The 72,089-nt window shown below is 37.4% G+C and overlaps 1 protein-coding gene across 1 annotated transcript; it reads right to left on the reverse strand.

Moving 5' to 3' along the window:
* Positions 1–39,347: 39,347 nt before the first annotated feature.
* Positions 39,348–40,481, reverse strand: LOC149241280 (uncharacterized). The gene is made up of 2 exons (XM_089370493.1): positions 40,310–40,481; positions 39,348–40,074 (listed from the first exon to the last, which is right to left on the reverse strand). Exons 1-2 carry the CDS (start codon positions 40,345–40,347, stop codon positions 39,348–39,350), a joined length of 765 nt encoding a protein of 254 aa, XP_089226619.1. The 5' UTR covers positions 40,348–40,481.
* Positions 40,482–72,089: the final 31,608 nt, after the last annotated feature.

Raw genomic sequence — 72,089 nt, forward strand, 5'->3', positions numbered from 1 at the left:
TGGGAATATTCAGACATGAAAGGTGTAGATCTTGAGTTGTGTACCCATCATATCTACATCAAGAAGGATTCTTGCACCATTCGACAGCCCCAGAGAAGGTTGAATCCCCACCTCAAGGATATTGTGAAAGAGGAACTGGAAAAGTTGCTGGATGTGAATTTTATTTATCATATATCTCGGATAGCTATTGGGTCTCCTCGTTGTTAGTCGTTACCAAGAAAAATGGGAAGTGGTGAATTTGTGGGGACTACAGGGAACTGAATAAAGCCTCCCATAAGGATCGTTTCTCTCTTCCGTTCATTCGTCAAGTTCTTGACACCTTAGCAGCAAAACATATTTTTCCTTCCTCGATGGCTTCAACAGCTATAATAAGATCCAGATTGCCCCTAAAGACCAGGAAAAAAACAACGTTTACTTGTCCATGGGGTATGTTTGCATACAAAGTTTTACCCTTTCATTTATGCAATTCCCCAACCACATTTCGGAGGGTGATATTGAGCATTTTTCTGATCTGATCAACGAAGGGATTGAAATTTATATGGACCATTTTACCCACTATGCGAATGATTTTTACTAGGGCTTTTGAAATATGGGAAAGGTACTTGAATGATGCATTGCCACCAGGTTACGCTTGAGAAATGTAAAGTGTCATATGATCATGACCGAAGGTGTCATTTTCGGACACTACATCTCTGTGGTAGGAATACAGGTAGATCCAACGAAACAGAGGTAATTCTTGTAGTACCCACACCCATCACCAAGACCAAGGTACGTAGATTCACTGGATATGCGGGGCATTGCCACAGTTTTATTGGATTTTTTTTTAAATTGCTGCACCTTTGTACGTTTTAGCTAGTAACGTTGAATTTAATTGGTCTAACAAATGTGATGTTGCCTTTGGAGATCTACAGAAGATGATTTCAACTACACGAGCATTATGAGGACCAAATTGGGAGCTACCTTTCCATATTTCTACAGATGCATCAGACACAGCAATAGGCGTTGTTCTCGGAGGAGGACAAAAATCCCTATGTTATTTATTATATTAGCAAAAATCTCACTATTGTTGAACTCAATTACACAGTGAGAGAAAATGAAATTTTCATTTTTATGTATGCCATAAACAAGTTTAGACATTATATAACAAGCTATTCAGTCTTTCTATATACGGATCATTCCATTATCAGATATTTAGCCAATAAACCTATTACTAATGGCGAGTGACTCGTGGGCTATTACTTCTGTAGGAGTTTGATATTACTATTAAGGACCTACCATGGAAGGAAAATCAAGTTGTAGATTTTCTATCTCGGATGCCTAAAACGAACGATCTGTCAGTAGTGGATGATCAGTTTCCAAACGAACATTGGTTTGTTGTGGCAATAAAGGCACCTTGGTATGTAGACGTGGCAAACTATCTAGCGATAGGAAAACTACCAAGGCACCTGTCAGCTAAAGAAAGGAAGTTGATTGTCCAATGGAACGCCTGATTTTCTTGGATCAGTGGATATATTTTCCACACAGGGTCTGATATGCAAATACGATTATGTATTCGCGAAGATGAGATCTATGACATTGTGAAAGCTTGCCATGAAGAGTCTTGTGGTGGACATTTTTCAGATCGCAGGACTGGAGATACAATACTTCAGATGGGATATTATATGCCCACTATATTTAGAGATGTAAAAAAATATGTCCAGGCCTATTATAACTGTCAGAGGATGGTTCGTCCTGGCTAAGTCGATGAAATGCCATTGCAGCCGCAGTTGGTAATGGAGCCTTTTGAACTATGGGCATTGGATTTTCTTGTCCCATTCAATCCACCATCAAACAAAAAAGCCTACGTACTGGTTGCTACAAACGATGTAACAAAGTGGGTAGAAGCGGTAGCTTTGCCAATGGCTACAGAAGAAACTGTAATTAATTTTTTGTTTGAGTTATTTGTGCGGTATGGTTTACCCAGGGAATTGGTAACAGATGGAGGTCCAGAGTTTATAGGATATAAGCTTACGACCACTGTACGGAACCATCATATTACACATAGAGTCACTTCTTTCTATCACCCGCAGGTGAACGGCCAGGTTGAAAGCACCAACAAGGTCTTTGAAGTGATCTTGACTATACTAGTTTCAACACACTAGTGGGATAGGGATACTAGACTGCAAGAGGCGTTGTGGGCTTGTCACGCAACTTCGTGAAACACTATTGGTTATTCCCCATACCAACTTGTGTTTGGTAAGGAACCTATTTTTCCTATCGTGTTTGAAATAAAGACTCTCATAACAGCCCAGGAAGTGGGACTGGATCTATCGGAGGCCCAAACGAAACAACTTTAGTAATTAAATGAATTAGATGAAATAGGACTACTTTATCTACAACGTACAATGATTATTCAACAAGTAGGGCTAAGTGGCATGACAATCTTACTAAAAAGAAAACGTTTTAGAAAGGAGACTAGGAACTCCTCTATGATTCTAGGTTTTAGGACTTTCCGGGCAAACTGTAGACAAAGTGGCTTGGCCCGTATGAGATTCATCAAGTTCACAACAATCGCACTATAACTTTGATTACCATTGATGGGTATGGCTCTCCTTTTCTAGTGAACGGACACTGGTTGCGACTTTATCACAAGCCACTCACCAAAGAGTCTTTTTTCCAACAGGTACGCAGTGATCCCACTATGCAAATTTTAGCTGCAGGGAGTGATGACCCGACAACTTTACTTTCATGAAAATTGTTCCTTTTCAATTGTAAATAATATATATATTTTTTACGAACATAGATTATTAATTTTTTCATCTTCTTTTTTTTACTTTCATGATTGAATAGAGTAAACATTGTTGTGTGAATGAGTTGAATCTTTTTAAGAAGCAATGTTGTTAAAATATCTGTTGTTCCTTTCCATCGCAACAACAATTGTTTCTTCATATTTGTTATCGTTGTTTCGTTGTCCTTGTTCTCGTTAGAGTGAACAACTATTGTTCCATTTTTGGGACAGTTGATGCTCCCTTTTAAAAAGGAACAATTGTTGTTTCTCTTGTAGTTTGTGTGTTTTACAGTTGTTGTTCCTTTTGGGACGAACTGTTGATGTTACATTTTTCGAATAGTTGTTGTTCTCTTCCAAAAGAATGATTGTTGTTCCTTTTACCAACTCTCATACATACGACTATTGTTCTGTTAAAAGAATAGTTATCATTACACAAAGCGAGCTAGTGTTGTTCCATCAAACAGACAATCATTGTTCTCTCTAGTAGCTAGTTGTTGTTCCATCTATTGAACATTTTCTGTTTCATTCCCAATTGAACATTTGTTGTTCTTTTCCGATAAATGCTTGTCGTTCCGCCTATATAGTGATCCGTTTGGCTAGAAATTTGCATCGAAATCTCTTTTAAAAATCATTCGTATTGGTTACATTATGATTTATTTCAACTGTTTTCTAATTACCTTTATTTTAACCTGACATGGTTCATCTATTAAATGACTTGTTGTATGTCTTTCCCTTAGATATATTCTCAATTTGATTCACCACTAATATCAAACTCTTACGGGTTCTCTCTTTTACACTTTTAAATGGCAGTTCCATTTAACACAATGCAAGGAAAGCAATCATATCTTTTATAGGCATTCTTTTACATCTTACACCATCCCTGACCCTTAAGGAGTTAGTGAGCCTCCCTCTGATGATGGATCCCATTTGGGATTCGAAACGTTGGTGTAAAAATTCTATTACTGTGGATTCTCCGGTCAAAAATTCAAAAAGCACAAACCACAGATCTCTGAAATCCAATAGGATAAATCTTTCTCAAAGAGGATAGGAGGTCTCATTACGAGATGCCCTACCATGATCATAGGGACTTAACACAAGTGAAAATTCCATTATTGCTACCACACTAGGGTAATGGCCTTTGAGACATTATACATCTCTAAGGATAGGAGGTATCATCAAGAGTGGACCTGTTCACTTTGTTCTACCCTAGTGAATGACATTGTGGTTATCTGGTTACCATGCTAGCACAATTGTCTCCTTACAAAAATATGTAAATAATAATAATAATAATAATAAAGTCATAAGTTGAGGATACTAGCTCATTTATGGGTTTAAGTGGTAACCCTCTCGAGGCTATAGACACCTCTTGGCAGTAGTGGCTCTGCATATGGTATTGCAGTAGTATTCTATATTGCCAATTCTTTAGTATGCTAATACTTCCTATTCAATTAATCTGAAAGGAGAAACCACAATTGAATAGTGTTTATACTTATAAAAACTGGCATAATGGTTGAAAATACATTGAATGAATCACTTCATCATCGTCCAATTAGTTGACGCCATTAGTAATTATGTTTTAGTGCCTTGTCAGATTTCGCTTTATCAATAACAAAAGGTAAATCAATTCCCATAATGAATATCTACATGCTTTATTCTTTTTATGTGATCTCTAACCACTCGTATGATTGTTAATTATTTCTCTCCACTACACCTATCAGACTCCTCTGACAACTTCATGCCATATTAATGATGTCATGTGTACTTCTCATTTTCCTGTACTCCAAGGATGACGATGCCCTTTTCTTATTGGAGGGGGAAGGTTATTCACTATGATGATTTGACAAGATATAATACCCAACTACGCCATGACTTGTTGATTTGACTGATTAATTAGTATTACATTTATAAAAAACTTTTTTTGATTGACTAATCATTATTATTGCATTTATATAAAAACTTTTTCTGATCAAAACTCTTGCATGCGGCTTATTCATTGTTGTTCAACACTAAAACTGTAGAAGTAAGGTTATTACATGCAGACTAGTGAAATTGTTAGAGGAGCACAGCAAGCATGGGGGGCAATGCCATTCGCAATGAGCCCACACTATTGTAGCTAATAGAATAGGCTCGAGCAATTATCGAACGCACTGGGTGGATACAGTACCTAGTCAGGTTGTAGGGATTTCACAGTGATGTTGCACTGTAATTTTTGCAAAACTTATAGAATGGACACACAACCGTAAAAAGAAGAACTGTAGCAGCCTCCAAAGCGGTCATAGCCGAAGTCTTAGGACTTTCGATAGAAGGCATAAAATGGACTGAGAAGCATGTACAATTTCATGAAGTTGTTGAAGTATTCAAAGAGTTGGGTGAAGAATTAATACGCAAGGACAAAGCTGTTCAGCCTGCGTCTTTGATGGAAACATGGCAAGGATTGGCAATAGTTGTTCAGAAATATATCACTTACAATGGTCAATAGGACGTGGTACGATCTAGACAACTTAAGTTGTTAGCAATACTTATGTAGAAGATTGTAGTTAAATTCCCATTCTTTTTAAATTCATTACTGCATGATGTTGTTATTTGGGTCAGGAAAGCTAAGAACTTGCATGCTATAACTAGCCATCATGGTATAATTAAGCTCATCATTACTCAAGAACTAGCCCAACAAAAATTAACCTGAGATAATTTTGTAAACCCTATTGTACCCTCTTTAGAAGAAAACCCGGGAAATGGACAGGCATGGGAAGTTTTTGACCAAATTGTAGAAAATTTTGATGAACCAAATAATGAACAACAATCTTTAGAGGTAACAATCTCAGGGAGGGCATGAAAAAGGAAAACCTTTGCTTTAGCCTCTCACCTAGAAAAACAAAGACGTTCTAGGAGGATAAGTTCACAACATAATATTATAGAATTGATAGAGGAAGCAAGACCATCTCATACACCCCTTGCAAGTACATAGAATGTTTTTCCATGGGGTGATGAAGAAGAGCTGGCCCGAGTTTTGGAAAACTTGGGGATGACCTTTGAAGAGGAAATTCAATCTGGACACTCAGAAGATGAGGATTGCTCCCCTAGCCAGTCTGCCTCTACCAGTAGTTATGGTCATACAGAAATTTTACCATCCTCTAGAGATATGGAGGAGTCATAGGAACAAGGGGGGCAATTTTCCTCTATAAATGGAAGTCCTGAGCCAAAAATTTATGTAGAAAGAATCCTTGAACTGGAAGCTCAATCAGGAGATACTGGTTTATTGGAACAATATTGGGTTGCGTTATATTCTTTCCACGACTAGACCACGTAGTTAACCAAGGGTGGGGGAAGAGCCCCCTTTCGTTGCACTGATTGTGTAGCGAGGGGGACTCACAGGGGGTTTGAGGTGTACCCATAACCCCACTTTATGGGGTCCAGGGCAGCGCCCTGGAATTTTTTTTTTTTGAACCCTATGTTAGGTTGGGCGGACCCACCTATGGTTTTGTGCATGTTTTTCGCACATGTTTTTTGTACACGATGGTTTTCGGTCCATGGTATTGGATTCTTCGGCATGTATAAATATGTATTATAACATTGAAAGGAACAAAATGAAAAATCAAGCTGGTAGTCCCAGTTTTGGGATCGAGGGGAAAATATCTGTGTATATGTGTTCTGCTCTCGCATTATTTATTTTCTGTGTTTTAGAATTTGTATGTAGGTAATTTCTGTACGGGGTTAAAACCTACATTTGGTATCAGAGAAAATTTGGCTTCAAGGGGACACCTTTGTTGCTGAGGGGCTTCACTCGGGCCTGTGGTAGACCCTGTTCAGTGGGAGATCTGCGAGATCGATTCTGGTGGTGAATGAAGATGGCGAGCAGTGGAAAGATAGAGATCGAGAAATTTAATGGTCAGAGTTTTGAGTTGTTGAAACTCAAGATGGAGGATCTGTTGGTGGATAAAGATCAGTGCATCATGGTAGATCCAGGTACTAAACCAATGGGAGTGTCCGATGAAGAATGGAAGAAGTTGGATCGGAAGGCAAAGAGCACAATACGATTGTGTGTCTCAGATTCAATATTGTTGAATGTGTCAGGGGAAGCTACAATGAAGGCTTTGTGGGACAAGTTAGGGACTTTGTACCAATCTATGTCTTTGGTGAATAAACTGTTCCTGTCGAAACATTTGTATAACTTGAGGATGAAAGATGGAGACTTAGTGACAGAGCATTTGACTACATTTAATACTGTGGTAAGTCAGTTAGCATCTATTGATATTAAAATTTCAGATGAAGATAAGTGCATTAGTTTGCTGTGTTGTCTACCAGATTCGTCGAATAGTTTAGTTATTGCAATAGGTAGCAATGCAGTTACCTTGCAGTTTGATGAAATAGTCTCAGCCTTGCTGACAGAGGAGATGAGATGGAAAAATATGGAGAGCAAGAATGGTGATGCCTTTTCTATACGAGGACGGTCCCAGAACAAAAACAAAAATAAGTCATCGAGTGGGAGATCTAAATCTAGAGGGAGATCTAAATCTCCAGGAAAACCTGTAAAGGTGGTGTGCTGGAAATGTAGAAAGGATGGCCACTTCAAAATGAACTGTAAATATAATGCTCCTGACAAAGGAAAGGGATCTGATGAGGCTCGTTCGGCAGAGGCGAAAACCACCTCATATGAAGGTGGGGATGTGTACTTCAATTTTTTAAGTACACATGTAGATCATGAGGCACGGTTGATTGATTCAGGTGCATCCTTTCACTTCATTCCCCATAGAGAGTGGTTTTGCAAGTATGAGAAATATGATGGTGGTGATGTCTTCTTGGGGGATGACAGGAAGGCTAAAATAATTGTTCGTGGAAAGGTAAAGTTGAAGTTGTAAGGTGGAAGAGTTAGAACACTTCCGATTGTTCTACATATTCCTGCATTGGCCAGAAATCTAATTTCTGTAAGCAAGCCGGATGATGTAAGGTGTAAAAACAGTGTTCGAGAAGGATACCTGTAAGATGGTTTGGGGAGCATTGATATTGATGCTGGGATTTTGGATTGGAACTCTGTACAAGCTGCAGGGTAGCATGGTTGTTGATGGGTGCAACAGTTCTGTGGTTCTTGAAAGTGGAGTAGAAAATCTAGTGGTCTCTGGAGAGAAGACCATGTTGTGGCATCAAAGGCTTGGAAATATTGGAGAGAAAGGCCTTCAGATACTTCATGGTAAAGGTATGGTATAAAGTATGAGTAATAGCTCTCTGGATTTTGATTTCTGTGAAAATTGTGTATATGGGAAGCAGAATCGGGTGAGTTTCCCCTCTGGTGCTAAGAGGGTGAAACAAATATTAGGGCTTGTGCACAGTGATGTGTTTGGACCTGTGAAGGTTCCATCACTGGGTAAGTCTATGTATTATGTATCATTTATAGATGACTTCTCAAGCAATACATGGATATATTTCCTTAAGAAGAAATCTGAAGTCTTTGACAGGTTTAAAGAATTTAACGCTCTCGTGGAAAATCGGACAGAGAAAAAGATAAAGGTGCTGAGAACAGATAATGGTGGAGAGTTTTGTAGCAAGGAATTTGAAGAATTCTGTAAGAATTGTGGTATAACATGGTAGAAGACTACTCCATATACACCTCAACAAAATGGAGTTGCAGAAGGAATGAATAAGACATTGATGGAAAGGGTAAGAAGCATGCTCAGTGATGTCGAGTTAGGACATGAATTCTGGGCAGAGGTGGTGGATACTGCATGTTACCTGGTCAACAAGTCACCTTCATCAGCATTGGAGGATAAGACTCCACATGAGGTATGGACTGGTAAGAAACCCTCTCTTTCACATCTAAGGGTATTTGGATATGATGCATATGTACATTTTCCAAAGGAGAAATGAACCAAGTTGGATTGTAAATCTGAAAAGTGCATCTTTATTGGGTATAAGGATGGTTTAAAGGGTTATAAACTTTGGAACCCAGTAACAAGGAAGGTTGTGCACAGCCGAGATGTGGTGTTCAGAGAGGTTAAAGATGTTATTAAACATGAAGTCCAACCGAACGAACTTGAGAAGATAGAGTTTGAGCTAAAGGAGGAAGAATCAGAGTCTATAGCAGAGGAGGAATCAAAAGATGAAGAGCCACAAACTCTGGCTGTGAGAAGATTAGTTCGAGAAAGAAGGCAACCGGAAAGGTATATTCCATCTGCTTTCTGTTCATTTTTTTCTTTTTCTGTTATTGATGATGATCCCAGAACTGTGAAGGAAGCAGTGGATTCAAAGGATGGAAAACTCTGGAAAGAGGCCATGGTTGATGAAATGACATCTTTGCACAAAAATGGGGCTTGACATCTGGTGGAGTTGCCGGTTGGAAGGAAACCCATTGGTAGCAAATGGGTGTTCAAAAAGAAGACAAATGCAGAAGGAAAAGTGGAGAAATACAAAGCTCGGTTGGTAGCAAAAGGTTATTCCTAGGTGCTAGGAGTTGATTTTGGCGATATTTTTTCTCCTGTTGCCAAGGTAACTTCTATTAGATTACTTTTATCTGTTGCTATTGATTTTGATTTTGAGGTAGAATAAATGGATGTAAAGACAACATTTCTTCACGGGGATCTGGAAGAGGAAATTTACATGAAGCAACCTGAAGGATTTTCGGTGAAGGGTAAGAAAGAATTGGTATGCAAGTTAAAGAAGTATTTGTATGGGTTAAAACAATCACCAAGGATGTGGTATTAGAAATTTGATACATTTATATGGGGACTTGGCTTCACCAGAATCAAAGAATATCAGTGTGTGTATTTTAAATTAATTGGTGACTGTGTTATTTATATGGTCTTGTATGTGGATGATATGTTATTTATTGGAAATGACAAAGAAGTTATCCAGGATTTGAAGACCCAATTGTCCTCCAAATTCAACATGAAAGATCTTGGTGCTGCAAACTATATTTTGGGCATGGAAATTAGAAGAGATCGGGTAAAGAGGAAGCTCTGGTTAAACCAGAGGAAGTATGTCGAGACAATATTGCAGAGGTTTAATATGCAGGATAGTAAAACGGTGAAGGTTCCTATTCATGTAGGTGTGAGGTTATTTGCTAAACAGTGTCCCAGGACATAAGAAGAGGAAGAGGACATGTCCCATGTTCCATATGCAAGTGCAGTCAGTAGCCTAATGTATGCAATGGTCTGTACTAGACCAGACATTGCACATGTAGTGGGAGTATTGAGCAAGTTTATGTCAAAACCAAGGAAGCAGCACTGGACAACAGTGAAGCGAGTTCTCAGGTATTTGCGTGGCACTAGTGACTATGGTTTGTGCTACCAAGGAAGACCAGGATTGGATAGAGTGTTGGATATTCATGGCTTTGTTGATGCAGACTGGGCTGGAGATCTGGATCAGAGAAGATCTACAAGTGGGTATGTGTTTAACCTATTTGGAGATGCAGTCAGTTGTATGAGTAAGAAACAATCTGTAGAGGCACTTTCAACTAGAAAGGCAGAATACATGGCAGCCACTCATGCAAGCAAGGAAGCAGTTTGGTTGCAGGGATTGTGTTCATGTATGGGGTTAGTACAGGAAGCTATAAGGATAGACTGTGACAGCCAACGTGCAATTTTCTTGGCAAAGAACCCTACATATCATTCAAAGACAAAGCACATTGATGTTCAGTATCAGTTTGTGAGGGATATGATAGAAGACAAAAAGGTGTTGCTAGTAAAGGTGGACACTTTGAAGAATACTGCAGATGCATTGACAAAATCTGTGATCTCTGAGAAGTTCTCTTGGTGTAGAGATAAAATGGGCGTTTCAGGGCTGGAAAAATGACTAAGCTCTCCTGTGGCCCCATGTGGAAAGAAAACAACAAGTGGGAGAATGTTGGGTTGTGTTATATTCTTTCCATGACTAGCCCACATAGTTAACGGGGGGTTAGAGGGGGGGTGGAGCCCCCTTTCATTGAACCGATTGTGTAGCGAGGGGGGGTCACAGGGGGTTTGAGGTGTACCTATAACCCCACTTTATGGGGTCTGGGGTAGCGCCCCGGAAAATTTTGGTTTTGGACCCTATGTTAGGTTGGGTGGACCCACCTATGGTTTTGTGCATGATTTTCACACATGTTTTTTGGACACAATGTTTTTCGGTCCATGGTATTGGATGCTTTGGCATGTATAAATATGTATTATAACATTGAAAGGAACACAATGAAAAATCAAGCTAGTAGTCCCGGTTTTGGGATCCAGGGGAAAATATCTGTGTATATGTGTTTTATGTGTTCTGCTCTGGCATTATTTATTTTCTGTGTTTTAGAATTCGTATCCAGGTAATTTCTGTACGGGGTTAAAACCTACAAACACAATCCTAGTAACGATATAACGCCTATTTTTCCCAAAACAAATACAGTTGTTTCTTCTCCAATCAAATCCCTCACTAAGAAGGCAAAGAAGGAATATTGTGTGAGGATCAATCTATTGAGCAAAGAGAATAAGAAATTCAAGAAAAATATCAGACAACTGAGAAAATGGTTGAAATAAGAGAGCAAGGCTCACAGGAACAAAGTGGAATTGAAAACTATTGGTACTCAAAGTGCAAACCTCCTTCAAAGCCCTAGAATGCAAACAGAAGACACCCTTGTAAATTCAATTGGAATTCAAACTGAAATGCATCATATTGAAATTGTTGGAGCTCAAAATAAACACATTTTGTGTTGTTTGATGGAGACTCAAAGAAATTTTTCTCTTTTTGCAGATTTTATGGATGCTGCTATTCGAACAGATTTTCCAGAAAATTCTCAAATAAATGGTGAAATTTCACAGGGAACAGTCGATATAGTGGAAACAATTGTTCAGACCGACTCAGTGGTAACCTATGATAATGTTGCTCAGATTGAAGACACACCCTTGTATAGTTCTTTGGTAAAGGATGCTACTATCCAAAAGTTGTAGAAGGAACTATCAAAACCACACCATATTCTAGCACAGTATCAAAGAGAAGTGGCACCCCTGCAAACACATAAGGATTTATTGAAGAAGTTTGATGAGCTAACTGCAACAGATGCTGAGACTTATGCTAGTCTCAGAGCTGAGCATAAAAAAGAAAAAGAAGTACATAATTAGCTTCAAAAATCTATGGAACAAATTAAAACTGTCTGCTCCATTTATTAAGATGCTTTGTCTTGTAGGTCACCTGCTACAAATTATGCGTTGTTTTGGCTTGAGAGGTATTTGTTGGTAAAGGTTAAGGCTATCAGGGCTAGTAAACCAGTGAAATTTAAATTGATCACAGACTTTATTCAATGCTGCCAGGAGCAGGATGAAAAGGTGAGGCGTCTCCTCTGTGAATTATACTTACACAACTTTTTCCTGGAAGATGAAAGGGATACTCATAATATCCCTTTCATCGGACACGTTCAATTTCAAGCCTTCATTTCTTTTTCCTGTAATCTAATTAAGTGGGCTAAGGCATTTAACATTTTCCAAAAAAGGGAGAATGACATAGATCTTTGGGTTAGGGGAGAACCTACACAAACCTTACACCTTTTTATACATCATAAACAATTTATGGAGAAACTGAAGGTTGTGGCCTTATTAGGTCCTCTCCATAAAGAAAATATAAAAGCAGGAGTGAAATATTTCGAGGATGTTAAAGAAGAAGCCCTACTTACTATAAAATAGAGGTTGATAGCTTCCACCAACAACATTAAAAATAAAGAGTCGTTTGGTTATAGAAATTTCAAAGTTGTTTCTGTTTGTTAAGTACATCAATCTTATTTTATGCATGGGCACTAGATGGATAGGATGCCATTATAGAAGCCTCATTATTTTGTATCCACCTGATGGGCATCATTTTGACTATGAATTACCAGAATGCCAAGAGGGTCAAGCATTTGCAATGCTTAAAATGAAGAACAGTTTTCGGTTATATCAAGAATAGACTTATCCTGCATACTCCTTAACACAATTTCATGTTAATCATCTTCTTGCATGAGGACATGCAAAAGGGTAAGCAGGGGAGTATGTTTGGTCAGAGAAAAGGTATATTTTTACCCTTACATTACTTGATAAATCACTTACTTTTTTGCATTTGTATTTATTTGTGGAAAGGATTTAGAAGAAAAGATTTTGAAAGTTAGGTAAAACCAATCATTAACAGATTGCATGTTTTTAGCACGAGAAGACTAAATTTTCTTGTTTTTATGTGCAAGAAATCAAAATTGGACAATTGTTGTTCAATCGATAGAACGACAGTGCCAAACTAGGATAAAATCATTCCTTGGTTGTGCGGGCTAGCAAAAGATAGGAAATAAAGTACTAATTCAGCGAACAAAAATCCTGTCGTGTAGCCACAAAATCCTGAAGATATTTTGATCCTCAGGATTTGCTTTCATCCATTAGTTTTCCATTAGACTATATGATGCCGACGGCTGAAAAGGATCAATATATTGACACTTGCCTGTTATTGTATCTTGCCATTAAACAAAGCATATTTTGACATTACAGTGATTATGTATTTTTGTTATTTCAATTAATGGGAAAGACATATATTCTCTCCTAATCACATTCTGAGCTTTATCAACAGTAACTTCTAGAGCCTTTGGGCCTAGTCGCTAGAAGATTCGCTGCTCTTTTGTGTCAGAATTATTTCCTTAATTTCTGCAAATCTTTATCACTGTACTTTTATAGAATTGAGTTATTATTTATAGTTTACATTTGCATTTGAAATATATATTTAAACGCTATTACTTTAACATGTTGAATAGGTGAAACTGCGTCACATCTGAATGTTTTTCTTTTGATGAATTGCGTAGATTAAGACATGTGTTACAGTTGGTTGATGTTCTTTCCGATTTACACTAAAGGTTGAAGTAGTTACTTGCTTTTCTATTGCTATAGTATTTCTTTCCATATACTAGACCAAATAGTAGCCCATTAGATATGGTTTCTTTTAGTGCACATGCTTAAAATTCATTTCCTTTGCAAATCAGTTATGATTGGATATAGATTTATGGTTTGAGTATGTTTTGAGATTTATTCTTTGAATTGTCTTTGATTGAACTACGAGAACTAAGGATTTGTTAATACATTCTTGCAACAATTGGATGAAGTGTTAGATTCATTTAGTTACGTAACAACCTCTGATCTCTATTGCATAGATTGTGATGACATCCTTGAAATAAACAGACAAATCCTAGGATGACAATGCAATGTAGGAATTAAGATTGAATTAAATATTCATCTTAGTGCATCAACAGATGGGTGATGTGTCATGGAAGGAGCAGGAGTAGATGGGCGCGAGAGGTAGTAGACATGTCTCTTTCAGTAGGAGGGGGCGCCAAACATCGTCGCCTGTCATTGATCTGGGAAAGGATGATCACATCCTTCCAAAGGTGGAAACGATTTACTTAAAGTGACAATACATGACATCCATTCTAATTTCAAACTTTAAGAAAAGTTTATTAACAGATTAATTAATCATTAACATAATTAAACTTATGGCGACATTTAAACTTTCGCGCCTCTTTTTGGGGATTTTATTCTTATTTATTTTTATTTTTCTTTCTTCTTTTACTATTTTTCTATTTTTTCTTTTTTCTAGTTTTATTTTCAAAAGCGAAAACAACTTAAAATGAAAAAATAATTTACAACATCCAATTGGGATAAATAGCTAGATAATCATAACTTGATCACTATATTTATAGGACCCTAACAACCACCATGCATACATAACAAGAACATATACAACCTACATGCATATATGGAAACCACATTATGCCTATCCAGTCCAAGGGTTGAACCATCCTCTAATACCACTTTGTAACACCCTCGTCCCTCACTTACCCAAGCTAACTAGTCTGCTCGGGTAAATATGTGAAGAGTTACTATGATATGATTCAACCTCCTAGATGACCTTAAGGAAGTGGAATCGACAAAACCAAAACCTTAGTGATCTCCGTTAGGTTCTACAAGACCCCCAACGGCCAAACCACCCTTCCAGGTGCCCAAATCCTAAGTTAAACCTTTACTTGTGTGTCTCGGACCCTCAGATTCTCACACAACACTACTGGAATTCAAGTGTAGCCCTCAAGTCACATGCAGAAGTCCGCAAGGGAGTGATTGCAATTTTTTTCACTCAGCTCTATGGCTGTGAGCAAGAGATCTGAGGCACTTTTTTAGGGCTAGTCTTTATACCATTTCCTAGAACGTGACGAAACTTTGAGGAATGATATGTTACTAAAGGGCAAGGCTTTCCATACAAAACTTAGACAAGAACTTGACCTAACAGGGCCTAGCCATGATAGTGATTATGTTAAACACATCGTGAACATGTAATGTGCATGTCATAAATACACATCTAAACATAGGGAACTCATACTTATCTAAGAATTGTCAAGAAGGTCTAATGTTCTCTTATAATAGCTGCATTATCATCTATTAGGTCATGCATTCATTAAAATTTCATTTACTAACCAAAACATGATGATAACCCTAACTCAATTATGTCATAAACCATGCTTACAATGAGCATATAATGAGAGAAATATCAATTATAGAACAACCATTATAGCCACCTAATAACAAATACATTTCCTCATAAAATAAAAGAGGAAAAGAGCTCATATTAACATATGAAAAATACAACCAAGTCAAGGACTTCCATGTACCACTTGACCATAGATTGGAATGAACCAAAAGTTTCTTTCAGCCAATCAACCTCGCACCATATTCCAAGCATGAATGTGGGATCTCATTGAATAATCAAAACAAAACTAAACTAGTGCTTCCAAAGGCTAAATCATCTCAAATCTCAACCACTGATTCTACCTCATAGTATGACATCACTAACCATCACTAGATCAATCTCTACCCAAGATGTCTAGGGCTCCATAACAATTGATCCAACCTAACTCTAGGAATAGTAGCTCAACCCACAATTTTCACAGGGCTCTAGAGCATTCCTCCAACCAAGGCTCCAAGACTAGTAACTTAGCCTACCAGGGGCTTTAGAGTGTTTTTCCAACTAAGACTTCTAGGACTAGTAACTCAACCAAAATTTTTCCAGGGCTTCCAAAGTGTTTTGCCAACCAAGGTTCTAGGAACTAACAACTCAACCTACATCCATAAGGAAGATGAGCACCATTCAAAAAACCAATGGGAAAAATCACAACACCATGTCTATCCAGGAAATGGCAAGGCTAGGAAAAACAACTATCAATCCAAGCAATCATCCATGCCAATGGAACCTCATAACCAAGAACAACATGCGTTTCAAAACTAGCAATGAAACCATACATGCCACTGGATACCTGCAAAGCAATCTAGCTATAGTTGTTGGTCTCGTTGTCCCCTTTCTCTTTCTTGCTTTCCCTTTTTGTTCTTTCTCTGAATCCAAGGTATGCCACAATCCTCCAAGAGTGCTCCAAGAAAACCTTAAGTGTGAGATAATGAGGGAATAGAGAGAGAGCCCCATCATAGAATTGTCAAAAGACCATGAACCGATCCTTAGAATATTTTTTATGAATGGGGCCTCTATTTTCTTCCATTTACATTATTTTTCCTTCATTTTCCTCCTCTCATGCATCCCGTGACCTTTCATCTTCATTTTTTCCTAAATTCAATTATTTTTCATAAATAAATGCCAAATAATGTATCTTTTCCTTTTAAAATGGCTTTGCCAATGCATTCTCCAATTTCCTCTTAGCCATAATAAACCAAATGAACACCCACTATGATATTTTTCCCAACATTCAGCTTGAAATACTTGTCCCATGACCTTAGTCTTATTTTTCTTTTATTAACTTTACTATATAAACTTTCAAGTCAAAGTTGTTACACCCTCTCTTCATGTGTTTTGAGAAGTTCCACTCCAAAATAACATACTGCACTTTACCCTCTTTGGAAAGAGATTGAATTTGACATTTCAAAAAAGCTTATGATTGTGCGCGATTGGGAACACTATCAAATTTCCACTATTCGAACAAGTTTAATGTGTCTCCATGTTTCAACATTCAGGTTTTTAATTTCTTTTCTAACAAATTACTCATTTGCTGTTAGCATAGAGATTTCACATATTTAAATTCCTTCTATACCAGGTTGGGTGTTTCTTCCATTATATAAGTTTTTCCAGGCCGTGTGATAAAGTTTGGTATTTGTTTAATATTATTATGTAATATTTAAAATTTTTAATAGCTTTTTATTCTTGCATGGAAATTTTTGTCATTCAAAATAACAGAGAGGAAAATTAATAATTTGATTTGAACTTTAATAAAAAAATATGTCAAACTAGTGTAATTGTAATTATTAAATATAAAATTCCATAATGTAATTGTAATATGGATATTTTGAGTACTTTGAATTTAGTTTTTAGTTGTAAATGACATTTTTTTATTTCAAGATTACAAATTCTACATGTTTCCACCAAGCAAAAGCCACATGGTGGCAATGTGCAAGAGTAGTGACATTGCTTCCAAGTAGCTCTTGTTTAAATTACATTTTTGAATGAATAAATGGATACCATATCGTGAAAGTATCTTTAGACACCTAGATTATATAAACTATATAACTTGAATTTGTCGTTTCAATAAATCTTTACTTGATTTTAGAATAAATTGTCCTTTAAATAATACTTAGAAAACAACCAAAATATAAAATAATAAAATTACCTAAAATACTTTATAGTATATATTTTTTTCCTTTATGATGATGATGATGATGATGATGGTTAACTTTCACTGAGACCAAACTTTGGTCTATCAGACCTAAAGATACAAATTATTTAGTTTGATTTAAGATTTTATTCCTATAATCAAAAATCTTGGAGAGAAGCCTCCCAAGCTCACTATAATTTTGACATCGTAAAAGGCTAAGAAAATGAGTATTGCAACAAAGATTATGAAATTGATATCTAATGTGGTTGTACGTGGCAAACTCTAAGAGGAAGTGATTTTCACCTTCGATGTTCATATTCTCACAGAGATGGTAGATCCTTTCCATCCATGGTGTTTTAGGAACTACCCAACGAACCGTTTCACTGTGGAACTCATGAGAGTTCATTCTAATCTTGGGTATATTAATTTTCTTCTTTGAGCTAGTTAAAATAGAGAGATATTTTTGATGTTCTAGGGTGGGGTTGATGACCTCCTTATAATATCTTAATTTTCTTTTGGATGCTAAATCTTTCTCACACCACATTTTTTCTTTGAACTTAGAAGTAACAATATTTTTAATGTTATTAATGTTTTTCAATGCAACATTCTCATTGATCTCACAATGGTTTAACTAGGCTCTGGTGTCTTTATACCAACCTCGTTTGAGCCTTAGGTAGTTTTGGCTGGACTTTAAAGCTAGCTTCGGAAGTCTATGGTCTCCTATGTTACTGAGTTTGTGCTTGTACAACAGAAGCCTAGTCATAGCTAGGCTCTCGATATGGGAAAGGCCCACTTCTATAAGGAGAATAGGATAGGGTGTATTTATTTTAATTTTGAGGTTATACGTTATAAAATGCTTCTAGATTTTCTCAATATTTCTCCCGAATTCTCTAGAGATGTTGCAACCCCAAACCTCACATCCATATAAGATAACAGGAGTGACTAAAGTTCAAAGTGGAACTTCTTTCTATCCCACTTTACGAGGTTTGTCGTTTTACAAATATTTTCAAGACCGAAATAAGCTTTCCACTCCCCATTAATCCTTTTCTCAATGCTATAGTTCCAGTTGAGCTTGTGATGAATATCAATTCTTAGGTACTTTTAAGAAGATACTTCCTCCAAGTTACTATTTTCGTACATAAAATTAGCATAAGTGTCCTTCTTGGATTTGATAGTCATAACTTTTGTTTTGTTAGTGTTAACAGTCATACCCATGGTAGAGAAGAAATCCTTAAGAAATATAATTTTCTTATCAAGATTCGTTGGGCACCTTTCCAAAAGAACAATATTGTCAACATAGAGAAGAAGGATGATGACTATCCCAGCTAAGATTGTGCCAACACATCCTACTTCCTCTAAACAACCTTCTAACTTATCGATATAAATGCCAAATAGGGGGGCAACCTTTTTTAACTCCGATATTACACTTAATATCTTTTGAACACCCATCATTTCTCTTTAACTTGGCAATTACATTCTCGTATAACCTTATAGTAGAAGTTCTCAACTCGAAAGGAACTTTTAGCTCTTCGAATCTATTCCATAAGTTGTTTCTTGGAACCATATGAAAAGCCTTTCTAAAGTCCACAAAGCAACAAAAAATATTGGATTTATCATTGCAGCGTTCCTCCATAATGATCCTGAGCGTAACGAGGTCGTCCTTTGTTGAGTGATGCTTTCTAAAACCCTCTCGGCCTTTAGCCCGCATACCTTCACTTTCAAGCCATATGCTCAACTTCTCTTCCAAAATATTACCATATAACTTGGCTAAGAGAGCGCTGATCATGTTAGGGTCCCACCCTAACCCCCTTATTTATGTAATAGGATCGAGTCATAGTTATAGTTAAGTAAAGAGTCAATAAAGCCCATATTAATAATTGTAAGTGGTTAACCTGCATTTAATGACGGGACCACAGTTAGTTGCAAATGGGTCATGGTATTAGATAGATGGTATTAATAAGAAACATGGTATTGCCCCATGGTATTGCATGTATGAATCCTATATAAAGGATAGAGACTCCCTGTGAGGAGCATCGTGTCTTATTTTGTAATCGAGCTCAGTTCTACTGGAGGTTGCCCCCTTGAAGAGGCAAGTGAACTTTGCTTTCTGAATAATAAAATACTCGCTATTATTGCTCTTGTTCTATGTTCATGATATATTTTTTTCGCATATTTGGTATTCTGGTATAATCTTGCAGGATTAAGAGCATAAGAAGTGGTATAAGAGTGCTTTCCAGGGCCAGTGGGATCTCCATTTTTTAGCAAATTTTTTTTTGGTTAGAGAAGTGTTCCGACGTCTTTAAACTATGGGATTTGTCGTTGAGCGCATAAACCTGCGGATTTGGGGAGGGATGCACGTAGGAAATACAAGAGGTGGTCATGCTTGTTGGACTCCGTTGTGACCCTTGTGGGTACCCCTTCGAGTAGTAGCGCATTAGACAAGACCGCACATGGACTGTCTTCCAAGTACCTTCTGGGTATATCGGAAGCCCTGTAGCTCCCTTGAAACATCGCCATAGATAGACTATCAGCCGTCTTGTTGCTACAGTACACCGAGAACAACACTCGAAGAGATTACTCACCCCTATGATAGGGTAGTCGGGTTGTACGGTTAAGGGTATGGTTGATCCTCCTTGGTTAGTGCCCTGAAAAATTGGGCTGAGTACTACTATCAGACCCTTATGTATATTGCAATCTGTAGTACCTAACACTCCTAGAGACCATAGTTCACTGATCTCTCTCTGGATCATACATAATCTTTGCCAGATCAGATCTCACAACTGGTGTTTTTGCCACCACAGTAGCAATCAGTTTCACAGTTCAGATCTATCAGATCATCCATCCAAATCTCTCAGATCCATCAGATCCACAGTAGCAATCAGTTCCACCATTCAGATCCATCAGATCCACCATCCAGATCTGAGTAGTTGTGTGGGTTCCCATACCTGGGCATGATTTTCACAGAACTTTTGGCAGCATTGACATTTCAGGGATTTGGTGACTGTAGTATTCCTAAGCAAGGAGTAAAACTCCGTTAGGAGTTTAAAAAAAAAAAAAAAAGAGTTTGAGACCCCCCAGGGCACTTATTAGTGACTTAACCCATAATAATCATGACGACGAGCTAAGCAAGGTGGTACCATTCAATTGTTAGTGCCAAAAAAAATTTGGGCGGTCCCAAATTTCAAGTAAATTGGCTTGGTGCATAGTAGAAACTAGAAATCAAGCTATGGCAAATGAAAGGATGGAAAAACTTGAAGCATCCTTGAAAGACATCCAAGATCAGCTGACAAAATTAACTACAACACTCTCTATGGGTAAGGCAGAAGTCTGTGAGGAGCAATATATTCGAAACGAACATAGTGAGGGTGAGTCTAGCCACTCTCTTCACCTCTGGGGCACCCACCAACAATCCCGTCCGCGACCACCCAAGTTGGACATGCATAAATTTGATGGCTCTCACCCGGTAGCATGGATAGCACAAATGGAGCAATATTTCAATCTGAATCACATCGTGGATAATTCCACTTAGCTTAGTGTGGGGATCATGTACTTGGACAATGAAAGATGGCAACGGTGGCAATGGTATCAACGTTGCTGTGGAAGGCCCTTGACATGGGAAACATTAAAAAAAGATCTTATGGATCGCTTTGACCATGACTCTGCTTTTTTGGGTCGTCTCACTAAGCTCCGTCAAACTAGAACAATGGATGAATATATTACAACAATTGAAGCCTTAGCTTTCTACACTTTACGTCTACAAGATGTGTTCTTAAAGAGGCCATACAAGCCCACGTCCGACTGCACCACCCTCCCTCATGGCTGGAGGCTTGCAAGATAGCTTGTGAAGTAGAACGTGCATTAGCGGCCTAATCGAATTGCCCAAATTTCACTGCCAAGGGTCACCCCCCATAGGCTCACAGCACTACCCAAACACTCAAGGTTCAAAAGGTGTCACCTGCAGAAATGGTGGAAAGAAGAAAGCAAGGATTATGTTACTATTGTGATGAAAAATACTCCCTCGGGTATAAATGCAAGGAGCCCAAATTTTTTCAAATTGATGCTACTGATCACAACTCATCGAAGGAAGCCCCACCACTTGAGGAACTAGAGGAGGAAGAAGAGGACAACCAAAAGGACAATGTACCTGAAGAGTGATGAGCCCCAAAAATGGACAACTATTTGGGCTCATTCAACCTCCTAATTTGACTTAATCCACCATTCTCATTGGTTTATTGCATGTTTTTGATTATTTTTATGTTAATAGAGTGAATTTGGTTAGTCATTATGCCAACAAGTCTAATGGGTGCTTTGTGTAGCCTTTTTGGTCAACTTGGAGACAAAATTGAAGGTCTTAATGAGCACTTGGCAGCCAAATTCGTGGGAGAACAAGCTAGAGGATTTGTAGGAAGGTGTCCCCCTCATTTATGGGCCCTTACCTCGAATTCTCCACCATCAGCTCGGAGTTGAAAGGCCACCAAATCAATGAGCACAAGGGCAGCCAAGCAAGTCAAGTCGGACTGTTGTTAACTACAAGTCTTGGGCAGCCAAGTCCCTAAATTTTAGGAGGACTATTGGGTCCTCAAATTGTATAAATAAGAAGGCTTAGGGCCTCATTTTGGTTAGCTAGTGGTTAGTCATTTTTGTAGCCAGTTAGTCATTTTGTTTTAGCCATTAGTTAGCTAGTTTGTAGTTCGATTTTTATGCAATAGATTAGCTTTGCTTTCAGCTCATTCTCAAGCTCTCCTTGTGGACAGTTTTGATGTAACTCTTCATTCTTGATTAATAAAGATGAATCCAGCTTTGCACCAGCTCTAAATCTCTCTTGGGAGGCTGTAGCTCTTGGGGTTGGGCCCATCTCAAGCGCCCAATACCTCCTTTGATTATCTTTATGTGTTTTGCTACATTCTTAGAATAAACTCTGTTATTTAGATCTAAATCTCGTTTTGTTATTTAGTTTGTTTTTTTGATGAGTAAAATAGCTTTTCATGCTCAGATTTAGTTGATAGGTTGTTAACAGAAAAAGCTTCAAGAAAAGGGCCAACAAACATCTGTGGTTTCACCTCTCCCTCAGTGGGATCAGGAGCTGTGACTAGGATGACTTTGCTGCCCACAAAAACACTGATTTTGCTTTGCCATGCAATCACTAGTGTTTGACTTTCATGTGTAGAAGTTGCTTACAAGTTCAAACTTTCATTTGATTATTTTCATGAGTTAAAATACATGGTTTCATTGCAGGTCACACTTCTGTTCATTCCCTTTACTAACAGCTAGCAAATTAGGTCAACGTAACTAGGTCTTTGAATTTATAAGTTTTGTTGGTTCAGATTGGAAAAACGACTTGCAGAGCACCTGTACCACTCCTTCATCTGCTTATTCTCCATCAGCACCATCCACTCCACCCTCTACTTAGAACCCTTGCTTCACATTTGCCATTCGCTCCCAAAACCCTAATTTTTGTGCAACATTGTTTCACTCTCCCTTGAACAAATTGAACCATCCTCGCCATTCCTTAGCTCCATCCATTAGTTCCTAGGCCACTTCAGACCCCTATCCTACCTCCATATCCACTCATGCATCTTCCCTCACTCACCCATGCTCCAAAATCCCATTTCAGAACATCCTGTAGAAATCTCTGAACATCCTGTAGAACCCCTGCAGACTTCCTGTAGAAGCTCATAAACACGGTTTCGTGGCAGCCAAACTTTGTGAGACTCTTTGGAAGGGTGTTAGGGACCCCTTAGACCCTCTCTGAACCTTCCCAACCTTTCCCAAGCATTTCTCCTCCTTGATCCACCTCTGCACAGTCAAAAATACTTAGAAGCACATGCATGATCATTCTAATAACTTAGTCAAAAATACAAAAAGATGTTTTCTTCAGATAGTGATAACTTAGACACATGAATTTTACCTTGCTAGAATTAATGGCATCTCTTTTCGTAGTTTGCATTCTCTCCTTTGCATCAGTAGGACTAGCTGGTAGAATTAGGGTTTGCGTTTCTTTTTGGCTTTCAGTTTCTTTTCGCAATTAGATTAGCTTCCTTTGAGTTAGCTTTCGTCCATCAGTTAAAAAGCTTCTTCTAAGAGCTCATAGAAGTTGGCTTGAGCCCCTAGCGGACTTGTGCCAGCTGACCAAGTGACAGTTGCGGCAAGAGCTAGTACTTGTGCATACAGCACTGTCGCTTCCAAGTTTGTTACGAACTACCGGGTTGATAAAATTAAAGAAGGGAGTTCCAGGAGTTGTAGCATTATTGCTACAATACTGGGGCTCACCATCTTTTTGGTGCCGTTGCCGGGGAAGCGTCAGAGTATTAGTAATTGTTGCTTTTCTTCTATTTTCTTACTCTTGCCTTCTGCTCAGTAGTTTATTTCATTTCCATTCTGCAAAAGTAGCCTAGACATTTCCTGCTTTCATAGATTAGCATTTCCTGCTTTCATAGATTAGCATTTCTCGCTTTCATAGATTAGCCTTTTCCGCTTTCCTAGATTAGCATTTCAATTCCGCAATTTCATTTTTGCAAGCGTAGATTAGCCTTTCAATTCTGCAAGCATAGACTAGCATTTCCATTCCCGCAATTTCATTTGAGCAAAGTAGATTAGTCCTTTCCTGCTTTCATTTCAATTCCGCATTTTCCTTTTAGCAAGATAGTTAGTTGCAGTTCAATCTATTTCAGTTTTGCAAGTAGAAGTAGAAAAAAGAAAAAAATCAATTAAAAAGATTTCTTTTCATGCCTTGTAGGAGTAGAGATAAGTTAGAAAAATGATTGCACAACACTCCCACTGCTTCACAAGCCAACATTCTCTCTTCTTCGATGGCTGTCATTAAAGAACCCCTGGGTGGACATCAAGGCATATTTAAAGAACCTCTAGGGAAGAAGAAGAAGAAACCATTCCTCTGGAGCAAATGGCTACAAGCAGAAATGTTGGGAGCAGCACCTTGTCCAAAGATGAATTTGAAAATCAGATCGAAGGATTCAAGAGTGATATGAGGCAGTTTCTTGCCATGCAACTGGATACCTTGCGGATCCAAAAGAAGCAAGAAGAAGCCAAGAGGGCTTTGGTCATCTTTTGTCCTAGGTGCACTATAAAGCATCCTAGGAATGAATGTCCAACGCACTCCCTAGAAGTGTGTTTCATATGTGAAGAATACCATCCTACAGATCAGTGCCCTTCCTTACCCAGATTCAAAGCTGCATATCAGAGAGCCAAAGGAGCCACTGAATCACTCTATTACATGAACCAAAGTTGGCCGCATGGACCTAGATCTTACCAGCAGGAACTGCAAGGGACACTCGAGACCTATTATGACCCCTATCAAGCCACTTTCATGCCTTCTTGGGGTCCCCCTGCTCATCCTTCCTGGTTCACACCTCCTCCTTGTTCCTTCACAGATCCATATTATGCCCAACCAGTTGCTCATTCATTTCACTCTTATGCTCAGCCACAGCCTCAGTGGAATGCACCTTATCAGGAGTGGAGGCCCCAGTATAACTCTCATCCCGCTCATTTTCCTCCACCACCTGCTCATCCACAACCATCGCCTCCTCCTCCACCAAGGCAACCCCAAATGCCTACCCAACCACAATGCCATCCATCTCCATCTCAATTTCACACTTCCACTCAACTACCTGTACCACCATTTCCAAATCCATACAATGGAGTAGCTCAACCCAATTGCAAAGCTGAGGCACAACATGTGCAAATGACTCCTTTTGAGCTCAATGATGTTCACCAAAGCTCAGGAAGAGTGTTGCAAAAAAGAGAATCTATTGACAACATTGAAGGACCAAAGGAAAAAGAAGATTCCAAAGAGGAGATCAAAGAACCATGGGCTGCACTTGATGAAGAGAAGAGATCTAAATCAGAGATCGAGAGAGTTCCCTCATGGTTATCATCAAATCCTCCATGTACTCAAGAGAAAGATCAACAAAAAGAGGAAGATCAGAAGGTCATGATAGAAGGTGACATGAAGAATGATCCAAATCAGCAAGACGACCAAGGATATCAAAGCTATATTGAGATATGGTTTCAGAAGGTCACTAAGTTGCAGTGGTACTTTCTTCATCAGTTATGTTTGATCCCTTCAAAGTCAGATCATTTGGTCTCTGAGATCTGGATACCTGTCAAAGCATGCATTTTGAGCCTTCACATCATTTTTTCTCTAATCTCGATGTGCACATGGCTCCATTGGAAGTATTCTTATACTTGAAAGGAATTTTGTTTTTCAAGTAGGGTAGGGTAGGAAAAAGAAGAAAAAAGAAAAAAAGAGAAAAAAAAAAAAATGAAAAAAAAGGAAAATAGAAATCTAAGGTGAAAACCTCCTCGGAGGCGCCTTAGATTGGCTCATTGATTAAAAACCTCCATGAGGCGGTCAATGGGTTGAAAAAAAAGAGAAAAGAGAATAAGATCTTTGGGTGAAAACCTCCCTTGGAGGCGCCCAAGGCAGGCAATTAGGGTGAAAACCTCCATGAGGCGCCCTAGTTGTTTTTCAAAAAAAAAAGAGAAAAAGAAAAAGAAAAATAAAGCTAATCTCCATTGAATAATTTCATGTTGCAGCAGTGACATTGCAGGTTGCAAGAAGGATGTTTCATGACAGGAGGAGCACTCAAATCAAGGTCAAAGGAATTTTCTTGCCTTCTATAGGAAGCTCTGTATTTCTACAGGAAACATCCTGTAGAACCTTTGGACGAGCCAAATCGAATTTCAAAAGTGAATCTAATGGTGGGAATCTGTTGATTAGGCCTACAAGCACTTGTATGTCCATCCCTTGCCTTTCTCCATCATTTTTTCCACCTCCTTGTGCTTCTCATTGTGCTTCTACAGGAACTTCCTATAGAAATTGTGGGAAACTAGACATGGATCTCAAAAAGTGGTTTGGCGAACATGGTAGCTTCCTCAAGGGTTCAGAAGCCCTCATGCAACCTTCCAACTCCTCCTCCATCATCTCCATACCTGCATCACAGCCCGAGCTCAGTTTTCCCTTCCATGCAAACACATGCAAAGTGCCTTGAAGCAAAAATCCATAGAACAAAATTTGTTTTTGCCATAACTTGAAAACCATGCATCCATTTGACAAACCATTTTACGGGGAATTGTACAAGGGTGATGGCAACATGTTTGAGCAGTTTCAGCCAATTCTGGTGCACGGTTTCCAAGAAATCAGCCTCCATCACCATCAGCCATTTTTGCATTTTCTCCATAACCGTGCATCTGTTTTAAAAACTGTTTTATGGGGATATGCATATGAGTGATGGAAACCTACCCAAGAAGTTTCAACCGATTCCGATGCACGGTTTCCGAGAGATCGAGCTCTGAAATATTCAGCCATTTTCCATTTTTCTCGAAATCCGTGCATCCATTGATCACGATTTTACTATGGGAGATGCATAATGATAATAGAAACATGCTCAGCAAGTTTCAGATCAATCCGGTTTACCGTTTGAGAGCAATGGCGAAAACAAGTTCTGGTTTTGTGACATTGCAGCAGCAGCAGCTTGAAGGTGCAGATCTGAACGTGGAAACAATTGCATGCAGCTCAAATCCGGCCAGAGGACACCTGCACAAGGAAAAGCAATCAAAGATTAGCAGCCAAGCCACATGCAATCATAAAAACCAGTGCATGCAGCAATGACAGGCCACAACAGCTCACGACAACCATTCAACTTCGAGGTATGTGACTGATCTCATTCTTCTACTGCATAGATTTAATTTGAAAACAGCATGAATTGATGGAATGGTGGAATTAAGCCACTTAATTATCGAGGTTAAGTCAATTTCCTTCTCTAGCACTCAGCTAGAAGTCACGCAGTACACGTGGACAGTTGACTCACGTGGAAATTTAAAAAAACAGGAAGTGTTGGCCGTTTGAACTCCAGTGCAACTAATGGTGAGTGATTACAGGCAGAGAACTACAGTTCATAATTACACTACAGTGAGAAACAACACTTCTAGTTGCATGAGGCCACGTACACTTGGCCACTTCTCTCTCTCACGTGAATCACGCCTCAATTAAAGTTGCTCGGCTGAATATTTGCACACTTTGGGATAAGAATTGGTTTTAGTAACAATCTCTTCCACTGTAAACCACCATCTAAAAGGTAATTCAGCTTCTAAAGGTGTCTCTTGTTATCCCAAAAAGACCACCAATTCTCAACTGCTTCAATCCGTGCATGCTGCATTCTCTGTGTGCGTTGACATTTTTTTACAAGTACCTGTGCAACAAAGTGAAAAACGAACAAGTACTCATGGAACTCCAGAGACGCTGAAAGATTCAGTTGACTTTGTGCAGCACCTTCTTGATAAGTATGACAAAATTATTAGCATGGCATCTAGAAATGATAAAACTTTCCAAAATGCTTTGAATTCATCATTTGAATTCTTTATTAATTTGAATACAATGTCACCAGAATATATTTCTTTGTTTGTTGATGATAAACTTCGGAAGGGTCTAAAAGGAATCAGCGAAGAGGATGTAGAAGTAATACTTGACAAGGGAAAACTGTTTCAGATGATGCTGAGAGGAGTCTAATTGTGAAATTGAAGACAGAATGTGGTTATCAGTTCACTTCGAAGTTGGAAGGTATGTTTACAGATATGAAGACTTCCAGGGACACTATGCAAGGCTTCAATGCATTGTTGGCTGGCTCCAATGGAGTCAGCGAAGAGCCTACTTTGGCCGTGCAAGTTCTCACAACAGGTTCATGGCCAACACAGCCAGGTGCATGTTGCAACCTGCCCACAGAAATCTGGGTTGTGTGTGAAAGGTTTAGGGGATACTATCTCAACACACACACTGGTCGAAAATTGACATGGCAGACCATCACATGAAAAATCAGAGGAGAAGCCACAGAAAAAGCAAGAAAAAGGACCAGCTGTAGAGACCAAAGCTGCGGGTGAAATAAAGACACAAACACCCCGGAAGAAACAATTGCAAAGCAGGGCAGAGAGGACTGAAAAAGTCCAAACAAGTGAAGACAAAACCAAGGCAACCACAGCAAAATTGAAGAAGAAGACACCCCCAGCCATGCAAGCCAAAAGTGTAAAAACGGCTTCTACAGGAAGCCAGAAATCAGCTACAGGACTTTCTACAGGAAGTCCTGAAAACACTATTTTGGCTTGGTTTTGATTGATTGTCTTGTGTCTCCTTGTTTCACTGATGTTTGTGAAATTTATAAAAGAGGAAGGTGTTTTCAACTTGGGACTTGGGTGTGTTCATATATTGCTACTTATTCCATTTACTAATATGCTTAACCACAATAACCTACTTACCAAAGACTTTGAAAAGTGGGGTGATTTGGTGATGGCTTCATTCTGCTAACTGGTCCAACTTAGCATTTGAGGATTGTTGGCAAGATGTTCATCTTTGATGATTTCTGTGAAGATCTTACTTTGGAGCTGAGAGGTGATAGTTGATGGTATATTTGCTTTCACACAAAGTGCTGGGGAATTGTCTTTGACAGACAGTGAGGAAGAAGAGCAGAAGGGCGAGAAGATGAAGGCTACCACAGCCAAGCTGAAAGGAAAAGCACCCTCAGCCCAGCAGGCTAAGACAATGCCGACTGTTTCTACAGGAAGACAGAGAACTGTTAGCAGACTGTTTCTACAGGAAGACAGAGAACCGTTTCTACAGGAAGTCTGAAAAGAGGGAAGCCAAAGGAGAAATCAGTCGAGATGTTAGCCAAAGAAGCCACCAAGGCCATCAAAGATGAGGAGAGAGATTGGTTGCTCAGAGGATGAGCAACACTTTCAGTAGGGGGGTGATGATGAGCCCCAAAAATGGACAACTATTTGGGCTCATTCAACCTCCTAATTTGACTTAATCCACCATTCTCATTGGTTTATTGCATGTTTTTGATTATTTTTATGTTAATAGAGTGAATTTGGTTAGTCATTATGCCAACAAGTCTAATGGGTGCTTTGTGTAGCCTTTTTGGTCAACTTGGAGACAAAATTGAAGGTCTTAATGAGCACTTGGCAGCCAAATTCGTGGGAGAACAAGCTAGAGGATTTGTAGGAAGGTGTCCCCCTCATTTATGAGCCCTTACCTCGAATTCTCCACCATCAGCTCAGAGTTGAAAGGCCACCAAATCAATGAGCACAAGGGCAGCCAAGCAAGTCAAGTCGGACTACTGTTAACTACAAGTCTTGGGCAGCCAAGTCCCTAAATTTTAGGAGGACTGTTGGGTCCTCAAATTGTATAAATAAGAAGGCTTAGGGCCTCATTTTGGTTAGCTAGTGGTTAGTCATTTTTGTAGCCAGTTAGTCATTTTGTTTTAGCCATTAGTTAGCTAGTTTGTAGTTCGATTTTTATGCAATAGATTAGCTTTGCTTTCAGCTCATTCTCAAGCTCTCCTTGTGGACAGTTTTGATGTAACTCTTCATTCTTGATTAATAAATATGAATCCAGCTTTGCACCAGCTCTAAATCTCTCTTGGGAGGTTGTAGCTCTTGGGGTTGGGCCCATCTCAAGCGCCCAATACCTCCTTTGATTATCTTTATGTGTTTTGCTGCATTCTTAGAATAAACTCTGTGATTCAGATCTAAATCTCGTTTTGTTATTTAGTTTGTTTTTTTGATGAGTAACATAGCTTTTCATGTTCAGATTTAGTTGATAGGTTGTTAACAGAAAAAGCTTCAAGAAAAGGGCCAACAAACATCTGTGGTTTCACCTCTCCCTCAGTGGGATCAGGAGCTGTGACTAGGATGACTTTGCTGCCCACAAAAACACTGATTTTGCTTTGCCATGCAATCACTAGTGTTTGACTTTCATGTGTAGAAGTTGCTTACAAGTTCAAACTTTCATTTGATTATTTGCATGAGTTAAAATGCATGGTTTCATTGCAGGTCACACTTCTGTTCATTCCCTTTACTAACAGCTAGCAAATTAGGTCAACGTAACTAGGTCTTTGAATTTATAAGTTTTGTTGGTTCAGATTGGAAAAACGACTTGCAGAGCACCTGTACCACTCCTTCATCTGCTTATTCTCCATCAGCACCATCCACTCCACCCTCTACTTAGAACCCTTGCTTCACGTTTGCCATTCGCTCCCAAAACCCTAATTTTTGTGCAACATTGTTTCACTCTCCCTTGAACAAATTGAACCATCCTCGCCATTCCTTAGCTCCATCCATCAGTTCCTAGGCCACTTCAGACCCCTATCCTACCTCCATATCCACTCATGCATCTTCCCTCACTCACCCATGCTCCAAAATCCCATTTCAGAACATCCTGTAGAAATCTCTGAACATCCCGTAAAACCCCTGCAGACTTCCTGTAGAAGCTCATAAACACGGTTTCGTGGCAGCCAAACTTTGTGAGACTCTTTGTAAGGGTGTTAGGGACCCCTTAGACCCTCTCTGAACCTTCCCAACCTTTCCGAAGCATTCTCCTCCTTGATCCACCTCTGCACAGTCAAAAATAGTTAGAAGCACATGCATGATCATTCTAATAACTTAGTCAAAAATACAAAAAGATGTTTTCTTCAGATAGTGATAACTTAGACACATGCATTTTACCTTCCTAGAATTAATGGCATCTCTTTTCGTAGTTTGCATTCTCTCCTTTGCATCAGTAGGACTAGCTGGTAGAATTATGGTTTGCTAGGGTTTGCATTTCTTTTTGGCTTTCAGTTTCTTTTCGCAATTAGATTAGCTTCCTTTGAGTTAGCTTTCGTCCATCAGTTAAAAAGCTTCTTCTAAGAGCTCATAGAAGTTGGCTTGAGGCCCTAGCGGACTTGTGCCAGCTGACCAAGTGACAGCTGCGGCAAGAGCTAGTACTTGTGCATACAGCACCGTCGCTTCCAAGTTTGTTACGAACTACCGGGTTGATAAAATTAAAGAAGGGAGTTCTAGGAGTTGTAGCATTATTGCTACAATACTGGGGCTCACCAAAGAGCCAGTTATTTTGTTGCATGCTTTGGTAGGGATTTCTTCACCTCAAACTCTCAAAATCAGAGGTTTTATTAAGAATCACCCAGTAGTAGTCTTGATTGACTGTGGAAGTACACATAATTTTATGCATCAAAGAGTCGCGAAAGCAATGCATTGTTTTGTACGAGAAGTTTCTAACTTCCAAGTGCAAATTGCTGATGGGGGCATAATGAAATGTGAATGCCACTATGAAAATGTCAAAATTCAAATGGGGGATTATCAATTAGAGACCCACATGTTTGCCATACACATGGGAGGGTGCAACATTGTCCTAGGTGCTGAATGCCTTCACACACTTGGCCTAATCACAATGGATTTCCAAGAGTTATATATGAGCTTTAAGCAGAACAACCACACACATGCCCTCCGCGAACTCCAGGCGGGAGCTCCCTCTATCATCAGCTCACATCGGATGGAATTTTTTTTTAAAAAGGGCAATCATGGAGTTATAGCTCAATTTAATGCCATCCAAACCTTCGGACCCAATTCTCTTACCATTCCTCCTGAGATGCAATAGATCTTAAATACCCATCAGCTAGTCTTTCACAAGCCTCATGAGCTTCCACCCTTGAGAGGGGAACATGATCATAGCATCACTTTGGTCCTAGGGGTGTAACCACCAAATCTGCGCCCATATAGATATCCATTCGCGCAAAAGAATGAAATAGAAAAATAATCAAGGAACTTTTGGAAGCATGCATCATTCGTCGCAGTATTAGTCCTTATTCATCACCGGTGGTCATGGTGCTAATGAAAGATGGGGAATGGCGTATGTGTCTAGACTTCAGGGCCCTCAATAAGTTGACAGTCAAAGGTAAATTTCCCATCCCAATTGTTGATGATTTGCTGGATGAACTAAATGGGGCTCAATTCTTCACTAAGCTTGATCTTCGCTCAAGCTACCACCAAATTTGCATGAAAGAAGTCGACATTCCAAAGACTGCTTTCAGAACTCATGAAGGTCGTTATGAGTTCCTGGTCATGCCATTCGGTCTTTGCAATGCCCCATCCACTTTTCAGAGCCTTATGAACCACCTGCTCAAAGCAAATCTTAGAAAATTTGTCCTTGTTTTCTTCAATGACATCCTCATCTACAGTCGCACTTGGGCCACACATCTTCAGCATGTAGATCTCCTCTTGCAACTGCTCCGCGAGCATAAATTGTTTGTTAATATGTCCAAGTGTTCTTTTGGCATGAAAGAAGTTGAGTATTTGGGTCACATTGTGGGGCGTGAAGGTGTCAGGGTGGACCCCAAAAAGAACCAGGCAATGAAGGATTGGCCTCAACGTAAGACCTTGAAGAGCTTGAGAGGATTTTTGGGTCTCACGGGCTACTATCATAATATTTTCCGCAATTATGGTCACATTGCGAGGCCCCTCACTCAACTCCTCAAGAAAAATTCATTCCTCTGGAATGATGAAGCACAACAGGCCTTTACGGCTCTTAAAAATGCCATGTGTTCCACTCTAGTCTTAGCACTACCCGACTTGACCAAATCTTTTGTCATTGAATGTGATGCTTCGGGTACGGGTATTGGGGTGGTCTTAATGCAGGAAGGTCAACCCTTGGCCTTCACAAGCCAACAACTAAGTGGAAAGAACCTGGGACAATATACCTATGAGAAGGAGATGATGGCCATCTTACATGCAGTAGATACCTGGCGACCTTACTTATTGGGGTGACGCTTCCAAATACGCGCAAACCATCAAAGCCTTAAATATTTTTTGGAGCAACGCCTATCCTCACCACAACAAAATAAATGGCTTGCCAAAATGATGGGATATGATTATGAGATAATTTACAAGAAAGGGCGCGAAAATATTGTAGCAGATGCATTATCTCAACAATTTGAGGAGGAAAGTACCCTGCTTGCAATTTCCCTTCCCATTCCAGAATGGATTGAAGAGGCTCACAAGGAATGGTTTTCACATCCCTGGCTCTCCCAACTCATTACTCAATTGCAGGCAGATCCAAATTCCACCGAGGGCTACTCATGGCAGGATGAGATTCTTCGCTACAAGGACAGAGTCGTAATATCACCAACATCCACCCTCAAAAGCCGCATTTTTGTGGAGTTGCACTCATCTCCCACTGTAGGACATTCAAGCTTTCAGAAGACATATGCTCGCACTCGAAGATCATTTTTTTGGACAGGCATGAAAAAGGATATTCTTACTTTTGTAGTTGAATGTGACGTCTGTCAGTGCAACAAAGGAGAGACAGTCAAAGCACCAGGCACATTACAACCATTGCCCATCCTGGCATCAATATGGACAGAGGTTTCTATGGATTTCATTACAGGTCTTCCAAAGTTAGGAAACAAATCAATCATCATGGTGGTTGTGGACAGACTTTCTAAGTATGCTCATTTTTGTGCCCTACCCCACTCTTTTACACCGACTTTGGTCGCTCAATATTTCATGGATCAGATCTTCAAATTGCATGGCATGCCCACTTCCATTGTGTCTGATCGTGACCCAGTCTTCACCAGTAATTTTTGGCAGGAAATTTTCCGATTACAAGGTACCCAACAAAAGCTCAGTATTGCCTCATCCACAAACTAGTGGTTAAATTGAAGCAGTCAACAAATGTCTGGAAACCTACCTTACGTGTTTCACTTCAGAAAAGCAACATCTCTGGGTACACTGGTTACCTCTAGCTGAATGTTGGTATAACACCAACTATCATGCCACCACTAAAATGACTCCATATGAATCAGTTTATGGTCAACTCCCTCCTTCCCCTACTTCTTATATCAAGGGGTGCTCAAAGATACAAGCAGTGGATCAACTCCTATAGAACTGCACAACCATGCTCGCCCATCTTAGAGAGAATCTTCATCAAGCTCAGAACTGCATGAAGCAACAGGTAGATTAGCATTGCTTAGAATGCCAATTTCAAGAATGGGATTAGGTATTTTTGAGGTTGCAACCATATAAGCAAACATCACTCAAAGACAAGGGTTGTCAGAAACTATCTCCAAAATTCTACGGACCATATCAAGTAATTTAGCGCATTGGAGAAGTGGCCTACAAGCTAGCTTTGCCACCCACTGCAAAAATCCATCTAGTTTTCCATGTCTCATGCCTCAAGAAAGTGATTGGGAACAATTGCAGAATTCAAACCAGTCTACCTGAACTGGATGAAGAAGGGTCAATTTGGCTCCAACCTGAACAGGTCCTAGACACACAAGAACAGCACTTGCGTGGCCGCCTGATCAAGGAAGTCCTCGTCAAGTGGAAAGACACCTCTCTAGAAGATGCAACCTGGGAACCAACCACTATTCTTCAACGGTCTCCGAAGCTTCAACCTTGAGGACAAGTCTATTCTTATGGGGGAGGGCATGTTAGGGTCCCACCCTAACCCCCTTATTTATGTAATAGGATCGAGTCATAGTTATATTTAAGTAAAGAGTCAATAAATCCCATATTAATAATTGTAAGTGGTTAACCAGCATTTAATGACGGGACCACAGTTAGTTGCAAATGGGCCATGGTATTAGATAGATGGTATTAATAAGAACCATGGTATTGCCCCATGGTATTTCTTGTATGAATCCTATATAAAGGATAGAGACTCCCTGCGAGGAGCATCGTGTGTTATTTTGTAATCGAGCTCAGCTCTATTGGAGGTTTCCCCCTAGAACAGGCAAGTGAACTTTGCTTTCTGAATAATAAAATACTTGTTGTTATTGCTCTTGTTCTATGTTCTGGGTACATTTTTTCGCATATTTGGTATTCTGGTAACGTCTTGTAGGATTAAGAGCATAACATATCATAATTGTATGATAATTAGAGGGGCTATTTGTATCCCCACTTTTAAAAATAGTGACAATGAGGCTCTGAGTCCATGGTTTAGGGAACCCTTGCTTGACCGCTTGATTGAGAAGCTCGTGGATGTGGGGGATGAGGACAAGACCTCCAATTTTTAAGATTTCCACCTGGTAACCTTCAATGTCCTTAGCTTTCCCATTTTCCAGGCATTTAACCCCAAAATCAATGTCTTCTAATGAGAAAACGTCTTTAGTTGTGAGTAGAGTTTCAAAGTTATCCATGACATCTGGTGATTCATAAAGCTTTTTAAGATAGGAATTCTTGTCTTGTAAAGCAATTTTATTATTATCTTTAGTATTCCTAGTTAAAATCTGCCTCCAGAATTTTTTAGGAGCTACCTTAGAGAGGTGTAAGAGATTCTCTTGTCTTTTACGAATATACTGCCTTTTTTCCTGTTTGTTAGGGCTTTGTATATTTTTATCTTGCAATTTTAAGAGATTCATCAATAGCTTCCTTAATTGCTCTCCTCGCACTTTCACAATCTTTGTCATACCATGGGTTGGTTTTGCTATTTCTTTTATTACTTGAAACTTCAATTGAGAACTTGTTAATAGAATATGAGAGGGTTGTAGTAAAATTATGGTAGAGGTTGTCTATGTTGTCTATACCAGATAAAGGAAGCAAATTAGTTTTTAATTCATTTAGAAAGAGATTGTTTTTATTTCTATCAATGATTAAGTTCTTATGGCTATAAGGATTATATTCTATGGGATCTCTATGCATGAGAAAATTGAGAGTTATAAGTAAAGGCCTATGATTAGAGTCAGGTTCGTGGTCGTTCAAGATGTAAAAATTTATTATTTCGTTGTATAAAGGGAGATCGGAAATAACATAGTCTACCACGTTGCTACCAAGCCCATGGATGCAGGTCATGTGGCTAGAATTGGGCCACTTCTTTAGACCATTGCAAATTATGAGATCTGGAGCACTATAGAGCTTGACTAGCTCCAACCCAAACAAATTCTCCCCGAGGTCTTGAGAGATCCTTTTGTACAAGTTAGCGAGAGTAAGGTCTTCGTCTAACCAAAGAGGATTAGGGTTGCAATGAGTGCTTAGAATAATAGCTTGCTTGCTTGAAGTTCGAGGATTAAAGTCACCCATTAAAAGGATATTACCTTCATTCCTTAGGCTAGAAATATCATTCTCTAAACCATTGTAAGGACTATTTTTTCTAGATTCTTTTTCTTATAGAAGTTAGAATTGATGGGGGGAAATAACAAATTGCTATTTAGATCTTTTTATCATTAATGTGAGTAATCTCTTTCCAACTATATTGATTTTAAGAGTCGTTCTTATAAATCCTAGCATAAGAAGAGATATTCTTCTTAATGTAGCAAACCATACATTTATATGCATAATAACATTAAACATTTTACTTGATATGATCTTAAAATATTTTATTTATAAAACACTTTATCCATATTAAAATAATTTTTTTTATTAGTATAATTTTAAAAACATATAATTATTACTTACATAATAAAATATTTTATTTATTATTCACATTAAATATCTATATTATTATTAATATTTTTTAAATTTCACACATCAATTTCATATTAACAATACACTAAATTTCACATCATTTTATTAAAAAATAAAATATTTTATTTTTATTACTTCTCGGAATATTTTCATAGGGTCCCAACGTTAATATATTAGTATGTAAGTGACATATTCTGATGTATGCTCACCCGACTTGCAGAGCCTCGAAAGTGTCATCAACGGGTCCCACTGATCTCTTCCTCTCACTCATGCTACACCCTAGGACCCTTGGTTAGATACCATTCGCTCCTCAGACTCGAATATTTTCCAAGTGAATTAAAAGTGGTTTTATTCAAATCTATTGACCATCGGCGGCTCATCGGAGGAGTCCAATCTTCCTCCATGCTCAGCACAATTAAAATGATTACAGCCTAAAGTGCTTTGCTTCTCATCACCGTTCCTCGTTTACTCTAATGCATTCCTGTGGCAACTTTATTAACCATTCGCAACCCATCCAATCCACTATAGCTATAAACCTTGTTAGGTTAATAGGCATGTTTATTATGGAATTATTTATAATTATTAATTATTAATTGATTAGATAGATTGTAGAGATTAATTTTGATTAAATATTTTAAAATATTTTTATAAATATAATCAAATTAAAAGTTGATATTTATTTCCAAAATTGTTAAGTATTTTTTTTATTTTTTAGTTAATTTTCATGATAAAGTGTGGGTGAATTTTTATGACTAAAATATAAATATATTTAATTTATATATTAATTTTTGATCGTTAATAATAATAATTTTAAATAAAATTATAATTTAGTAAAATATAAATATGTTTAACTTTGTCAAATTTTTTAAAAATATAAATATGTTTAACTTATATATTAATTGTTTTATCATTAGTAGTAATAATTTTAAATAAAATTTAGTTATTATTTTTTAAATGTATAAAGAAGTAATTGTTTGTATATTGTCTATTGATATTTACAACTTATTTAATTTATATGGCTACACTTGTTAGATTAATCAATAATATCTATTAAAACCCTAAGTATGAGTGTTCATAAACTGAATAACTCATATTCCTTGTCATTCCTTGTCTTGAACTATTAAACACTTCCATGCACCTGACCCTTCTTTTGTGTAGTGGATCAAGGTCCCTAGCCTCCATGAATTCCACGGGTGGAAGGGATATTGATTATAAAGACAGGATGTGTCACAACTACATGATGCTTGACTAACTAGGTTTCTATATGTCCATTGAATATCTCTTTATTCTTATGTAAAGAGCAAAATGTAAAGATAATGAATCAATCATAAACTTATCGCCTAATAATTCTACCAAATAACTAAATTGCAACTAAAATAATTCCAAACTTCATATATAATAATTACATTTATCATATTTTTTTTTATTTCATTTTAAAACTTATATCATTAATAATACTTTTAACATTAATACTCAAAATATATATACATATATACACACTAAAAGCTAAAATAAAATAAAATAAAAAACTATATTCCTCATACAAATAACAACCTTCCATGTGTAAAAAAGGAAAATAAGCCTCTAAATCATATGATTTAATACTATATGAAATGTCATTTCAAGTTGATATTAAATAACACTAAATATTTTATAATATTAATGTTAGCAAATATTTATTTTTAGATTTATTATATTTCTTTTTATTTAATAATAGTAAGAATACTTTTAAGATTATAAATTTAAATATTATTTTATTATATAAAATTGAATATATATATATATATATATATATATATATTATAATTTCAAAAATATATATCTCATATTTTAGTTATCTTATTTTACATTTTCAAATATATATTTCACATTTTAGTTATTTTACTTTAATATTTGTTTAGATATTTTTATATAATTATATTTATTAAATTAAAAAATAAATTATTTTGATAAATATTTTTCATTTTAGATTTTAGATTTTTGTGATCTCTATTAATAATAAGATTGTTTTTCAAAATTAATCATATTTTAAATTTATACAAAACAATTTAATTAATAATTACATTGTTGCTCAATATTTTATAAATTGTATAATTTAATATTGAAATTCTCTCATATCTATAAATATATAAATTAATTATATAAATTAAAACATTGATGAAATTATCTACCCCAAAATTTAAAATTAACCCCAAAAAAGGAAAGATAATAAATTTAGCTGGAAGTTAAATTTTAAAATTAAGTTAATAATACAAATAATTCCGAATCCTAATAATAATTTATAATAACAGCCTTATGTAACTATACATATCAACATAGTAATAAAAAAATGCACTTGCAGACAAATTAGACATTTCAACATTCTGTTGCAAAGATGTTATTGCATTCATATTTCTTTTCTATTCTATAAGTTACAAAGGAGCGAAGTTTGAAAATATATAAAAACTCAATAGGTCTTCATCTTATCTTTCGCTCCGTAGGTGAAAAGATCATTTAAAAGATTTTAAAATATAAATTATTTAGGGCCAAAATTTTCGATCTAAAATGTTAATTATTAAGTCCGAGATTCCAATCGGAGAAAACCTCTAGCTGAGAAAACTGCTAGCTGATCTGCGAGGCAGAGTGCTAGTGTGACGCAGGATTATGCGCAAGTACATGACACTCGTCAGATTTGTGTGCAGAATATGTGCAGTTTCCAATACAATAAAGAATACCTTTTATCTCACAGTAAACAAAGAATTAAGAGATGGACAGATTTCTATGTGTTTGAGATTCACGCGGAGAGAAACACCAGGAAGCTGGAGGAGACATTGACCAAAGGGGCGAGGAACGACGCTCTAGTGGTATTAATCGATACTCATCCCATGATAATCCTTCATTGATATTTGAACTGTACTTGTAGTGTTTACCTGTTGATGATGTCACCCTTTTGCCTAAAAGCAAGAATCGAAACCAGTAACCAATCCGTTGGCCTATGCTACTCCTCTTAATATGCCCAGTTTTAATCAATCGCTTGTACAGGTAACGCTTCACGGCTTCTGCGCTGTGCTCTACTATTTCGGGCGGGGGCAAAATAAGAGGGTTCCCCTCTAATCCCAACACTTGCAATTTTTCTAAAGCACCGATCGAGTCCGGCAGAAAAGAGATCTGGTTGTAACTCACGTCTAACTCCATCAGGCACGCCAGACCACCTATCGATTCCGGTAAATCCACGAGATGGTGAAAGTTCTTGCTGGCGTTCAGGACTTCCAGATTTATAAGGTGATCTATGTCGTCGGGGAGACAACGGAGTTTGTTTAAGTGGACGTCCAGTACACGGAGAGATCTCATGTACGAAATCGACGGCGGGAGATAAGCTATGTTGTTTGAATGTACCGATAGGTTCCTCATATTCTTCAATTTGAATCCTAGCGTGTCTGGTAGTCCCTCCAGATGGTTGAAATTCGCACGCAGCTCTTCCAACGCACTGTCAGATTCATACCAGACTACTGTATTAACCTAAATATGGGTACCCAAAAACTATTCAGAAATTTTTATCAGGTTCGAATCACAAATTGGAAAATCAAGTTAAATCGACTCAATTCGTATTAAGAAAATTATACATAAAAATACAACAATGAAACAGTTAGATTCAATTTCCAGGTTTCTTGTACATGCATCAACTCCACCAAAACCCTACCGAATTAGGTAACAAAAATTACCTGCAGTTTTGTATGCTATCAGGAAAGGCAACGAGCATGTTGCTGGAAACATTTAAGAATTTAAGGTTCAAGAGCCTGCCGATGGAAGCAGGAAGAGATTTGAGGTGATTGCAACCAACATCAAGACTTTTCAGATTCACCAAGCCAGTCACGCATTCAGGGAAGCACTGCAATCAATTGGGCACCATCAAAACAAAAAAAATATTCCATTGTCATCCTTCGGAAAAGGACTACACATAGGGAATCGAACTGAAAAATTTACCCCCAAATTGTTATTTGAGAGATCCAGCTTCACAAGGGTCGTAGCCAACTGTAACGACACCGGCACATTAATCAATTGAAGGCTATTAAGGTCAAGCTTCGCAGCAGCCTCAGAGATAGCAGTAGTGATTTTCTTTTCAGCCTCCTCCATTAGACATTTGAGCTGTTCCAACTCTGGCTTGCTCTCCACAGCAATTGTCATATTCAGAGACTCAAATTTCTACAGATCCTGGACTTTCTTCTATTGTTTACCTACTGGCCACTAATATGGTCAATCGTCCCACTTTGTGGTATTAACATTGCTCTACTGTCTCAGACTCCGAAAAGGTCAAAATACTCTATTTAAAACTCTCAGGCGTGTTAGTATTGCGTTTTCTTAGAGTCTACTACAACTGTAACTAATTTTGAAAAATATTATAAATTTTTTTCACAACTGTATCCTGCATTCTACCTAAAACAATATAAACATATTTTTTATGTTGTGTTATGTCCTTTTTTTCTACCTAAATCAGTATCGACATAGGTAAACAAACAACATGCTGCTGACAGTGGGACTACCTTGCCTATTTTTTATAAGTGCAGAGGTCACAAATGGATGAAGGACGATGGCAATAGTTACGTGATTTGACTTACAGAACCTTTTAAATAATCGTATTTTGTCCATACATAATAAAGGCTTGTGATTTATATAATTAAATAATATAGCAAATTTGTGAATTACGCATTATGTTTTGTCAAACGAAATCGTTTGTCTAAAATAGCAATGAAACATTATGATAGTGTATCCTGTTTTCCAAATGACCAAACTCAATTCACCACAAAGCTGCACACTCGACGCAAGACCATGTGGTTCAATTTAGTGGGTTCACTTTTTGAAAAAAAATGTAGAATATGCATGGGGTTCAATTTAGTGTGTTCACTTTTTGAAAAAAGTGTAGAATATGCATGTGGTTCAATTTAGTGTGTTCACTTTTTGAAAAAAGTATAGAATATGCATGTGGTTCAATTTAGTGTGTTCACTTTTTGAAAAAAATATAGAATATGTTGAATGATGAAATAGTGTTATCATCGTGGTTCAAAAAACGGTGGTATTAGTTATTGAATGCAACTTTAATATCATGTGAGTATAGGTGTGATTAGGTATGCAATGTAATTTTTATAAGGACGTTTATTATTTCTACATTATCTTATAATATCATATAATAGGAAAAAGAGTAATATTAAAACATAATCTTACTAAAAAATTATAATTGTAATTTTATTTTTATTTTTTATAAATAAAATTATAAATAATTTGTTTTAATATTTATAATATATTATAGGAAAAGAAATCTAAATAATGATTTATAAATTAGGTTTAATTTTATATGTGTGTGTCTGAGAGAGAGTGTGTTATTCTGAAAGAAATAATGATTATATATGAGATATGATGGGTAGTTTTTGTGAATTCCATATATTATGTTGTATGGTACACATATTTAAATTATATCAATTTTGTGTTGGAACAAATGTAATTATTAAAATTTTATTTGTATAATTAGTATTTATTTTTAATTATTTTATAAATTTTGACTAATTATAATGAATTAAATGGTTTTTGATGAATTGAGGCTTTTGTGATCCATATTAACTTTATAAGAGATTTTTCGGCATAAATCACAAGATATTTCATTTGTCGACGCGTTTCGAACCAACTAGTGCGATTCATCATCAGGACAAGTTGAATGAGCTGATCAGGTTTTGCATGTTAAATAGATAGAGCAGAGACTCCAACGGCTGTATCACGGCTATAGTGACAATGGCTAGATCTGACTGGTTAGTTAGGACAGGAATAACCATTATTTAATTAAAAAGTAACCTATAATGGTTATTCTTTTCCTAACTAACCCCTCAAATCTAGCTGTTGTCAATATAGTTGTTATACAACCATTGGAGTATCTGTTCTATCTATTTAACATGCAAAACCTGATCTACTCATTCAACTTGTCCTAACGGTGAACCACACTAGTTGGTTCGAAACGTGTCGACAAATGAAATATCTTGTGATTTATGCCGAAAAATCTCTCATAAAGTAAATGGTTTTTTTAATAGGTAAATTATGAAATGCAAAACTTCAATTATCTCATAATATCTAAATATAAGAGAATTTTCAGAGTTTTCAAAAGAAGTATAGATCCTAACCATTGTTCAGAGTTTTCAAAAGAAGTATAGATCCTAACCATTGTTCAGAGTTTTGAAAAGAAGTATAGATCCTAACCATTAGGCCGCTAGGACCTTTCCCTACAATAAAACTATGTAATTAAAACGTAAAAGAACTAAATACAAAGAAACAGAAAGACATCCGTGTTGATTTATTTGAATCATCAATGGCTTCTATAGGGATGGGTTCTTTGTTTCTACCTAGGTAGTAGCCACGATTAGGAGGCATCATCATGTGCTTGTCCACTCTCTAGATCCAACACTCTAATGTTTCCACATGCCACTACATTTGATTAATAATGAAGATAATGTTCTCCTTGACTTCATTCCTTTGTACAAGAATCTGCAAAAAATGACTCTTTCACATCATTCCTATGTACAAGACTATGCCCAAATGAGCTTAAGATGCAAGTAGATGTCCTTGATGCTATACTATGTTTCCAGGTTCAACTGGTGCATTGATTGGTGAGACTTTGGGATCACGCTGGTTAGGATTGACCTTGACTCGAAATAGATACCCTACATCTAGTGGTTTCAGGAACTTGGTTTTGTTTCCCATGGTATTATGCCAATTGTATTTGGCTCAAAAGAATCCTATAAATAGGTTTATTAGTCTCGATTGCAAGGTTCCAAGGGTTGAGCAAGTTTGGGCTCCCTATCTAGTGTAATGGGTCGAGCGTTGAGCATGGCTCTCAAGCACATTTGGTGAGATTTTTTCCCATCCAATAATGGAATTCTATTAGGCTAGGTTTTTAATTGGAGTTGGAGTTTTCATAAGGTATTTCTTAGTGTTGTTTATGTGTGTGATTTATTTTATTGGTGTTCATAATTATTTTTATTTTCTTGAACATTTCTGTGAACTTTGATTGTGGGTAGATTTGCATGTGAAGAAGCCATATTGGCTATGTGAAATTGAATTGTGGAAAAATCTACATGTGAAGATGTTGGATCATCATAGATATGGTCGTATCTACTATGGATATATAGTTGAGAGAGAGGTTGGATGATAATATGAAGGCAAAATTATTGGTATCAGTACAACCATCATAAAGGTTGGATGAGAATTTGAAGGCAAAAGTATTGGTATCAATACAACCACCACAAAGGAGGATTAAAACCTTTCATTCTTTCAATGTGATAAAACCAGAGAGAAGTTACACCATTGTGTTTGAGAGCATGCAAATTTATACAATAATGAAGCTCGAAGTGTTGAAGAAGCAAGCTTTCGCCAAGAAGAACTGATTTCATTGATCATTATTCTTTTCAATTTGGTTTTAGTTTCTATTGGGATCAATAAGAAATAATTTGTCATCTATGACCACTACGGTGCCACATGTGCTTTCCATAGTGATTTCACAAAGGGTTTAAAAATAAACATTCAAACATTGGCCCTTGTTCAACCTCTTAGAAACATATTATGCTATGGATTTTGAAAGTTTATTATTTCTGTTTGCAAAGCTATTACCTTATCCATTGTTAAGCCCGAATTTGGAGACCCAAGAGCATGTGGTGGTGACCCTGTTGAATCTATCAATACACAAGGTGAATGAGAGTCTGATTGTAGAGGAAGGAGGAATTCTACCTATCATAGAGGTTCTGAGAAGCTAGAACATGGTCGCTAGAACATGGTTGTCAGACTATCTGTGGTGGATTTTGATTTTGGCAGGTGAAAGTTCAGGAATCGGTCAAAGATCGAGCGTGAAATAAATTACAGGGGCAGAGGAGAGGAGTATTTCCCTTATTAATTCAGTTGTGGATATCAAATCTTTAGTTGCGATGATCAAATCACAACTAGACAGGAGCTTAAAAAACACAAAAAGTGACTCATGGTAGAACAAAGTGAAACAAAGTGGTTACGGTAATACTATACGTGAAAGTTTAAAACCATATCGAAACAAATCATACTTTAGATTATGATAACAAAACATATGAAAATGCATTTGCATGATAAATGGAGGCTGCAGCTCCAAGTAAAATGAAATTCTTACTATAATTTACATTTCACGAAAGGTTGCATAGTAACTCTTTGTAAACCCTGTAACTAAGATATTTTACGCAACCACAACAAATTTATCCACAATATTCTCCTCTTCAACTCTCAGACTTACATCCTCTTGACTAAAATAAATACTTCTTCACATGTATATTTAAAACATACATTTCCACACAATGATTTATGATAAAGTCAAAGTATTAAGACATAGTATGGGCACTTGCACAAAAGGAATGATTTTTTGAACTTGCAGATGTTGTAGACTGCAAGTAAGATTTGTGGAATAAATGTTTAACCATACATTTCACCAACTCTATATTAAATACTAGTCCATTTCATAACCCTCAGCCTTCAGTACACCCCTAATTGCCAGCTCAACCAAATCTAAATCCTAATAACAATAGACTAGTCAAATATGTACAAATTCTTAAGAGACCGGATAATGATACAGGACCAGTAGAATGTAATGAGCTTCGGCTAAGGTCAACGCACATTATTTCCATAGAGGAAACTAAAGAAATCAAAAGCGAAAAACAACCTGAAATAAATCCTTCGACTGTGATTGCTATGGAAATAAAATAGGGAGAAGACATAGTCGAGCAGTAGAATTCACATAAAATTATAATTTATTCTCCCCCATTCCTTGAGAGACTAGTAATAACGAAACTTGTTGTATATCTTGATTTTGATATATTATGGGAATTTAAAAAAGTTGTATAAAGATTCCGCTCCTTCGAGCCATACAAGACATCCCAATCTATGAAAAAACAATTAAGGAGTTATGTGGGAAGATGCCTGGGAGGAAGTTGTAAAATCCACCAATAGTGCACGTGGTAGGAATGTTATCTGACCTACTTATGGGTAAACAAGAACCGATTAAATATGAAGATCCAGGGAATCCTGTAGTAACCATTCAAATACAAGGTTGCACCTTTCGAAACACATTAGTGGATCTTGGAGCAGCCATTAATATTCTGACTACTGAAACATGCCAGGCTTTGCGCATTACAACTTTGGAACCCACCTCAACCTTATTAGGACTTGGCGACAGATCAGTAGTTAGACCTGAGGGAACCTTATAGGATGTAATTGTTTTTGTTTATTCCTGAGAATATCCTATGGATTTCCTAGTCATTAACCTAAGGAGTAGGCTAGATAGATATACTTTGATATTGGGTCGAACTTGGTTAGTGACGGCAGATGCTTATGTAGGATGTCATGCAAGGAACATGACTATTACACAAGGAAATGCTGTGAAGAATCTTGTTTTGTATCATCCCGTTAAACCAAGTCTACCTATTGTAAATACTCAGTTACACACAACTAGATACCTAAAAGAAAACATCTGCTCTCCTCTCACACTAGAGGAAGCTCTTGAATTTAAGAATGAGATGGAGGATGATGTGACTAACAATTTCATTAATAGGTCAGTTTTCATGAATAATATGACATGCCAAGTATTAAAATCCATTCTTGATAATGAAGCACATGGATATCTCTCCAAGGATGCAAACCATCAACATATACCCACGACCGCTATTTATAACAGTAGGCCAATTGAGATTGAACCTGGAAAAATGCTTAACATTAATGATAACCTAGATAGCCACCAACAACAAACGTTTATTCAAGTACTTCGGAAATAAAAAAAAAATTGCTTGCGAATACTCAAACATGAAAGGTATAGATCCTAAGTTGTGTACCCATCATATCTACATCGAGAAGGATTCTCGCACTATTCGATAGCCCCAGAGAAGGTTGAATCCCCACCTCAGGGATATTGTGAAAGAGGAACTGGAAAAGTTGTTGGATGTGAATTTTATTTATCGTATCACAAATAGCCAATGGGCCTCCCCTTTGGTAGTCGTTCCCAAGAAAAATGGGAAATGGTGAATCTGCAGGGACTACAGGGAACTGAACAAAGCCACCCAAAAGGACCATTTCTCTCTTCCATTCATTCGTCAAGTTCTCGACACCTTAGCAACAAAACAAATTTTTTCCTTCCTTGATGGCTTCAACGGCTATAATAAGATCCAGATCGCCCCTGAAGACCAGGATAAAAACCATGTTTACTTGTCCATGGGGTACGTTTGCATACAAATTTTTACCCTTTCATTTATGCAATTCCCCAGCCACATTTCGGAAGGCTATATTGAGGATTTTTTCCATCTGATCAACAAAGGGCTTGAAATTTATATGGAAGATCTTACCCCCTATGGGAATGACTTTTAGTAGGGCTTTTGAAATATGGAAAAGGTACTTGAACGATGCATTGCCACCAAGTTATGCTTGAGAAATGTAAAGTGTCATATGATGATAACTAAAGGTGACGTTTTGGGACACTACATCTCTGCGGTAGGAATACAGGTAGATCCAAAGAAAATAGAGGTAATTCTTGTAGTACCCACACCCAACACCAAGACCGAGGTACATAGATTCATTAGATATGTGGGGTATTACCATAGTTTTATTGGATTTTTTTTTAATTTCTGCACCTTTGTACGTTTTAGCTGGTGACGTTGAATTTAATTGGTTTAACAAATGTGATGTTGCCTTTGGAGATCCAAAGAAGATGATTTCAACTACACCAATATTATGAGGACCAAATTGGAAGCTACCTTTCCATATTTCTACAGATGCATCAGACACAGCAATAGGCGTTGTTCTCAGATAGGAGGAGGACAAAAAGCCCTATGTTATTTATTATATCAGCAAAAATCTCACTATTGTTCAACTCAATTACACAATTAGAGAAAATGAAAATTTCATTGTTATGTATGCCATAAACAAGTTTAGACATTATATAACAAGCTATTCAGTCTTTCTATATACTGATCATTCCACTATCAGATATTTAGCCAATAAACCTATTAATAATGGGTGGGTGACTCGTTGGCTGTTACTTTTGTAGGAGTTTGATATTACTATTAAGGACCTACCACGGAAGGAAAATCAAGTTGGAGATTTTCTGTCTCGGGTACCTAAAACGAACCATCCGTTAGTAGTGGATGACCAATTTCCAGACAAACATTGGTTTGTTGTGGCAGTAAAGGCACCTTGGTAGGTAGACATGGCAAACTATCTAGCAGTAGGAAAACTACCAAGGCACCTGTCAACTAAAGAAAGGAAGTCGATTGTCCAATGCAGTGCCCGATTTTCTTGGATCAGTGGATATATTTTCCACACAGGGTCTAAAACATAGATGCGATTATGTATTCGTGAAGATGAGATCTATGACATCGTGAAAGCTTGCCATTAAGAGCCTTGTGGTGGGCATTTTGCAGATCGCAGGACTGGAGATACAATACTTCAGATGGGACATTATATGCCAATGATATTTAGAGATGAAAAAAATATGTCCATGCCTATTATAACTGTCAGAGGATGGTTTGTCCTGGTGAAGTCGATGAGATGTCGTTGCAGCCGAAGTTGGTAATGGAGCCTTTTGAACTATGGGCATTGGATTTTATTGACCATTCAATCCGCCATCAAACAAAAAAGCCTACATACTGGTTGCTATAGACTATCTAACAAAGTGGGTAGAAGTGGTAGCTTTGCCAATGGCTACAGAAGAAATTGTAATTATTTTTGAGTTATTTGTGTGGTATGGTTTACCCAGGAAATTGATAACAGATGGAAGGTCACAGTTTAAAGGACATACCCAATGGGAAGACACTTCAAGGTAAAAATGGATCATGGTAGTCTTAAATACCTTTTAGAACAAATATTATCTTTAGAAGAACATAAAAAGTGGGTCACAAATATGTTGGGTTATGACTTTGACATCATCTACAGAAAAGAGTAGAAATTTTTTGTTGCAGATGCACTCTCAAGAAAGGATGAGGATGTGGAAGCATTATTTTGTGTTATTTCTATTATCCAACTAGATTGGATAAACAAAGCAAGGGATTAATAGAAGAAGGATGAAGAAGTATGGCCACTCATTCAAAAGTTGTAGAAGATCCCAATTCAAACAATATTGCCAGAACTTGAAGAGGAAGGAAAAATCATATTAGAACCTGGAGCAGTCACAGAAACAAGAACTCGACAGCTACAAAATTGATCAATTTCAGATTATCTCATCAAGTGGAAGGACTTAAGCACTGAAGATTCCACATGGGAGGACAGTAATTTTATATAGAAGCATCAAGAGCTACTCAAGAATTCAGGACAACACTTTTTGAAGGAGAGGGGCATGTTAGGCCCCTATACTACTAGTGTAACCCCTTATTGTTATTAGTACAACCCCCTTATTATATTTTTGTACCCATGTAGTCCCCATATTGTTACTATTATGCCCCATAGAAGCCCACTATTGTTATTATTGTGCCCTTACATTATTATTGGTATGTCGGCTCTGATTATATTATGACCCCTCACACTCCTATATATAGAAAGGAGGTCTTGTCATTTGAATCATGTAAGAATTATTCATTTGTGTAATGTAAAGGAGGTTGCCTCCTCGAAGAGGCTAAATTATAATGCATTGATCTATCTTTTCTATCTTTTTGTGAGCTGGTTTCATAACGCAACCACTCTATGGAACCATCATATTACACATAAAGTCACTTCTTTGTATCACCCGCAGGTGAACGGGCAAGTTGAAAGCACCAACAAGGTCTTTGAAGTGATCTTGACTATACCAGCTTCAACACACCAGTGGGACATGGCTACTAGACTGCGAGAGGCCTTGTGGGTCTGTCATGAAACTTCATGAAATAGTATTGGTTATTCCCCGTACCAACTTGTGTTTGGTAAGAAGCCTATTTTTCCTATCAAGTTTGAAATAAAGACTTTCAGAACAGCTCAGGAAGTGGGACTGGATCTATCGGAGGCCCAAACGAAACGACTTTAGCAATTAAATGAATTAGATAAAATACGACTACTTTATCTACAATGTACAATGATTATTCAACAAAAAAGGGCTAAGTGGCATGACAATCTTACTAAAAGAAAACATTTCAGAAAGGAGACTAGGTGCTTCTCTATGATTCCAGGTTTCAGGACTATGCAGGCAAGCTGCAGACAAAGCGGCTTGGACCGTATGAGATTCATGAAGTTCACAACAATGACACTATAACTCTAATTACCATTGATGGGTCTAGCTCTCCCTTTCTTGTGAACGGACACTGCTTGCGACTTTATCACAAGCCACTCACCAAATAGTCTTTTTTCAAATAGGTACGCAGTGATCCCACTATGCAAATTTTAGCTGTAGGGAGTGATGACCCAATAGCTTTACTTTCATGAAAATTGTTCCTTTTCAATTGTAAATAATATATATATTTTTTGCAAACATAGCTTATTAATTTTTCCATCTTCTTTCTTTTACTTTCATGATTGAATAGAGTAAACATTGTTGTGTGAATGAGTTGAATCTTTTTAAGAAGCAATGTTGTTAAAATATCTGTTGTTCCTTTCTATCGCAACAACAATTGTTTCTTCATATTTTTTATCGTTGTTTCATTGTCGCTGTTCTCGTTAGAGTGAAAAACTATTGTTCCATTTTTGGGAAATTTGTTGCTCCCTTTCAAGAAAGAACAATTGTTGTTTCTCTTGTAGCTTGTGTCTTTTACAGTTGTTGTTCCTTTTGGGATGAACAGTTGATGTTACATTTTTTGAATAGTTGTTGTTCTCTTCCAAAAGAATGACTGCTTCTCCTTTTACCGACTTTCATACATATGACTATTGTTCTGTTGAAAGAATAGTTATCTTTCCACAAAGCGAGCTAGTCTTGTTCCATCAAACAGACAACCATTGTTGTCTCTAGTAGCTAGTTCTTGTTCCATCTACAAAACATTTTCTGTTTCATTCCCATTCGAACATTTGTTGTTCTTTTCCAATAAACGCTTGTCGTTCCACCTATACAGTCATCCATTTGGCTAGAAATTTGCATCGAAATCTCTTTTAAAAATCATTTATGTTGGTTACATTATGATTTATTTCAACCATTTTCTAATTGCCTTTATTTTAATCTGATATGGTTCATCTATTAAATGACTTGCTGTATGTCTTTCCTTTAGACATATTCTCTATTTTATTCACCACCAATATCAACATCTTGTTGGTTCTCTGTTTTACACTTTCAAATGGCAGTTCCATTTGACACAATGCAAGGAAAGCAAGCACATGCATTCTTTTACATCTTACACCATCCTTGACTCTTAAGGAGTTAGTGAGCCTCCCTCAACTTATAATGTAAAATTTGAAATAAGATAAATCCTTCTCAAAGAGGATAGGAGGTCTCATTACGAGATGACCTATCATGATCATAGGGACTTAACACAAGTGACAATTCTATTATGGCTACCACTCCAGGGTAATGGCCTTTGAGACATTATGCATGTATAAGGATAGGAGGTATCATCAAGAGTGGACCTGTTCACTTTGTTCTACTCTGGTGAATGACATTGTGGTTATCTGGCTACCATGCTAGCACAATGGTCTCCTTACAGAAATATGTAAACAATAATAATAATAATAATAAAGTCATAAGTTGAGGATACTAGCTCCTTTATGGGTTTAAGTGGTAACCCTGCCGAGGCTATAGACATCTCTTGGTAGCAGTGGCTCTACATAAGGTATTGGAGTAGCAATCTATATTGCCAATTCTTTAGTATGCTAATACTTCCTATTCAATTAATCTGAAAGGAGAAACCACAATTGAATAGTGTTTATACTTATAAAAACTAGCATAATGGTTGAAAATACATTGAATGAATCACTTCATCATCATTCGATTAGTTGACGCCATCAGTAATTATGTTTTCATGCCTTGTCAGATTTCTCTTTATCATTAACAAAAGTTAAATCAATTCCAATAATGAATATCTACATGCTTTATTCATTTTACGTGATCTCTAACCACTCGTACAATTGCTAATTATTTCTCTCTACTACACCTATCGGACTCCTCTAACAACTTCATGACATATTAATGATGTCGTGTGTACTTCTCATTTTCCTGTACTCCAAGGATGAGGATGCCATTTTCTTATTGGAGGGGGAAGGTTATTTGCTATGATGATTTGATAAGATATAATTAACCAACCGCGCCAAGACTTGTTGATTTGACTAATTAATTAGTATTACATTTATAAAAAACGTTTTTTGATTAACTATTCATTATTATTTCATTTATATAAAAACTTTTTCTAATCAAAACTCTTGCATGTGGCTTATTCGTTGTTGTTCAACACTAAAACCGTAGAAGTAAGGTTATTGCATGCAGAATAGTGAAATTGTTACAGGAGCACAGCAGGCATGGGGGGAAATACCATTCACAATGAGCTCACACTATTGTAGCTAATAGAATAGGCTCGAGAAATTATCAAACGCGTTGGGTGGATATAGTACCTAGTCAAGTTGCAGGGATTTCATAGTGATGTTGCACTATAATTTTTGCAAAACTTATGGAATGGACATACAATCGTAAAAGGAAGAACTATAGCAGTCTCCGAAGCGATCATAGCTGAAGTCTTAGGAATTTCAACGGAAGGCATAAAATGGACTGAGAAACATGTACAATTGCATGAAGCTGTTGAAGTATTCAAAGAGTCGGGTGAAGAATTAATGCGCAAGGACAAGGGTGTTCAGACTACATCTGTGATGGAAACATGGAAAGGATTGGCAATAGTTGTTCAGAAATATATCACTTGTGATGACCGATAAGACGTGGTACGATCTAGACAGCTTAAGTTCTTAGCAATACTTAGGTAGAAGATTGTAGTTAAATTTCCATTCTTTTTAAATTCATTACTGCATGATGTTGTTATTTGGATCAGGAAAGTTAAGAACTTCATGATAGAACTAGCCATCATGGTCTAATTAAGCTCATCATCACACAAGAACTAGCCCAACAACAATTAACCTGAGATAATTTTGTAAACCCTGTTGTACCCTGTTTAGAAGAAAACCCGGGAAATGGACAGGCAGGGGAAGTTGTTGATCAAATTGTAGAAAATGTTAATGAACCAAATAATGAACATCAATCTTTAGAGGTAACAATCTCAGGGAGGGAACGAAAAAGGAAAACCATTACTTTAGCCTCTCACCTAGCAAAATGAAGACGTTCTAGGAGGATAAGTTCACAACAGAATATTACAGAATTGATAGAGGAAGCAAGACTGTCTCATACACCCCTTGCAAGTCCATGGAATTTATTTCCATGGGGTGATGAAGAAGAGGTGGCCCGACTTTGGAAAACTTGGGGATGACCTTTGAAGAAGAAATTCAATCTGGACACTCAGAGGATGAGGACCGCGCCCCTAGCTAGCCTGCCTCTGCCAGTAGTTATGGTCATACAAAAATATTACCATCCTCTAAAGATATGGCGGAGTCATACGAACAAGGGGGAAAATTTTCCTCTATAAATGGAAGTCTTGAGCCAACAATTTATGTAGAAAGAATCCTTGAACTGGAAGCTCAGTCAAGAGATACTTGTTTATTGGAACACGATCTTAGTAACGATATAACACCTATTTTTCTTGAAATAAATATAGTTGTTTCCTCTCCAATCAAATGCCTCACTAAGAAGGCAAAGAAGGAATATTGTGTGAGGATTAATCTATTGAGCAAAGAGAATAAAAAATTGAAGAAAAATATCAAACAGTTTAGAAAATGGTTGAAATAAGAGAGCAAGGCTTGTAGGAACAAAGTGGAATCGAAAACTATTGGTACTCAAAGTACAAACCTCCTTCAAACCACTAGAACGCAAATAGAAGACACCCTTGTACATTCAATTGGAATTCAAACTGAAATGCATCATATTGAAATCATTGGAGCTCAAAATAAACACATTTTCTGTTGTTTGATGGAGACTCAAAAAAAAAATTTCTCTTTCTGCGGATTTTATGGATGTTGCTATTCAAACAAATTTTCCATAAAATTCTCAAATAAATGGTTAAATTTCACAGGAAACAATCGATATAGTGGAAACAATTGTTCAAACCGACTCGGTGGTAACCTATCATAATGTTGCTCAGATTGAAGACACACCCTTGTATAGTTCTTTGGTAAAGGATGCCACTATCCAAAAGTTGCAGAAGGAACTATCAAAACCACACCATATTCTAGCACAGTATCAAAGAGAAGTGGCACACCTGCAAACACATAAGGATTTATTGAAGAAGTTTGATGATTTGACTGCAACAGATGTTGAGACTTATGTTAGTCTCTAACTTGAGCATAAAAAGAAAAATAAGTACATAATCAGCTTCAGAAATCTATGGAACAAATTAAAACTATCTGCTCCATTTATTAAGATTCTTTTTCTTGTAGGTCACCTGCTATGAATTATGAATTGTTTTGGCTTAAGAGGTATTTGTTGGTAAAGGTTAAGGCTATCAGGGCTGGTAAAACAATGAAATTTAAACCGATCCCAGAATTTATTCAATGGTGCCAGGAGCAGGATGAAAAGGTGAGGCGTCTCCTCTGTGAATTATACTTACATGAATTTTTCCTGGAAGACAAAAGGGATACTCATAATATCCATTTCATTAGACATGTTCAATTTCAAGCCTTCATTTCTTTTTCCTGTAATATAATTAAGTGGGCTAAGGCATTTAACATTTTCCAAAAAAGGGAGAATGAAATAGAACTTTGGGATAGGGGAGAACCTACACAACCCTTACACCTTTTTATACAACATAAATGATTTATGGAGCAACCGAAGGTTGTGGCCTCATTAGGTCCTCCCCATAAAGAAAATGTAAAAGCATGAGTGAAATATTTCCAGGATATTAAAGAAGAAGCCCTACTTGCTGCAAAATAGAGGTGGATAGCATCCACCAACAACATCAAAAATAAAGAGTCGTTCGATTATAGAAATTTCAAAGCTATTGTTGCTTGTTAAGTACATCAATATTATTTTATGCATGGGCACTACATTTAAAGGATGTCGTTATAGAAGCCTCATTATTTTGTATCCACCTGATGGGCATCATTTTGACTATGAATTACCAGAATGCCAAGAGGGCTGAGCATTTGCAATGCTTAAAATGAAAAACGGTTTTTGGTTATATCAAGAATAGAACTATCCTGCATACTCCTTAACAAAATTAATTGTTAATCATCTCCTTGCATGAGGACATGCCAAAAGGTAAGTAGGGGAGTATGTTTGGTCACAGAAAAGGTATGTTTTTACCCTTACATTACTTGATAAATCACTTACTTTTCTTCATTTATCTTTATTCTTGGAAAGGATTTGGAAGAAAAGATTCTTAAAGTTAGGTAAAACCAATCATTAACATATTGCATGTTTTTAGCACAAGAAGACTAACTTTTCTTGTTTTTATGCGCAAGAAATCAAAATTGGATAATCTTTTTCAGTCAATACAACGACAATGCCAAACTAGGAGAAAATCATTCCTTGGTTGTGTGGGCTAGCGAAAGATAGGAAATAAAGTGCTAATTTAGCGAACAAAAATCCAGTCGTTTAGCCACAAAATATTGAAGATATTTTGATCGTCAGGATTTGCTTTCATCCATTAGTTTTCCATTAGACTATATGATGCCGACGGGTGAAAAGGATCAATATATTGACACTTTTCCGTTATTGTATCTTGGCATTAAACAAATCATATTTTGACATTACAGTAATTATGTACTTTTGTTATTTCAATTAAAGAGAAAGACATATATTCTCTCCTAATCACATTCTGAGCTTTATCAACAGTTACTTCGGAGCCTTTGGGCCTAGTCATTAGAAGATCCCCTACTCTTTTATGTCATAATTATTTCCTTAATTTCTGCAAATCTTTATTATTGTAGTTTTACATAATTGAGTTATTCTTTATAGTTTACATTTGCATTTGAAATAGATATTTAAACGCTATTACTTTAACATGTTGAATAGGTGAAACTATGTCACAACTGAATGTTTTTCTTTTAATGAATTGCACAGATTAAGCCAAGTGTTACAGTTGGTTGATGTTCTTTCTTATTTATGCTAAAGGCTGAAGTAGTTACTTGTTGTTATATTGTTGTAGTATTTCTTTCCATCTACTAGATCAGACAGTAGCCCATTAGATATGGTTTCTTTCAGTGCACATGCTTAAAATTCATTTCCTTTGCAAATCAGTTATGATTGGTATTAGATTTATGGTTTGAGTATGTTTTGAGATTTATTCTTTCAATTTTCTTTGATTGAACTTCGAGAATTAAGGATTTTTTAATACATTCTTGCAACGATTGGATGAAGTGTTAGATTCATTTAGTTATGTAACAACCTATGATCTCTATTGCATAGATTGTGACGACATCCTTGAAATAAACAGACAAATCCCAGGTTGACAATGTAATGTAGGAATTAAGATTGAATTAAATAGTCATCTTAGTGCATCAACAGATGAGTGATGTGCTATGGATGGAGTGGGAGCAGGCGGATGTGGGAGGTAGCAGACATGTCTCTTTCAATAGGAGGGGGTGCCAAACATCGTTGCCCATCGTTGATCTAGGGGAGGATGATCACATCCTTCCAAAGGTGGAAACAATTTATTGAAAGTGACAATACATGACATCCATTCTAGTTTCAAACTTTAAGATAAGTTTATTAATAGATTAATTAATCATTAACATAATTAAAGTTATGGTGACATTTAAACTTTTGCACCTCTTTTTGGGGATTTTATTCTTATTTATTTTTGTTTTATTCCCCTTTATTTTTTATTTTTCTTTCTTATTTTACTATTTTTCTATTTTTTCTAGTTTTATTTTCAAAATCGAAAACAACTTAAAATGAAAAAATAATTTATAACATCCAATTGGGATAACTAGCTAGATAATCATACCTTGATCACTATATTTATAGGACCCTAACAACCACCATGCATACATAACAAGCACATATACAACCTACATGCATATATGGAAACCACATTACGCCTATCGAGTCCAAGGGTTGAACCATCCTCTAATACCACTTTGTAACACCCTCGTCCTTCACTTACCCAAGCTTACTGGTCCGCTCGGGTAAATATGTGAAGAATTACTATGATAGTTACTATGATATGATTCAACCACCTAGATCACCTTAAGGAAGTGGAATCGACAAAACCAAAACCTTAGTGACCTCCCTTCGGTTCTACAAGACCCCCAATAGGAAAACTAGCCTTCCAGGTGCCCAAACCCAAAGTTAAACCTTTATTTGTGTGTCCTAGAACCTCAGACGCTCACACAACACTACTGGAATTCAAGTGTAGCCCTCGAGTCACATGCAGAAGCCCGCAAGGGAGTGATTGCAATTTTTTTCACTCAGCTCTATGGCTGCAAGCAGGAGATCTGAGACACTTTTTTAGGGCTATTCTTTATACCATTGCCTAGAACGTGAAGAAACTCTGAGGAATAATATATTACAAAAGGGCAAGGCTTTCCATATAAAACTTAGACAAGAACCTGACGTAACAAGGCCTAGCCATGATAGTGATTATGTTAAACACATCATGAACATGTCATAAATACACATCTAAACATAGGGAGCTCATACTTATCTGAGAATCGTCAAGAAGGTCTAATGTTCTCTTATAATCGCTGCATTATCATCTATTAGGTCATGCATTCATTAAAATTTCATTTACTAACAAAAACATGATTATAACCATAACTCAATTATGTCATAAACCATGCTTACAACGAGCATATAACGAGAGAAATATCAATTATAGAACAACCCTTAAATCCAACTAATAACAAATACATTTCCTTATAAAATAAAAGAGGAAAACAGCTCGTATTAACATATGAAAAATACAACCAAGTCAGGGACTTCCACGTACCACCTAACCATAGATTGGAATGAACCAAAACTTTCTTTCAGCCAATCAACCTCGCACCATATTCAAAGCATGAATGTGGGATCTCATTGAATAACCAAAAAAAAAACTAAACTACTGCTTCCAGAGGCCAAATCATCTCAAATATCAACCACTGATTCTACCTCTTATTATGACATCACTAACCATCACTAAATCAGTTTCTACCCAAGATGTCTAGGGCTTGATAGTGATTGATCCAACTCGACTCTAGGACTAGTAGCTCAACCCACAATTGTCACAGGGCTATAGAGCATTTCTCGAAGCAAGGCTCCAAGACTAGTAACTCAGCCCGCCAGGGGCTTTAGAGTGTTTGTCCAACTAAGAATTCCATGACTAGTAACTCAACCAAAATTGTTTCAGGGCTTCCAAAGTGTTTTTTCAACCAAGGTTCTAGGAACTAACAACTAATCCCACATCCATAAGGAAGATGAGCACCATTCAGAAAACAAATGGGAAAACTCACAACACCATGTCTATCCAGGAAACGACAAGGCTAGGAAAAACAACTATCAATTCAAGGAATGATCCATGCCAATGGAAGCTCATAACCAAGAACAACATGTGTTCCAAAACTAACAATGAAACCATACATGCCACTGGATACCTCCAAAGTAATCTAGCTGTAGTTGTTGGTCTCGTTGTCCCCTTGCTCTTTCTTGCTTTCCCTTTTTGTTCTTTCTTTGAATCCAAGGTATGCCACAATCCTCCAAGAGTGCTCCAAAAATACCTTAAGTGTGAGATAATGAGGGAATAGAGAGAGAGCGCCATCATAGAATTGTCAAAAGACCATGAACCGATCCTTAGAATTTTTTTTATGAATGGGACCTCTATTTTCTTCCATTTACATTATTTTTCCTTCATTTTCCTCCTTTCATGCAACCTGTGACCTTTCACCTTCCCTTTTTCCTAAATTCAATTATTTTTCATAAATAAAAGCCAAATAATGTATCTTTTCCTTTTCAAATGGCTTTGCCAGAGCATTTGCAAATTTCCTCTTAGCCATAATAAACCAAATGAACACCCACTATGATATTTTTCCAAACATTCAGCTTAAAATACTTGTCCCATGACCTTAGTCTTATTTTTCTTTTATTAACTTTACTATATAAACTTTCAAGTAAGATTTGTTACACCCTCTCTTCATGTGTTTTGAGAAGTTCCACTCCAAAATAACATACTACACTTCACCCTCTTTGGAAAGAGCTTGAATTTGACATTTAAAAAATCTTATGATTGTGCATGGTTGGGAACACTATCAAATTTCCACTATTCGAACAAGTTTAATGTGTCTCCATGTTTCAAATTTCAGGTTTTTAATTTCTTTTCTGACAAATTATTCATTTTGCGTTAGCGTAGAGCTTTCACGTATTTAAATTCCTTCTATACCAGGTTGGGTGTTTCTTTCTTTATAGAAGTTTTTCCAGGCCGTGTGATAAAATTTGTTATTTGTTTAATATTATTATGTAATATTTAAAAATTTTAATAGCTTTTTTCTTCATGCATTGAAATTTTTGTCATTCAAAATAACAGAGAGGAAAATTAATAATTTCATTTGAACTTTAATAAAAATTATGTTGAACTAGTGTAATTGTAATTGTTAAATATAAAATTCCATAATGGAATTGTAATATGGATATTTTGAGTACTTTGAATTTAGTTTTCAGTTGTAAATAACATTTTTTTTTATTTCAAGATTACAAATTTTGCATGTTTCCACCAAACAAAAGCCACATGGTGGCAATGTGCAAGAGTAGTGACATTGCTACCAAGTAGCTCTTGTTTAAATTACATTTTTGAATGAATAAATGGATACCATATCGTGAAAGTCTCTTTAGACACCTGGATTATATAAACTACAGAACTTGAATTTTTCATTTCAACAAATCTTTACTTGATTTTAGACTAAATTGTCCTTTAAATAATACTTAAAAAACAACCAAAATATAAAATAATAAAATTACCTAAAATACTTTATAATATATATTTTTTTCCTTTACGATGATGATGACAATGATGATGGTTAACTTCCACTAAGACCAGACTTTGGTCTATTAGACCTAAAGATACGAATTATTTAATTTGATTTAAGCTTTTATTCCTATGCTCAAAAAGCTTGGAGAGAAGCCTCCCGAGCTCACTATAATTTTGACATCATAAAAGGCTAGGAAGGTGAGTATTGCAAAAAGGTTATGAAATTGATATCTAATGTGGTTGTACATAGGGAACTCTAAGAGGAAGTGATTTTCACCCTCGATGTTCATATTCTCACAGAGATGGCAGATCCTTTCCATCCATGGTGTTTTAGGAACTACCCAACGACCTATTTCACTATGGAACTCATAAGAGTTCATTTTAATCTTGGCTATATTAATTTTCTTCTTTGAGCTAATTAAAACAGAGAGATACTTTTGATGTTCTAGGGTGGGGTTGATGACCTCCTTATAATATCTTAATTTTCTTTTAGCTGCTAAATCTTTCTCACAAAACATTCTTTCTTTGAACTTAGAAGTAACAATATTTTTAATATTATTAATGTTTTGCAATGCAACATTCGCATTGATCTCACAATGGTTTAACCAGGCCCTGGTGTCTTTATACCAACCTCGTTTGAGCGTTAGGTGGTTTTGGCTGGAATTTAAAGCTAGCTTCGGAAGTCTATGGTCTCCTATGCTATTAAGTTTGTGCTTGTACAACATAAGCCTAGTCATAGCTAGGCTCTCGATATGGGAAAGACCCACTTCTATAAGGACAATAGGATAGGGTGTATTACTTTTAATTTTGAGGTTATACGTTATAAAATGCCTCTGGATTTTCTCAATATTTCTCCTGGATTCTCTAGAGATGCTGCAACCCCAAACCCCACATCCATATATGATAACAGGAGTGACTAAAGTTTCAAAGAGGAACTTCTTTCTATCCCACATTATGAGGTTTGTCATTTTACAATTATTTTCAAGACAAAAATACGCTTTCCACCCCCCATTAATCCTTTTCTCAATGCTATAGTTCTAGTTGAGCTTGTGATGAATATCAATTCCTAGGTACTTGTAAGAAGATACTTCCTCCAAGTTACTATTGTCGTACATAAAATTAGAATAAGTGTCCTACTTAGATTTGATAGTCATAACTTTTGTTTTGTCAGTGTTAACAGTCATACCCATGGTAGAGCAGAAATCCTTAAGAAGTCTAAGTTGCTTATCAAGATCTGGTGGGGACCTTTCTAGAAGAACAACATCATCAACATAGAGAAGAAGGATGATGACTATCCCAACTAATATTGTGCCAGGACATCCTGCTTCCTCTAAAAAACATTCTAGCTTATTGATGTAAATGCCAAATAGGGGGGCAACCTTGTTTAACTCAGATATTACACTTAGTATCTTTCGATCACCCCTCATTGCTCTTTAGCTTGGCAGTTACATTCTTGTATAACCTTATAGCAGAAGCTCTCAACTTGAAAGGAACCTTTAGCTCTTCTAATCTATTCCATAGTTTGTTTCTAGGAATCGTATCAGAAGCCTTTCTAAAGTCCACAAAGCAACAAAAGATATTGGATTTATCATTGCGACATTCCTCCACAATGATCATAAGCGTAACAAGGTGGTCTATTGTTGAGTGGCGCCTTATAAAACCCTCTTGGCCTTTAGCCCACTTACCTTCACTTTCAAGCCATATGCTCAACTTCTTTTCCAAAATATTACCATATAACTTGGCTAAGAGAGGGTTGATCATAATTGTCTGATAATTAGAGGGGCTATTTATATCCCCACTTTTAAAAATAGTGATAATGAGGCTCTGAGTCCATGGTTTAGGGAACCCTTTCTTGACCACTTAATTGAAAAGCTTTTGGATGTGGGGAATGAGGACAGGACCTCCAATTTTTAAGATTTCCACCTGGTAACCTTCCTTTTTTTTTTCTTGAAGCAAGAGTCATACCTTCTATTTCATTAAAAAATAAAATAGTTTACATAAAATAAAACAGTCCATAAGGAACTATGGACCAAGGAAAAAATAATCTCTAAAAACCCCCAACGTTACAAACATAACCTCAAAACCCTCAAAATATCGACAATGCTTAGGCTGAGTGATCAGAAGAATGTGCGAAAATCCTCGATTCCCACCATGAAATTGAACAACTGGACTAGCATCTTTAATCACAACCGTCCATTCTCCTCACATGATCCAATGACAGAGGAAGATATCGCAGTACAAAGAAGCCTGATGCTTAACACCCAGGGCCCACCAACCTGCACGATCATTCCTGACTGTAGATCCACCTTGCAAAATCTGACGGTTGAGGATCATATCGCACAGGTCTAAAGCCCCGAACATTAGTGCATGATGAAGGTGGTATTCGGTCCCTCCTCTATGCCACGTGTAGGCTGATGAGTAGAATCGCTGCCAATTTGGAAGAAACGCTTCCCAATTGAGAGGCCAGCGATAAACCGTATACCACCGAGGGAGCGGTTTTGCTTCTAGAGAGAGAAAATCGAGGGTATTACGGCCACCGAGAAAGCCACGATTCCAACCCCTATTACCATCTCCTCTACGCCTTTACATGAACCCATGAGAGATGCTACTCCTTCCCTTCGGTTGACCATCTGCCAAACTGAGACAGTCGCGCAGTATCCACTGGTAGTCTCTGAGTTTGTATTTACCAAGGTTGTTGAGGCCGACAATGGCCTACATCCCACCCAAAATCAAACTGTGAAAAGAATAGAAAATCATAAAGAAACCAAATCATCTAGAACTCACCTCCATGGCTCTGTATCGAAACACCACCCTGTCTTCATCCACTTGGTCATGACAATGTGCTTTTAATCTATTCTGAGGCATCTCTTGCCAACCCATCAAGAGCCTGCTTTCAGTACAGGTCACTCCTTGATTGGCCAGAATATCCATCAGTTTATTGGTCGTTCATCGCACGTGGATAAAACTTACTATCCGAAGGCATTGGAGGTGACTTTGAATTCTTTGGAAAACATGGATCAGCCTCCAGTGTTTTAAGAATTTTTCCGGCGCCATGCCACAGCTAATTCTCTTGATCGAGTTAATGATTAACTCTGAATCAGCTTCGACAATCAAATTTTGGCAGTTATCTTGCTTCAAAAAATCTAAACATTGCTCCAGAGCCATTAATTCCACCATGTTGTTAGTGGATTTTCCTAACCATCTTCATCCCTTAACGCCCCTCCAAAGCCAACAGTTCCCGGGTTGCCTTCTGAAGCCCCATCAATGTTGTATTTTAGAAAACCCTGAGGGGGAGGATGCCAAAAATCCTTCTCAATATCCACTTTCATTACCTTCCTATCCAGTCCTTGAGGAATAAGCCCCTGCATACCCAACAAACTGAGAATCCACATTTCAGCTTCTGAGGGTGGATTCTTTGGGGGATTTCGCACTGTAGTGCCAGCTGTCTCCTTAAGATGTTTTAAGATCTACTCAAACAGGTGTTGGGAGGGATTCTTTTCATTTTAGAAGATTCTCTTGTTCCTTCCTTTCCAGACATACCATATAATGAAGCTTAGCGTAAGAGCCCACACTGAGCCAAGAAATTCATAATTAGAAAAGTTTCTTCTCCAATTTTTTAAGGTATTGATGATACTCCCTTTGTCCCTATCGGTCTGTTGGAAAATCGTGGCGAATGTATCCCACAACCTGCAGGTAAAAATGCAACTATTGAGAAGATTTTCCATTGTCTCCTCTTGGGCTTCATAGAGTTGGCATCTGGAAGGACCCAAAACACCCCTCTTCCTAATGTTATCCCAAGTCAAAATTTTCTTACGATGAACCAGACACATGAAGAGTTTAATCTTCATCCAACCTTGATGCCTCCATAGGTTTTCCCAAATCCTATCCGGAACATAGGGATCCAGCTCATGGAGAATGCATTTTTCCTCCTTACGATTAAAGGTGCCCTCATTATTGTTACCCCATCTAAGTTGGTCCTGCCCCCCTGTCACTAAAATCTTCCTCTGTTCCAATGTTTTCCTAAGTGCCTCTGCTTTCACTTTCAAGGGATTATCACCCTTGTAATCAATGTTCCTCCAAGTTCTCCATTTTCTTGCATTGTTAGTATTCTCCCAAAAATATTTTACTTTAGATAACCCTTGGGTGTTTGTCTTGTTCTTAAGGTCCAAAAGGTTCTCTTTTAACAGTATAGGTTCTTATTACTATTTATACTCCCAAAATAAATCTAGATCTCCCTCTCTGATTTCCGAGAAGCTATTTTTTTATACTAAGCCTCTATTCTCACAGGCCTTATTCTAGATGTATGAGCCCTTTATACTTCCAGACATCCTTATGAGATCATTATTTTTCTAAGAGCTGGCATATTTTTCTTTCCAGATACTAGCCCACTGATCCCTTGGATCTTTTACCTAACACCACCATAGTTTAGCCCCTAAAATGTTGCTAAGAATCTCCGGATCATCCAATCTAAGACCCCCATGGGCTTTGGGTTTACAGATTTTTTCCTAGGATACTAATGCCCGTTTTTTTCCTTCCTCCCCCTTACCCCAAAGAAATTCTCTTTGGATGGATTTGAATTGATGCAAGACTCCTTTTGGTGCTGGGAGTGCTGATAGCATGAAGATTGGGATTGATTGAAGAACAACCTTTGTTAGCACCAACCTACCAGCCAAATTTAAAGATCTGATAGTCCATTTCCTAATTTTGTCTTGCATCTTATTAATCATCGTCTCCTAGATGCTCCTGTGCATAGGTTTAGCAGTTAGAGGAACTCCCAAATATTTTGAAGGGAGGCCATCCCTTTGAAAGCCCAGAATTCTGGAGATATTCCTCTGAATAGCAATATTGGTGTTAAAGAAAAAAAAATAGATTTGGAGAGATTAACTTCCATACCTGTAGCCATGGCGAAGTCATTCAGGATTTGTTTATATGCTAGAGCTTCTCTGACCGTGGGGATTCCCTGCAGCATGGTATCATCAACAAATTGTTGATGAGTCAAGGCCTATCCATTCTCAGATAGTTGTAGGCCCTTAATCTTACCAACTTCTTTAGCATGCTTGATAGACCGACCAAGTCCTTCCATCATGAGGATGAAGAGAAAGGGAGAGAGTGGGTCTCCCTGCCTGAGGCCTCTTGAAGGAATAAAAGTCTCGGAAGGAGAACCATTAACCAATATTGAAAAGTTGGAGGAAGTTACCAGGGCCATGACCCATCTGACCCAATTATGGTCAAACCCAAAGGCAATAAGAACTTTCCTGATGTAGGTCCAATTCAACTTATCATAAGCTTTGGCTAGATCCAATTGCATGATCATTCCAGCCTTCCTATTGCTAGTCAATGAGTGCACCACCTCATGTGCTTGAATGATGTTATTGAGAATTTGTCTTCCTTCCACATAACCAAATTGCTCCACAGAAACTAGTGTAGGAAGAAGAGGTTTGAGTCTATTGGCCACCACCTTGGATATAATATTGTAAACCACATTGCATAAAGCTATGGGTCTAAACCTATCAAGGGTTTGAGCATTGTCTTGTTTAGGGATTAGGGATATGAAGAAGGTGTTGAGCACCTTCAAAATATTTTTGTTCATCCTGGAATCTTCCACTACATTCAGAATGTCCTGTTTAACAATATTTTAGCAAACATTAAAGAAATCCACATTGAAACCGTTAGGGCCTGGCACTTTGACTTTCTGCATTTCTTTGAGGACCTCACTAAGCTCCTCTTCAATCACTAGCCTATTAAGGTTGAAATTATCCTCTCTAGACACCAGCCTAGGTATATGTCTTGTTAGGTCCCTGACAAAATGCTCTCTATTTGAGATGGTTTCCTTTGCTATACCTCGAAAATGCTGAACTAACATAGCTTCGATATCCTCATAGGAGTTCATAAGATTCCCTTACTCGTTCTTGATCGACGATATCCTATTGTGAGCTCTATTCACCATGGTGGATCTATGGAAAAATCTTGTGTTTTGCTCTCCATCTTTTAGCCATTGAAGTCTAGATTTTTGTCTCCAAAATATTTCCTCTTGCTTACACAAATTCTCCCAATATTGATGATGTTTTTCTACTTTATCACTTTTGAATTTGTCAAAGCCATCCGTGATAAGGGCTTTATTGTGTTCCTGCATTTTATCTTCAACAGATTTTTTTGCTACAAAAATATTTCCAAATTCATTCTTGTTCCAGTCTTTGAGCCTGAGCTTGATGTGCTTTAGTCTTTTGTGTAGAAGGAACATTCTTGTACCCTGAATCTGAAAATCTTATGACCACCAATTTTTAATTTTGCTGATGAAATCTGGGTGGGTGATCCAGATATTCTCAAATCTGAAAGGTCTATTCCTGGGGGTACCAATGCCCTGAACCTCCAGTTGAACTAGCTAGTGATCTGAGCCTCCAAAGGGGAGAACTCTAGATATCATTTCCCTGTCAATGAGCATAAGGTCCTCTGAGATAATGAATCTATCTAACTTTGAGGCTACATGAGACTCTCCTCTTCTTTTATTGTTCCAAGTAAAGAGATCATTGCTTGTATCAGTGTCAACTAACTTAATATTATCTATAAAAGTCTGAAATGCTAAAGAGTCTTTTCTTAGAGTTCTAGTTCCCCCTTTTTTTCGAAAGTGATCTGATCATGTTGAAGTCCCCCCCATAATCCAAGGTATTCCTGCATGTCTATCTCTGAGATCCATAAGAGAATATAGAAACTTGAGTTTATCATCCATTCTTTGAGGGCCATAAACATTCGTGACCAGATAGGTATCCCTATCTCCCATAGGCTGAATAACCACTGATAAATAATTCCTAGATGCCTCAGCATCTATTATGCCAATCTTTTGGGGGTTCCAAAGAGTGAGTATGCCTCCTACTGTATTCTCTTCTTTGACTTCTAGAAACTCAAATCGATTGAGCCATTTGCTATGTATTTGTTTTATCTTTAGAATGGAACATTTATCTTCCTAGATAAAGATCATATCCAGAGCTTCTTGTTTCATTCTATTGCTAAGTATTCTTTCTTTTCTTTTACTACCTATACCCCTCATATTCCAAGATGTAAACTTCATTATTAAAGATTTGTAAAGGAGTAGCTGGTTAGATCTTTCATCTTACCTTTGTCTATCATTAGCTTTCCACATTCCATCAATAGCTCGTTCTACTTTTTCCTATCTCTCTTTTTCCTGGGTTTTTAGGTGCTAATCCTGGTGTGGTTTTCATAGTTTTCACACCTTAATTACCCTGCCTTTCAATGTTTTTTTTTTTTTTCCTCTCTAGCTCATTAGCTTGAGTTTTCCATATGAACAACTACCGTACTCTATTGAACTCTTCTTGAGGTAACAAGTCTACCCCTCCTATGGTTCCCTGTTTCAAGAACCCTTCCAGATCTAGGTGTTCTCCATTAAGAATCTCCTATAGCTCGTGGTCCTCCATTTCCATCTCACTCTGGGTCATATCCTGGTCCATCTCCAGTTCTGCATTGCTCATCACAGTCTCTTTCTGTTTATTACTATCTTTTGTTTGTTCACGGTCTTCTTCTTTCTCTTTCTCCCCTGGACTTCCTCCCATTGCCTAATCTACTTTTGTTATCACTTCATCTTTTTCAAGTACTTGGAACCAGTTTTGAATGGCCTATTGCCCTTCATTTTCATGTTGCCTTAGCCCCCTTTTATGCCCTTTTCCTCTGTGTGCCACTTTGTGAAAGCTTGCAGTTTCTTTCATTGTATTAGCTTTACTTTTATTCTCTATTTTACTGAGAGAGTAGTCTCTGAATAGGTGCCCATGCTCATGACATTTGCGACATTTGAATAGAATATGCTCATAATCTACTACTTGCACCCATTCTTCATCAAAAACTTCCAAGATAACCTCATCCAAAATAGCTCTAGAGAGATCCATATCCACACATATTCTTGCAAAGGAGGTATATTTTCTCCTTCTAGTGGCCTCAGAAGCTTTGAGAAAATGCCCTAATTTATTTCCAATGGCAGCTAATGATTCATTTTTCCAGTACTCAAGAGGTAGAGAGTAGAGTCTTACCCAGACCGAGACTTAAGTAAAAGTCTCATGCTCGTGGACAAAATTCATAATCCACGGCTGCACATAGAGGCTTGCTGTTGCATAGAAGTAGGGCCCTCCTTCAAACACTCTGTCTTTATCTTCAATATTTGTGAAGACCATAGTAAATAATTCCTTTGAACCAAGATGTATGTCTATGCTTCATTTTTGTTTCCAGTGGTATTTAATCCATGTTTGTAAAACTTTTTCAGTGGGCCATAATCCCATGAATTTACAAATGATTACATATGTCCGCATGTGGTCCTTGTGTGCCTGTAGAGTAGGATCATTTAATACTACTCTAGGTGTGACCTCAGCTTTGGGTTTACATGGTCCCTTTGGAGCTTTGTCTTTTGTTCCTTGTTCCTTGTCTTCTTCCTCCTTATCTTTTGTGTTATTATTCTCCCTAGTTTTGGTGCAGTCTGGCTCCTCTTCCACGTTCCTTTTCCCTTCCTCTGAAGGACTTTTGTCATTCTCTATTGGCTTCTTCACTTTGATAGCCACAACATGCTTGAAGGAGGGAGTGGAGCTCCCTCCTTTGTGCCCTTCCATGGAGATCAACCCCTACAAAATCTAGAAACCCTAGTTATTCGCCCGCTATCGCAGATCGTTCCTTCCACCTGGTAACCTTCAATGTCTGTCGCTTTCCCATTTTCCAGGCGTTTAACCCCAAAATAAATGTCTTCTAATGAGAAAACTTCTTTCGTTGTGAGTAGAGTTTCAAAGTTATCCATGACATTTGGAGATTCATAAAGATTTTTAAGATAGGAATTTCAGTCTTGTAAAGCAATTTTATTATTATCTTTAGTATTCCTAGTTAGAATCTGCCTCCCGAATTTTTTAGGAGCTATCTTAGAGAGGTGTAAGAGATTCTCTTGTCTTTTATGAATATACTGCCTTTTTCTCCTGTTAGTTAGGGCTTTGTATATTTTTATCTTGCGAATTTTAAGAGATTCTTCAACAACTTCCTTAATTGCTCTCCTCACACTTTTACAATCTTTTATCATTAATGTGAGTAATCTCTATCCAGCTATATTGATTGTAAGAGTTGTTCTTATAAATCCTAACATAAGAGATGTTCTTCTTAATGTAGCAAGCCATACATTTATATGCATAATAACATTAAACATTTTACTTGATATGATCTTAAAATATTTTATTTATAAAACACTTTATCCATATTAAAATATTTTTTTGTTATTAATATAATTTTAAAAACATATAGATATTACTTAATCTTACCTAATAAAATATTTTATTTATTATTCACACTAAATATTTATATTATTATTATTTTTTAATTTCACACATCAATTTTATATTAACAATACAATAAATTGCACATAATTTTATTAAAAAATAAAATATTTTATTTTTATTACTTCTCGGAATATTTTCATAGGATCAACGTTAATATATTAGTATGTAAGTGACATATTCTGATGTATGCTCACCTGACTTGCAGAGCCTCGAAAGTGTCATCAACCGGTCCCACTAATCTCTTCCTCTCACTCATGCTACACCCTAGGACCCTTGCTTAGATACCATTCGCTCCTCAGACTCGAATATTTTCCAAGTGAATTAAAAGTGGTTTTATCCAAATCTATTGACCATCAGCGGGTCATCGGAGGAGTCCAATCTTCCTCCATGCTCCGCACAATTAAAACGATCACAGCCTAAAGTGCTTCGCTTCTCATCACCGTTCCTCACTCTTGTTTCCCTGCCTACGACATAGCAGGGACTATAGCGATCGATCAATCGTTGACTTCCTATTAAATCACTTTGACCAAATAATATTTCCCGTACATTTGAAGATTAAACCATTATTTTAAATAAAATGTTAGGTTCAACAAATTTTAATCCAATGTTTTTGTTTGGACGTCTTATCGCCGGCCTCACGTGCCCCGATGTTACCCTGATGTTATTTCAGTGAGGGCAAGTTATTTTATCATATGTTTTTCAAAAAAATGTGTGAGCGAGGAAGTTATTTTATGAAAACTAGGAAGGTTGGGGCAAGTAAACTATTTTATGCAAAGTTTTTAAAACTAAAATGCATTGTTCAATATCCAAAGCCACCACTTCTAGCAACACACCACCTGCAGCTTCTTCTTGCCACTTGTCACCTCTTTTATCTCCTGTCTTCTCTTCGTTCCACGCAATATCCTTCTTATCTAAACTTGTAGCTCCATAGCGTAGAGAATTGGCATGGCCTCTAGAGACTTGTGGAGCACAGAGAATTGGCATGCTCTCCAGAAACTTGTGGAGTGAATCTGCATCACATCGCAGGTAAATATCATTAAACAATCCTTATATTTTCTACTTCCATTGTTGGGCCAACATCAGCAGCAAATTGCTTTAACCAAAATAATTGCAAAAATGCGGAACTTAATAGCTCATTATGAATGCTATTTGAAAGGGAATTATGCTTATAATACCTTTACCTGGGAACCCACCGGAAAGCTTTACTGGACATCCCAGAAGAACCTCCTCATTCTTCTTTGGCTTTCGAAGGTTTAAGGCTCTTCCCACCCTCCATCAAATTCATAATCTGGAACGAGTTCTGTGAGAGATTTTCCTTCCATGGCCTCAAGGCAATCCTCCCCTTATTCCTTTCAGAGCACCTCGGTCTGTCACAGGTCCGAGCAACAGAGATGTTTCATCTCTTCACAATGTTGTGCTATGCAACTCCAATGCTGGGAGCCATAATCAGCGACACCCTCTTGGTAAACTATTAAAACCAATCTTGTAGAACCCTCCTATTGAAATTGATAAATACATTGACATGAATGACTGTATGCTCTGTTTTTCATCTTGCAGGGAAAATATAGAACAATACGGGCAATTACACAGGTCTTTGGTGCGGGCAATTACACAGGTTGACAAATGATTACAGACTTATGGATTTTAGGTTGACAAAATGACCACTCTAAACCAAACCCACACAACAATACCACGCACGGGGCATTTACAAAACCACGTTTGCCCGAAAGAAATTACCCAAACACCAGGAGCACTAGAATTCAACAATATTGAAAAAAGAAAAGAAGTTCCAGAACATAACCCACCTGCTGGAAGGACAGGACATCGGACCTGTAACGCATGCGCTCCCCCTTGTCGCATTTGATGGCTTTGGATACATTGGGAACGGTAATGTTTCCGGGCAGAATGGCTTCGTGCTTGAGGTCACAGTCTAGCTCGATCAGACGGGAATCCCCTTTGCAATACAGTCACAGTCTAGCTCAATCAGACGGGAATCCCCTTCGCAATACGATAATCTGATATCGTTGGTAATGTTGTAACCACGGCCTATGGCTCCAATTGCATTCTCGGCAGCCACCTGGGCTCTGTCCTTGCCCTTACTATTATTATGAAACACCATTCTCCAATACCATGGTCAGTCCTCGATCATTCATTCATTTAGATCCCCTACGATTGCATATTCTCCTCTGATCCAAAGTACAGCTTTGATTGCTAATTCAAGCGAGCCAGCAGGCGAGCGTCTGAATGAAAAAATAATTAATGTTTGACTGGTTTTTGCGTGTGCGTCTGATGTATGTATTCAGTCAGTGCAGATGTACTCAGATGGGGTATATACACAAGTGAAGAACTTAGATGTCCTGATTCAGCAGCGAAGATGGAGGCAGGTTGAGTCACCCATCAAGGGTCATTTCTGCAAGAGACAAAGCTTTTAAAAAAACACTTGTAACACATGCAAAAAAAAAAGTATAATACAAAAATACATTTCAAACACGCAAAATCTCGTGGGCCCATAATTTTACCACATGCCTGCCTCTTGTCTTGCCTCTCGTCCTTCTTGCATACCCAATGTCTAGAGGTAAAAGCTAACGGGCCTGCCATTGGGCATTAAATGCCCGGCTACATGCACCCTGATAGCTTTTTAACACACGCCATTATTTTTTATTTATCTTATCACCAGGTGCGCGTGTTATAAAAAGTTATTGGGGGCGCGTGTAATAAAAGGTTATCGAGGGTGCATGTAGCTGGGCATTTAATGCCCAATGGTAGGCCCATTATCTCTTGCAATGTCATTACCTCTGTCTCTTTTGCATGTCCAATGTGTCGCACGGCCATAATAGGCGGGCGTCTAACGAGGCTCTACAGGGATCAGCCTCTGGTGGTGCCGTGGGGCGTGTCCATCCTAGAGGCTAAGCAGTTGGGATCGTTCCGTCTACTCCAGCAATATCGCTTGGAGAAAGGGGGGCGACTTTAATTGGGTTTGTATCCCTATCCCGTTTGAAATTGATAAATACATTGACATGAATGACTGTATGCTCTGTTTTTCATCTTGCAGGGAAAATATAGAACAATATTGTATCTATCTCTTCTCTGTGCCTATTCCCTGGTCAGTGGTGCGAAACATAAAGCCACCCCACATGCATGATACTTCTCTTAGCTGCGGTATAGCTCTTGGCTCGCTCTTTCCTGGAGAGGCGAGGGGATATAATTCATTTGACAGTCCAGAAACCATG

The sequence above is a fragment of the Pinus tabuliformis genome, chromosome 8, assembly GCF_031772625.1.
Source record: "Pinus tabuliformis cultivar Carrire ecotype Pingquan chromosome 8, CPIR1, whole genome shotgun sequence".
Lineage (NCBI taxonomy): Eukaryota > Viridiplantae > Streptophyta > Pinopsida > Pinales > Pinaceae > Pinus > Pinus tabuliformis.

Bases quoted from the DNA above. Each gene is read 5' to 3' on its own strand.
- LOC149241280 (XM_089370493.1), bottom strand. From the start codon at position 40,347: ATGCTCGTTGCCTTTCCTGATAGCATACAAAACTGCAG. The intron at 40,075-40,309 runs GTAATTTTTGTT...TGAATCTGACAG, and splicing joins GATAGCATACAAAACTGCAG to TGCGTTGGAAGAGCTGCGTG.